General features: G+C 48.0%; 4 protein-coding genes across 4 annotated transcripts in view; 2 read left to right on the top strand and 2 right to left on the bottom strand.

Moving 5' to 3' along the window:
- Window positions 1-1,118: 1,118 nt before the first annotated feature.
- On the bottom strand, window positions 1,119-6,911 carry TMEM80 (transmembrane protein 80). The gene is made up of 5 exons (XM_059474612.1): window positions 6,889-6,911; window positions 4,660-4,676; window positions 3,343-3,436; window positions 3,149-3,241; window positions 1,119-2,215 (listed from the first exon to the last, which is right to left on the bottom strand). The coding sequence occupies exons 1-5, from the start codon at window positions 6,905-6,907 to the stop codon at window positions 2,010-2,012; spliced, it is 429 nt and encodes a 142-aa protein (XP_059330595.1). The 5' UTR covers window positions 6,908-6,911; the 3' UTR covers window positions 1,119-2,009.
- Window positions 6,912-7,522: 611 nt separating this feature from the next.
- DEAF1 (DEAF1 transcription factor) lies at window positions 7,523-27,373 on the top strand. The gene is made up of 13 exons (XM_059474411.1): window positions 7,523-7,739; window positions 8,509-8,606; window positions 8,952-9,081; window positions 9,909-10,055; window positions 10,857-10,996; window positions 11,605-11,670; window positions 12,591-12,717; window positions 14,596-14,724; window positions 15,453-15,581; window positions 17,452-17,702; window positions 23,528-23,593; window positions 25,273-25,362; window positions 26,393-27,373. The coding sequence occupies exons 1-13, from the start codon at window positions 7,523-7,525 to the stop codon at window positions 26,495-26,497; spliced, it is 1,695 nt and encodes a 564-aa protein (XP_059330394.1). The 3' UTR covers window positions 26,498-27,373.
- A 2,072-nt stretch (window positions 27,374-29,445) lies between these two features.
- On the bottom strand, window positions 29,446-38,553 carry DRD4 (dopamine receptor D4). Its single transcript, XM_059474825.1, has 4 exons — window positions 38,323-38,553; window positions 30,966-31,078; window positions 30,074-30,621; window positions 29,446-29,648 (listed from the first exon to the last, which is right to left on the bottom strand). Exons 1-4 carry the CDS (start codon window positions 38,551-38,553, stop codon window positions 29,446-29,448), a joined length of 1,095 nt encoding a protein of 364 aa, XP_059330808.1.
- Window positions 38,554-53,848: 15,295 nt separating this feature from the next.
- The window catches only part of CDHR5 (cadherin related family member 5), a 10,898-nt gene continuing 3,798 nt past the window's right edge, over window positions 53,849-60,948 (top strand). Inside the window, exons 1-11 of the mRNA XM_059473924.1 lie at window positions 53,849-53,982; window positions 54,165-54,340; window positions 55,283-55,333; window positions 55,667-55,759; window positions 55,887-55,985; window positions 57,114-57,224; window positions 57,587-57,769; window positions 58,095-58,185; window positions 59,380-59,477; window positions 59,806-60,012; window positions 60,525-60,641. Coding sequence (XP_059329907.1) covers window positions 53,904-53,982; window positions 54,165-54,340; window positions 55,283-55,333; window positions 55,667-55,759; window positions 55,887-55,985; window positions 57,114-57,224; window positions 57,587-57,769; window positions 58,095-58,185; window positions 59,380-59,477; window positions 59,806-60,012; window positions 60,525-60,641 — 1,305 coding nt within the window. The 5' untranslated portion in view covers window positions 53,849-53,903. The remainder of the gene's footprint in view (window positions 53,983-54,164; window positions 54,341-55,282; window positions 55,334-55,666; window positions 55,760-55,886; window positions 55,986-57,113; window positions 57,225-57,586; window positions 57,770-58,094; window positions 58,186-59,379; window positions 59,478-59,805; window positions 60,013-60,524; window positions 60,642-60,948) is intronic.

Raw genomic sequence — 60,948 nt, 5'->3', positions numbered from 1 at the left:
CAGTTGTTCTGTGGGCAGACCTTTCTGTAAGGCAGGTGCAAACACCAGGAAAAGTTTGTGCTTTTTTTTGTGCCCATCCAGGAAGAGTTTTGCTTGTGTGCTTTGATCGTTTATGGGGCAGGGACAGCTCGGTATATTGGTCACTCCTTGGAACAAGCATGTGATGGCACATTCCATCATGCCAAGCAAATCTGGGAGGACAAATAGGTGGGGGCTCCATTCAGGCAGATTAAGCCCATAAACATTTGGTTGTTCCATTTCCTGGGTGCTCCTTAGCCCCAGTTCTGCTGTGATGTTTCTGTGGGAGCAGCAAGGGCTGCCTGTGCCCTGGCTTAGCAGGACCTGTCCAAGGGGATTTGTGCCAGTGGGGACTCTGACTGTGACTGCCAGGTGGTGGAATGTGAACAGAACTTGCTGTTACCTGGCCTGGGAGTAGAAAGGTTAGGGTTAGATGGGACTTAAAACCTCATCTCCTCCTATCCCCCTGCCAAGGGAAGGGACACCTTCCACTAAATCACATTGCTGCAAGTCCCATTCAGCCTGGCCTTGGACACTTCCAGGGATCCAGGGGCAGCCACAGCTTCTTTGGGCAACCTGTGCCAGGGCCTCAGCACCCTCTGAGTCACAAATTTCTTGCTGGTATCTCATCGAAACCAATCCTCTTTTGGCTTGACACCACTCCCCCTTGTCCTGTCACTACATGCTCTTGTGAAAGGTCCCTCTCTTTCTTGTAAGCCCCCTCTAGGCACCAGAATCCTTAAGGTTGGAAAAGCCCTCTGTGATGATCAAGTCCAAGCACTGAATGACTGAGGGATGAAATTGGCCCCTTCCACAGAAGTTGTGTGTCTTTGTGCCTTTCCACCCCCACCAGAAAGCAAAGAGCAGTGTGGCTGAGGTGCCACAGGCCTGCACCCCACAATTTTCAGCCCCTGGTGATTGCAAATTAGCTCAGACCTTCCCAGGGCAGGAGAAGGGGCTACACACAGCAGCAGGATCAGGATCAGAAGAGGCTTCCACACACATCCAGGCTTGCCCAAGTCTTCCTTTGGATGACTTAGCTGGAGCCCAAGATCTGAACAAGATTGCTCTGCATTTCAAACACTCCTTAGATCTAAACCATTATTTATTTGAATGAATAAATAAATACAAAAATAGGAAATTCTGAATATAAAAGAGGCTTCTTCAAAAACCCAGGAACTCCCAAAGCTTTCCATTAACACATATTTTTGAGACAATAAAAAAACTCTGCACTCGAACCCGTCAGAAGTTAAGACAGACTTGAATATAGTAATTTTTGCAAAATAGTAGAAATAAGCACATTTAACACTGAATAGGAATAAAACTGCCAACATTCTGTTGGACTTTCAAACAGGACAGAAGGGAGAATGAATGGTGAATGGTTTTGTTCATTTTAAATCCATCCTGTCTAACCAAACATCCCTTCACGTAGTAAGAACTGGCTGCCAAACCTTGTGGCTTGGCTCTCCAGGTATGCACAAAACCCAGTTCCACTCTCCCCCACTGGGATACATCAGGTTCTGCCCTACTAAAGTCAGGGAAATTACCACTGAGGTCTGGAAACACAAATGAGAGCAGCAGAGCAGCTGTGCCCTCAAACACGGACGTGTGCGTGGCAAGGCACAAGTGAGCCCTGGCCTGATTCATTTCTGTGTCACTTGGGCTGCATGTTGCTCCTGTGCCATGAAAACTGCCACCATGCCAGCAGCACTGCCTCCTGTCCTGTGCTGGGAATGGACATTTAGTACTGACCCCTGCTGAATGCCAGAGTGTTAAGCATTTTGTGATTCACCCCTTGCCTTTGCCCATAAATAAGCCAGTGGTGGACAGCATCACAGAGCTCCTGAACGGGACATCTATGTCCCCAAAACTTCTCATTTAACCAGAGAGAAGCTTTCCAGGGTTTTTCTATCCAAAGGAATTCAGCAGTGGACATGAAGCCCCACTCTCTCAGAGAAGGAATGTGTGGCAGGGTGTGGGAAGGGCCGGGCTCAGCTGACAAAGGCAGCGATGGCCGTGACCTTGAGCCCCGACTCGAGCGCGTAGGCCGCGAGCAGCACGGCGTTGAGGAGCACATCTGCCCACAGCACGTAGCTCTGCCACAGCAGCAGGTACACACACAGCAGCACGCTGCCCACCGTGAGCCCCAGGCTCAGCCCCAGCGGCCCCTCTGCTTCCGTCAGGTTACCCTTGAAACCTGCAAGGAAACAGAAACCAAAAGTCCAATTTGTTCTGACAACAGCCTCAGGTTGTAACTCGAGAATATTCCTGCTCAAAAAAGGCCCCGGTTCTGACTTTGCTCTTACTGAATCCTAAAAAAGCTCAAAATATATTGAAATACCAGCCTGAATCAAAGCTCTGCCAGGAATCAAACAACAAGCCCAACACCAATGGACAATCCATTTCAAAACAGGAAAACTAACCAAAGTTAATCTAAATAAGTTTGTCAGTTGATAATCACAGCCAGGGAATCTCTTCTTACCACAGAGAATCAGTTCTGAAGCTGCATCATTCTGAACACTCAGCTTCAACCATCAAACTCTTCCTGAGCCCTCCAGCCCTGCACTGAATGTGGCGACCTCGGTGCACTCCGGGAGTCCAGTCCTCATTTTCAAGTCTTATTTCCTTCTAACCTATTCCTGTTCCAAATGGCTGATATTGTGAACAAGCTGTCCTTCTCTCTTCTATGCAGCTTATTTCCAAGCTCAGTTCAGTAGATTTTGGTGTTTAACTACATTAGAGTTGAAACCCACCTCTTTATTCATGGATCAGGCTCCATAAATACACAGAGAGATTTAAAGCAGTGGAATAAATCCAGCTCTAAAGCCACTCAGATTGATTCAAGGGCCCCACCCTGCATAAATGCCTTTGGAATATTAAGCAGATTTTAATAGTGATTTGGGTTTTTTAAAAATTGGACTTGAAGAAGTTTTAGCAAGCTTTGGACAAGATCAGGAGGCCCTTCCCACCCTTCTGTCTTAGTGAAAGGAAGGTGTTGGTACTTGCAGGTGTCCTCAGGAGAGAAAGGAAAGGTGCAGGGGTCTCCAAATATCTGCGCAACTGACAGCCTCCATTTCCAAATGATTCATGTTACAGATTACAATCCAGTTGCACTGATAACATGACCTACCCAAGTACAATCGAGGCACTTCCAGAATGGCCATAAGGAAAAGCACGGCAAGATCAGGAGCCAAAAAATCATCTGGATAACTGAAAACCTGACCTGGAGAATAAACCAGAGTAAATAAAGCAGGAAGACACAGCAGGACAAAACCCAGCTGTGCATCAGCACAGCCTGCTCTGGGGACATTACCTGCAACTTACTTTTGTAAATAATCATTGCAAGAGTTGCCAAGAAGTAGAAGATGTAATAAACCCCATTTACATAAAGCAGGATGTGTAAGGGAAGCGATGACAGCTGAGAACTGTTGTTAAGGATTTCTCATAGCAATGAGGTGGGGTCTCTTCCATAAAAACACCATTTCCCAGTAACCCCAAAATACACTGCACTCCCTCTTTATACTGAATGGTCCAGCTATGCCTGGCTGTGGGGAGGGTTCAGGAAGGAACTTGAGGCTGTGAACACCACGGCCTGGGATAAAAGCCTGCTGTTTCAGGCTTGGCTTTAGTTCCCTTTTTAAGGAATTTTATTTGGACTGCAGTGGGGCATCCGTTAGCCTGAGGAAGCAGGGGGGATGCATGTGTACACTGCCCCAGACTACTTCTACACTTCTCAGTCAGCCTTGAGGAAGTTGACAGAGAGTTGGCAATCTCCATCAAACTTGCGTTTGGAGAAGAGGTGGCTCTGTGCAGCAGCCAGGCCTTGCTCCTGCCCACAGCATGGAAATGCTTTGCTCCATACCTGTCTGAGCTCAGCTTTGAGATGCAAATTCCTAAGAAACAGCCTTAATTCACTCCCCTCTCTCCCCCAGCCTTCTTCAAATCCTACAAATATCTCCAAGCAGGGATTTCATCCCAGGCATCTTTTACAGGAACTGCCCATCCCGCTTCTAAACCCACCCACGCGCCGTGGATGGATTCCAGTTCCCAGAGCAGCTCATTTTATTAACACAGAACCAGGTTTTGGGGTTTTTCCAGTTGAAGGAAGGTGGAGCAAAAAATTACTAGATAGGTTCTAAGCATGGAATTCTCCAGAGCCAAGGGTGTCTCCTCCTTGGAGGTTACTTGGATCTTGGCAGGAGTAAAGGTGGGGTAACTTACTGTAAGAGAGGAGGAAGTTACTACTGAGGGCTGCTTACTACTGAGGGCTGCTTTTACTACCCCTTGTCAGCTGTGTCAGCTGCCTGTGAGCTGTGATGAAGGGGGTGTGTCCACCAGTCCATAAATGCAATTTTTAACCTCCTTTCTGAAGAAAATTGGTTAAATCATGACTGCAGGGGGGCTAAAGAGGTTTCTGCAGGAGCAGGAGTCCCTGAGGAGCAAATCCCAGCTAAACCTGCACCAAACATCTCCCACTGGAAGCGACGTGGTCCCAGTTATGCTTCCTGTGGATGACACTGACAGAAAATTCAGGAGCACAGACCCAGCAGTGTGCAGTTACTGGACAGAAGACAGGAATCCACTTGAGGCAATCTTCTCCAGGAGTCTTGCATGGAGGGAGCAGCGGTACAGAAAGGATACAATCTCTGACGTTCTTCCTTTCCATGGAGAAGGAGAAAACAAAGAGAAGAAAATATGTCTAAATCCAGAAACATTCTAACAATGGTATCTAAATTCTGAGAGGAATCTCTTTTTTCATCTCCCAGGAACATTTATTTTGTAGACTTCAGGTTCCAAAAATAACCTTTTCAAGTAGATGAAGTCTCAAATAATTTGGGGAAAATCCCTACTGGGAAAAGCCACTTTCATTGAGGAACTTTAGGCTCTTTCAAAGCCTGAAGGAGTGCACAGACATTATCCAGAACTTGTTCATCCTGTCCTGTCCTAGCAGATGACACTTCATCCCCTCTAACTATGCAGGAAGGAGGTGAACATGGGATCCATTTGCTTGTAAATTGTGAGAAAGTTTGTGGAGAACACAGGGCTCCCGGGTTCCTCTAAATACCATCCCTCCAAATGTCATCACTCCAAACCAGTTCCCTTCACAAAGTCATTCCACATCCAACCTCAGTGTGTTCACAGCCCACAGAAATCAAAGCAAGTATTCCCAACCAACACATTTCACTTTTATCCTTATTATTTTCTGCAAAAATCACGTAAAATTCCCATGCAACAGGATGGCACCAACCTACTAAAGCACCTCTTGAGTTCCTCATTAATATTCTCAGCCTCTCAGACACATGAGAAATTGCACAGTTGGGATTTCTGTTCCAGGGAGAGTAAAACCTGTGAAAGGCCATTTCATCTGTCTCCTCAGGGATAGCTCATCATTGTCACACCGCCATCCTCATCCCTGTGTTCCTGAGCTCAACATCCTCTTCACCTCAGAATTTTATGCATTTAGACCCAAATTAATTCTCCCTAACTCCAGGCAGCTAATTAAGGTGTCCAGTTTGGGAACACAGTGAGAACAGGCACATTATTTTAGGTGATTCATGTGTCCATGATCTGAAATGTCTCCTGGACCTGATCCTCTCCTCTCAGCTCTCTGTACAGGGACCGGGGGCTCCAGCACTCATCCTGTCCCTTGGGAGTGACAGGACAAGGGGGAATTGCTTTGATACTGGGAAGAAATCCTTCCCAGGAGGGTGCTGAGGCCCTGGCACAGGGTGCCCAGGGAAGCTGTGGCTGCCCCATCCCTGGCAGTGTCCAGGGCCGGGCTGGATGGGGCTTGGAGCAGCCTGGGATAGTGAAAGGTAGATGAGTTTCAAGGTCTCTTCCAACCTAAACCATTCCAGGATTCCATGATTCCATGTTCATTCAATATTCAAAACTGCAGCTACACCACTGATGCTGAATTGTATGATAGTCAAAGCCATGGAATTCCCACAGGGAACTCCGAGTGAATTCCCTCAGGGCAGTTCCCCATCTTTATAAGTGAACTCTTCTTTCCTAAATCCTTTCCCGGAGAGGGCAGTGAGCCTCCTGCAGCTGCTCCAGGCGGGGATGGCAGCCGCAGTTGCTGAGGATGTGCTGCCTCCCTCCGAGCGAGCGGGACATTTCACAGGGATAAACCCCGAACCCCCGAGCACACAGAGCCAAGAGGGATCATTAAACAGCCTGAATGTATCATTTCAGTGCTTTACCCACCAAAATCTTGGTTATCTACCCAGCCTGGTGCTGATTTTAGAGTGAGTGACACTGAGAATGGGGATTTGAGGTGGAACGTGGCCCATTTTCAAACAGAAAGGTTTCATTTTTAACATAAAACTTTATTAAAGGCAGAGATGTGGTTAGCATCGCCCAGAGTACCTCATTGCACAGTCTTGGGATTAGGATTTTTTTTATGAATTCAGCACAAATTTTCTCAGCCACCTTTATCTACTCCAACCAAAAATTTACATTTTTGGGAGTAAACTCTGACCTCGGCGAAAGAGTTGGAAACTAATGATTTTGACCACATTAAGGATGAAATTTTTCCCCTCTGAATCCCAGCAGTTCCTAAACTGAAGCAAAGATCTGGATTATCACGAGGCGTCTCTCGGCCTCAGGAAAGCATCTTTCCCGGGGTCAAAGTGCTCCTCAGCCCGCACATGCGCTAAGCCCCGGCTCGCGGCGCCACCGGGATCTCCCCAGCGTGCCGGGATTGTCGCGATATGCCAACGGGGCTGGGCTCGACCTCGGCCCCGCCTCGCTCTAGTCGTGTCCCCCCGCGAGAGATCACCTCTAGCTCGGTGGGAGACAGCCCCCCGCGGTGCCCCGGAAAGGGCTGTCGTGTCGCTGTCGTGTTGCTATCGCGACACAGCTCACCTCGGCTCGGCACCGCCATCTTGACGCCCCCACCCCGCCCGCCGGTCCTCCGCCGTCCCGGCAGCCCCCGCGCGGCCACTCGCTCCGCCCACCCGCCTTCGGGCGCGATCGGAGCGTTCGGCCCGGTTCGGTCGCTTTCGGGCGGATTCGGGCGCTGCCCGTTCGGGCGTCTCCGTTCGCGCCGGCGAGCGGAGCTCGGGCGCGATCGGAGAGGACTCGGCACATATCGGCGCTTCTCGCTACCGCCTTCGGCTGAGATCGGACACCGCTCGAGCGCGCTCGGGACTCTTCGCCTCGCCGGGCCGCACCGCTCGGGGACTCGGCCGCGTTCGGGCGGGCTCGGGTCTCACCCGATCCGTCAGGTACCGCTTCGGGCCGCGCCGCGCGGACTCGGCCGCGCCCCATTGGCCAGCCGGCAGGGAGCGCGCGCGCCGGCCGCCTTCGCACGGGGCCCGAGCGGCTCGGGCCGCTTCGGGCCTCATCGGAACTCAGTCGAAAGGCCCCGAACACGCTCGTCAGCGGTCGGGCAGGCTCGGCTGCGCTCGGCTCGCCGGTCCCCCCTGCCCGCAGGACCCCCCTCAGGCGCGCCCGGGGGGGGGAGGCGGAGCGGGCTCGGCCACCCCCGGCCCCGCGCATGGAGCAGCGCGACGGCGACTCGGCCGCCAGACAGCTCGATTTGCCCGCGGGACCGGGGCAGCAGCGGGAGCCACCGCAGGCAGCGGAGGGGGAGGCGCAGCCCGAGGAGCAGGAGGAGGCGGTAACGGTGATGGCGGCAGACGCCGAGCACATCGAGATGGGAGCACCGCCAATGCCAAGCGCCGACGAGGCCGCCGCCGCCGCTGCCTTCGCAGGTCAGGGCGGGCAGCGCTCCCTCAGCCCGCCCGGGGCTCCCCCAACCCGGGCTCCGGCCCCCACACAGCCCCCGGGGCTCGGGTTGGGACAGCGAGCTCCCTCAGGGAGCGCTCCCACCGCCTCGCCGAATCCCACACTCCGCCCCTTCACACACAGTAAAGAGCGGGAGGCGCCCGGTGCGCCCGAGCCGCGGCCCCGTGTCCGCACAGCCAAGCGCCCCCAGTCACACAGCAGCGTCGTGCAGCCGAGCTGCGCTGCCACAGAGGGCAGAGCCTTCGCCCGCCCCAGCGGCTGTTGTTCTTTCACCCTCACCCACGTGGGAACCCCGAGATTTGAGCCAGGCCAAGCGCTCAACACTGCAGGAGCGCTGGGCTGTAGGGTTGTCAGCTCTTAACTGGGCGACGTGCACAGGTCATGGCACCATGGGAATTAATACATGACAGAGGCAGAATCTGTTGTTCAATTTATCCTGATGTCTGCCAGTCACCCCTATTTAAATAAAAGCCCTACAGCTCGGAGTATCCCTAGTACAGGCGCCATACTTATTTTTCTCTTCGTTCATCACACACTGATAGTGACTGCCCTGGTTTCATGGAGGTTAAAGCCTGTTGAACCCAAAGATTAATAGAATGATTGTGTTCCTAACAACTTACAGGTGCAATGAAAAATGAAATTAATTTAGAAAGGAAGGAAGAAGGAATTTTTCAGATGTTCATCAGGCTCTCTGCATGAAGCAGAAAATTAAATTAACCCTGTTTTACATTCCAGAAGTCACCACAGTGACAGTAGCCAACGTGGGGGCCTCTGCAGACAATGTTTTCACCACGTCTGTGGCCAATGCAGCTTCAATTTCAGGACATGTGTTGGTAAGTCTGTCCTTTCATTTGAGGGCCTTGACAAAGTTTCTCAGTGTAAATGAAGAGCTGTACTAAGGTCAAAGGCTTGTTTTCATTGTAATATCCAGGCACTAATCTACAAACCCATTAGCTGGGGGACATACAGGGCTTTTATTCCTAACTTTTTTACCTTTCCACCCCACATATTTGTCTGGTAACAGAGCTGGTAACCTGGAACATGAAATCTTTGAATTTGCTTCAGAGACTCAAAAATTAACCTAATAACTGCCATACAGATTGGAGTTTTAGGGTGCCTGTGAAATCTATTTGTGTTGAAGTGTTTTAATCAATTTAAACTCTTAATTTCTTCTGCAGTCTGGAAGAACAGCCCTCCAAATTGGGGACAGCTTGAACCCTGAGAAAGCCACTCTGATAGTGGTGCACACGGATGGTAGCATCGTTGAAACCACCGGGATCAAGGGGCCTTCAGCACCTCTCACACCAGGTATTAGACAGTCTGCTTCTGGTGGGTCACTCTCCCACAGGGATGGCTTCTACTCCACTCATCTTTCTGGAATCTAAAAATATGTGCATAATTCTATAAGGATGCTTTTCCCCCTTTTAAAAACTATAAAGTTGTTCAGATTGGAAAAGACTTTTAAGATATCAAGTCCTCACACAGTATTTTGTGTATTTCTTGGGAATGAAAGAGTCCTTTTTTTGTTTTTTAATTTTTTTCCTGTCAGAAATGTGTTTAATTTCTTCATTCTTTGCCCGAACTCTGGCAAAGAAGCTGCTTGAAAAATCTTGCCCTGTTACCAGGCTTTCTACACCCATCCTACCCCAAGGGCACACGGATAATTTTAACATGGTTAATAAAAATCTGTGTCTCCCAGTTCTGCACGTGTTCTTTCCACGGCTCCTGGAACGCATTTTCATGTCCATTCAGGCTGATACTTTAGTGTCTGTGTCGCTGAGGTTTTGTTCAGGGCTGCCTGGCAGTTTCCTTGCCGCCCACGAGATGGCACAGCAAACCTTCAGTGCTCCAAAGCTTCCCACAGGATGGGCTCTGGGAAGGGGAATCTCCAGCCAGCTCCTCTTACCATAGCTTACACGTGGTGTAAGGATCAGGTCACAGTCTCAGAGTTATTCCCTGTTAGAGCCCATTTCCTCAGGTCCTCTTTGCTTAATTCTCAGTTCATTCAGGCTGAGCTTTTTGTGCTGCTTCATTATGGGGGTGTTCCAGCTGCTCCAGTCAACCCAGCCGAGCATGGGATGGAACACCACTCTGCCTTTTGGTTGCTGACACCTTTCTTTTCTCTTTCCTGCAAGGACCACAGTCTCCTCCTACCCCTCTGGCAGCCGTCCAGGGGAAGAGTGGAACCAAGTACAACTGGGACCCGTCCGTGTACGAGAACGAGCTCCCGGTGCGGTGCCGGAATATCAGCGGCATTCTGTACAAGAACAGGCTGGGCTCAGGTAACTGCCACCAGGCTGAAGGGGGGCACAGCTCCTTCTCTTCCTGCTCTACTCTTCTTTTAATCAAGCTGTTCTTAAGGGCTGATTGTGACAGGAAAAAAAACCAAGTGAGTTTCCAAGACAGCCCAGAGTCTTTTGATTTTACTGTTCCCTTTTGTTTTGCTTTTCCTTCAGAGGGTTTTTAACTTTTTCTTAAACCTGCAAATATCCAGGCAGCCATGCAGTGAATCTCCTCAGTAATAGGCTCACTCCTTTAATGATTTTTTTGTCTCATAAGTAGACTTGTGTTTTTGCAAAACTCTGAAGAATCCCTGCTGGAATGCAAATAGTTTTTTCTCTTCACGGGGCTTCTGAGCTCTTCCTCTTGTCTTTTATCCCTGTGGGGAAGGGGAAGCTGCAGCAGAAATTGCCAGCCAGCCTGGCTGCGCAGTGCAGTGCTTGCTTTGTGGGCACAAAGTTTTTATTTCTAAACCCACCACAAACACAAAAAAGATCAGAAATTTAATTGCACATTGAGGAAAGACTTAAATTTGTGGTGTTTGTCCAATAAAGACTTTTCTTTTTTACAGAGGAGTAATTTTTACAGCCTTTTGAGACCCAGAGTTGGAGCTCTGAACATGCCCATCATTGTCACAGCCATGATAATAAATGGACATAGTTACCCAAGAGCAATGGGTATATTTAGTGGTTCTTACAGATTAACTGCTATTTTCTCCAGCAATTTTCATGTTTTCTTCTTTAGAGAAGTGGCAAAATTATCCTTAACCTGGACTAACAGAGTATTTTGTTGCTTTACTTCAGGAGGCCGGGGCAGGTGCATTAAGCAAGGGGACAACTGGTACAGCCCCACGGAGTTCGAGGCCATGGCGGGGCGAGCCAGCAGCAAGGACTGGAAGAGGAGCATCCGCTACGCCGGGCGGCCCCTGCAGTGCCTTATCCACGTACGGTTAAGTTTGCTCCCTCCTTTCTGCAGGAAGGGGCAGCTGGAGCCAGGTGTGATGGCACCAGGAGCAGTGCTTGGTTTGGTTGAGGGGCAGTGATGTGGGGGAATTGGTTTTCATATGTCTCAAAAGCACACTGGGAAAGAGTTTCTGCAGGGTGAAGTCCAGCCTTGAGCTGTGCCACAGGAGTTGAGCTCTCACCTGTGATACTGTAATTCAGTGTCCTGATCTCCTTCAATGTCTTTGCCTGCCACACATTCTTCATTTTCACCATTCATTATTTGGGTCCTCTATTTGAGTCTCCTGGAGAACTTGGCATAACCAAGTTGACAGTTGATTTCTGTTTGAGCAGAAATCAAATCTAGGCTGACAGTTGATTTCTGTTTGAGCAGAAATCAAATCTCAAATTCATATATCCTGGCCTTTGGGTGTGGAAATGGTTTGGTTTTCCTTTTCTCTCCTCTGACCCTCTCACCCCATTGCACTGTACAGCATCCAGGAGGGAATGGGTACCACTCTGGGAGCCATCCACATTTTTTAGCAGGATCAAGGTGTGCTCTGGGTGATTTTGGTGACTCTCATGCTGAACTGGTGACTTCTGATTCCAGGATGGGATTTTAAATCCCCATGCTGCCTCGTGTACTTGTGCCGCTTGCTGTGACGACATGACCCTGGTGAGTGGGAGGCTTTACATCCATTACTTTAGGAACTAATTATTTTTGTTGGACAAATTAACCAGTCAAGTTGCCACAGCTCTTGGGTGAGCAGGTCATGAGTGTCCTGGGAATTGAGTGCCCTGACACATGAGTGTTCAGGGACAACTGCTTTGTCCCTGCCCTGTGGAGAAAGGAGATAAGGAACTGCTGGCATTATTGCAGACCCTCAGTAAAAGTAGATCCTACTTAGTGCTTTTTTTCTTTTTTTTTCTCATTTTCTAATTAATATATCTATGCAAAATGCCTTTTGGGGATATCAGTGCTATTCATGATTTTTGACTCAGATTTCACAAGGTTTTGAGTTGGAAAATATTTTTGTAAAGAAGTAACATTATAATCTTATGATAGGTCAGTATTTTCATTTTAAAACTACTTGGGTTTTTTTGTTAGTTGATTAGGAGTTTGATTTTTTTGCTAGCTTGTTTCAAAAATGATATTTAAATCCTGAAGCAGAAGACTTTATCTTGACCTGGTGCTTTGCCTTTCTTTTCTGCTATGAACTGGCTGATGTGCTCGTTTTCTAGCCTGGAACTTCTTCCTCTCTTCTCCTCCCTCTTTTTCTCTTTTCTTCCACCACCTTGGCCAGCAGCTGATTATCTGCCCAGTTCTGCTCCTTAAATAATAGTGGGAAGATGTTGAATTTGTGCCTCTTCAGCTGGAGGGAGCTGAGTTTAACTTTTCTTTTTTATTCAAAGTTCTTTTTGTTTGGAAAACTTTTAAGTGCTTTGGTCTATTGTTGCAAACCACACATCATGCATAGGGATCTGTGCTGCTGTTCCTGGAAAGATGAGTGTAAAACCAAAGTCTCCAAAGAGATGCCTTAGCTAATGCCTTTTCCTTTTTTCTTTTCATTTTCTTTCTGGTATTTTTCTACCCAGAGTGGCCCTATACGACTCTTTGTGCCATATAAAAGGCGGAAAAAAGAAAACGAAATACCGGCAACTCCAGTGAAGAAGAATTGTTCCAAAAACATCACTCTGCTTCCAGCCACTGCTGCAACTACATGTAGGTTCTTTTCTCCTGGTAAAAATTGCTTCCTTTCTTTGGAGAGTTGCCCTGCTAGGTGTTTTATGTCTGTTAGTGGCCCCTTGGAACTGTCCAGCTGAGAAAAATGTCCTATTTTTTGGTCACATTCTTTTCATAGGATGATTTTATTGTCTCAGTGTCACTTCCTATTTTGTAGGAAGTAGCACAGTGTTGCCACATCTGAACACAAGTTGAATAGGAAAAAGTGCAGCTCTAGACCTCCAGGAGACTCAGGTTTAAGCATTGTGACATCCTTGTGCCTTGAACAGTAGGTTTCATATTTTGTGCTCAGAGAGGTTTGGATGATGTGCTGTGCCTGGAATTGTTCAAGGCCAGGCTGGATGGAGCTTGGAGCAGCCTGGTTTAGTAGAAGGTGCCCCTGCCCATTGTAGGGTGGTAGAAGGAGATGACCTTAAGGTCCCTTCCAAGCCCAAGCATTTCAAGATTCTGTGGTTATAGTACATGATTATATTGCCCCCTGTACCTGCTCTCAGTGGGGGGAGAATTATGGGATCCTGGCCTAGATCCTTAGTGGATTTTAGGTTGATTTTTCACAAATAACAACCGAGAAATTTCCTGTTGGAATTAGGTTTGGGAGAGGCTGGCCCTTCTCTGCTCTGCCAGAAATCCCCATTCCATCCTCTGAGCTTCTTTGTGTCCCTTAGAAGCTGGAGTAAGATTTGTGCTATTCCTTGCAAAATAGCCTGGAAGCAGCTGGAATGAAACCCCCAGCCTGAAAGTCGTTAATGAAGGAGGCAGAAGGTGATGCTTTGATCTGCACTGAATCCCTCTCCAACATTCAGCTTTGTCAGTTACTGGTTTGATTGGCAAATTATCTGTGTGAGAACAGGAATTAATTTGCAAGCTGATCCAGCTCACACATCCCCAGTCACATCCATTTGTCCTCCTGCTCTCGGCACGCTGGCATCATCTGCAGGTAACAGTACAAAGTGAGTCAAGGAGGAAGCAACAGAAATCTAAAAAAAGAACAGAAAAGTAAGATTAGATCATCAGCAACAGTAGGAGGAGAAACACACAAGGGTTCTGCAGAGTTGTTTTATGGCTTTGGTTTTTTTAGTCTACAGATAGGTTGAATCTGTATTGGTTTGTTATGTGAGGTGCTGTGAGGCTGCTCCTTCTTTTATGCTGGCACTGAAAGAGAGAACTTCTTGTTTTGGTGGCCAAATACTTCAGCCAGGAATCTGTAGCTACAGTATTTTAAAATTTAATTATTGTGTGCCACAGAATCAGACCATCACCAATTAATGGTACCAGTTAAATAATCCTCTTCAAAATGGATTTTAAACATTCAGAAGCCACTCAGGTATAATTATCCAGAAGGATTTTGTGCCTTGTTCCTTGCATTGGCTGAGCACATTCTAGCACTTTGTGTAGATAAACAGCTAAAATTGCCCAGCTGTCATGGAATTAGCTGTAATCCACAAATTGTTGTGTTGATTTAAGTAACAACAAACACTCTTGCTAAAATTGTCATAAAGCAGCCAGAAATTAATGGGGTGTGTGGCCTCACTGAATCTTTATGGGAAGTGTTACGTTATGGTTCATAAAATAACTGAAAGTGTGGTGATTTGGGAGATACTAGGTTTTAAATTAACATTTTGGCCTCGTGCCCCCAGAGCCTTGGAAGTACAGCAGAGTCTTCAGAAACCCCTTGGGGCTTTTATTCCCCTTTCCAACTGCACTGGTCACAGGTGTGATCCAAACTGGGTTGTCCCAGGCTGGTGATCTGTGAGTCCCCTGAGCTTGGGTGGTGCAGCACAGGGATAACAGCAAACAGCTGGACAGGCATGTCCTCTGCACTGAGTGTTAATTATGAAAGTGCTTTAATGTTTCCAGTCACCGTGACTCCCTCTGGACAGATCACAACCTCGGGGGCGCTGACCTTCGACCGCGCGTCCACCGTGGAGGCCACGGCCATCATCTCAGAGAGCCCAGCACAGGGGGATGTTTTCACTGGAGCCACTGGTAAGAGCTCAGCTCTCTCCTAGACAGCCATGGGGAGGAGGAAAAGAGGTTTGGATGCCCGCTGCTGAACATTTTGAATGCAACACAAAGGATTTATTTCTCAAGGGAGACACTGCCCAAGGCACTGTCTTTCCTGTGAGGTCATTTCAGCAATTTGAAATCTTAGCAGTTGCATCAAAGGAGAAGCTTTGCCCAGGTGTGGCAGCTGCTAATGTTCACCTCTACTGAGTTCCTAGGATTTATGTTCATGTCTGTAATATTTTTTTTAACTCCTCATTTAACCTGAAATACTACCAAAAAACCTCAAATTAGGTGAGGGTTGAAATGGAGTGAAAAATGCCAGGATAAATCAAACAAAATATAAATGCATGACATACATTTCAGTTCTCTCAGTCTGAGTCATGCTTTGGGTTGTGAGCTTTCCTGGGGAAGTCATCTTGCTCCAAGAATGAGTTTGGAGCCCTGTGATGATTGTGGATATTTCAATATGTGGGATGTAACTAAGGAACCTGTGGCTCTAAAGGTGAAAGTAGAACATGGTGGAGCAAGGACCAGGATTCCTTGCTTGCTGACTGTGTGAGATTCTGCTGCTGTTTCACGTTTTCAACTCTTGGGAATTACCACAGAGTGTAGAAACTTGTATAAAACATAAAAACATAGGGGTGAATGCAGTGTAAGGAACACCTGCCAGGTGTGTCAGTGATTCCCAGGCCCTTGTTCTCCTGCAGTTCAGGACACCAATGTCCAGCAGCCTTGCCGGGTGTCTCATCCAGAGCCTCACTATCCCAGTTACCAGGACAACTGCCAGATCTCACCCTTCCCTGAGGCTGCACTACCAACGTCTCATCCCAAAATCGGTATGTTTGCTCTCCCTGTGCTTCAGTTTCCTCCCATCTTTCTCAACAAAGGTAAAGACTGGAGAAGAAACATTTGCTCTCTTTTGCTTGTGAGTTTTACAGATACTAAGATTTGGACAAGCAGGTTTCCCCTTTGTGGGAAATTTTTCACTCTTTATTGAGAGCTTTTATTTATTGATTGTGCCAGAGGCGGCTGCTGTGATTCTGCATCATGAGTTGTCTTGCATTCCCTGCTGTTCCTAAAGTTTTTGCTTCCAGACTTTTGTCTCTTTGGGCACTGTGGCTGAACATTTATTTAGTGTTCGATCTGAGGAGAACAAACCCAATTAAAATCATGCCACAGAAGCTTTTCTAGACGTCCCTTTACTCCAGTGATGCGTGCTGGGGGTACTTTTGACCAGGTTTAGTGTCAGTTTTCAATCTCCTCTGTATGACCCTTATTTATTTATTTGGAGTGGCACAGGATGTTCCTGGTCTCCAGAGTCAGATCTTCTTGTGTTTAAGACTTAGTCAGATCTTGATGTTACTAATTAAACATTGATTGTTTTCTCACCAGTGAATACTTTCTCTTGCCTGATGTACTTGTGCCAAAAAAACCCAAACTAGGTGAGGGTTGAAATGGAGTGAAAAATGCCAGGATAAGTCAAACAAAATATAAATGCATTATATACATTTCAGCAGTTTGAATTGGAATTGGAAGAGGAATTGGAAGTAATTCCTGTTTGATATGTTATCAAATGCCAGGCAGGGATAAATACTGTGCTGGAAATGGAGAGTGGGAAAGGCTCTTGTGCAAACAGACATTGATAAAAAAGACTGGTTTATCTCGTACTCATATCTAAGCGCAAATAGTTCCACGCCACTCGTGTGCAAATTCATTAAAATTGCTGTTTTAATTAAGGGTGTTTTGAGGTAAGAAGTCTGCACAACCCTGAGGCTGATGGTACCTTCTTTGTACCAGTAAAGAATTCAGTGGGGAATGTCGAGGTCAGTGTTGGTAGATGTGAATGTCTTGGACTGAATTTTATGGCAGATGGTGAGTATTTATTGCTAGAATTACATTTTGGAAAAGGAAAGCCAGATAACATTTTCTTCCTGGAATGTTACCTAAGCTGAGCTTATGCTGTGTATGGTGGAGTTCTGGGTCTGGATTTAATTTTGTCATACCCTGATCTCCCAGTGTACACACAAACCTAATGTGAAAAGTAACTGGTTCAGTGACACAGTAACTGCTGTGTTATTGAAGGGCTTCCCAACCCATGGTTTTGGGAAGTCCATGTTTGGAATACACTCACGTGGAGGTAATGGTGACTGTCTGGGGTAAAGTCCAGTGTCTGGCCAGGTTTGTGTAAAGGTCAGAATTCAGGAAGCACAGAGAGTGTGATGTGGATCAGTACTTGAATTTTGTGGTTTGCAGCCTGAGAATTGACATCTGGGCAGGATCATCAGGATGTTTCTGTAAAGTATTGGGTCACTGAGTGACTTACTCTGACCTTACCTAGCCGTGGCTGAGGGAAATGTTCTTGGCAGTGGTGGAGGAGTTCCTGGTAATGCTGCTTTCACTGCATCATGGTGCTTCTCCACAGCAGTGCTGGGAGGTGTTAAACTCTTCCCAGGGTCATCCAGGTCAAGAGGAGGCATTCTTGTCCTGTGGGCTCGTTCTGCCCAGATGTGCACTTGATGTTGCAGAAGGAACAATCTGTTTAACAAACACTTTCCTGGGCTGGAAATTCTGCAAACCACATTTTAAAAAAGAAACCAAACACCACAGAAAAACCACAAAACCCAACACCCTGCCGCCACCACCACCACTTGATGGAAATGAAACCCCCTAACTGTCTGTATATTCTCTCTTGTTCCTCATGTCCAGTGTTGACGTCTCTGCCTGCCCTGGCGGTGCCCCCCCCGACGCCCACCAAAGCCATGTCGCCGTCGGTGGTGAACGGGCTGGAGGTGACGGAGCAGCGCAGCTGGCTCTACCTGGAGGAGATGGTCAATTCCCTGCTCAGCACAGCTCAGCAGCTGAAGACTTTGATTGAGCAGGCCAAGCAGGCCAGCTCCTCCTTCCGTGAGGCTGCTGTCACACAGGCCAAGATCCAGGCTGATGTGGAGAGGAAAGAGGTAACCGTGCCGCAGCGGCTCAGCCATGGGCACCTTTGGGGCTGAGTGGTGAGCAGAGTAGTTGCTGGCTGGAGCAGTGGTACTGGAAATTGTTTCTCCAAGCCTTGAAAGCAGTGTTAGCAAGAGAAATCTTCCCAAGTTATTTGTATCCTGGGGAAAGGAATAAAGTTCTCTGGGATTCCAGGAGCTGTGGGCAGCAGGCTGGTTGTACAGACTGTTTGGTGTCACGATCCTGAGCTCTCCCATCAGCTGTCCATAAAGTTATGGGATGTGGGCACTGAGTCCTGATCTGTGGAAGCTGGTGAGTGTTCAGCAGTGCAGTGGCAGCTGTCAGGTGAGCTGGGCTTTCAATAGGATATGTGGAACAGCTTAACACAGAGTTTATGGGGAAGTGTTCTGTCCCAAGGTAAAAGAGGGAGTCGGGGAGGATTCTTTTTGATAGATTTCTCAGATGAAAATAAAGCACAAATGCGGCAATATTGTATCTGAATATAAAGAAGGGTGAGCGTCCTACTGAAGTGGCATAGAAAAGAGAGCAGAGAGGAGAAAAGAGAGACGGAGAAAGAAACGGAAGACAGGGACAGCGTTACCGCTAGCACGCCGGTGCTCTGTCAGCGCCAGCTCAGAGGCGGAGCGTGCGTGTTGCCAGGCGCGGCGACACCCCGAGGCTTTTGTCAGTGCTCGGGCGCAATCTTACAGCAGCAGCAGCAGCAGCGTGTCCCCGGCGGCGGCAGCGAGCCGCCCTGCGCGGCTCCTGTGAGCGGCTGCGAGCTCGTGGTGGCTGCAGGCGGCAGCTGCGGGCTTGTCTGGCTGCAGGCGGTGACGCCAGGCTGGTGTTCCCGGGCTGAGTGCTGTGGCGGGATGGCGGGGCGGGCATGGCACAAACACCGCGGCGGCCGCGGCTGGGCGCAGATGGCTGCAGCTGTGCCTGGGAAGCGCGGTGGAGGCAGCGGGCTGTGGAGGCACCCGCTCCGTCGGGGAGGCAGCGGAGCACAAGGTCATCTGGTTGGCAGAAGCAGGGCAAAGCAGGTAGGGGCAGGGAAGCAGGACCACAGGGAGGAAAAGGTTGAGGGGTGGGGGGGAAGAAGGGCCAAGGTGATTCTCCCAGCAAGCTCCTGATGCCTCCAAGAAACCCAAAGCAAAAGGACTCTCCATTTTGTCACAGTTAGCCACTTTTATGTGCTAAGGCTCCTTCCACAGCCCGATTGTACCGATATTCTTCATGGGAATCCGAGCCTTTGCCCTACCGGCGAGTGGGGCGGGTCGCTGACAGGCTGATCATGGAGGCTTTTTCGGCCCTGATTGGCTGCCAGGCAGAGCCCTCGCAGGAACAGGGTTACCAGTACGTGTACAGACATGTATAACTTACAGGAACTCTTCACCCTATGTGTAACATAGGTCGAACCATAAATAAAAATCAGATTGATCCCTCTCAGAAAGATATGCAGTAAAGTTTAGAGGTGTTTTACTGAGAACTGTGCAAGCAGAGCTGACTCACACCTGGTGGTAGGACTGGCAGGCTGCCTGTCCTCTCAGGAGCCTTGACTGGTTCCCATCTTCTTTCTGTTGTGAATTATCCACAAGGACTGCCCTCTTCTCCTTGCTCTTCTTCTATGTAACTGATGCATGGTAGGGATCTCGGATCCTTCTGACCACCAGCTCATGCATGCACCCAACTATAGCTTCATCCTGAAGGTGCTCTCCCTTTCCCACAGATCCACAGCTGGTGTGAACTAGGGAGAGAGAGGTGGGGGGCAGTGTTGGAACCATCAGTAGCTGCTGAACTCCTTTCCCAAACACCACTTTCCTGCTGGTGCCATCAGCATTGTGCTAACATCAGTTTTCCACTGAATCCATAGGCATGAGTGTGCAGCAACAGGCCTGGAAGAGAGGTGTGGGAAGACTTTGCTGGAAGCTGAGGACCCCTAGGACAGTCCTTGCAGCCTCTTTGGTATTCTTTGCCATGCTAAACTCTCCCATACGATGCATCTTTGATGTGCAGGTGTGTGATATGTTGGGAGTCTAATCCTTCCCTGCCTCCCTCCTGCAGAACAGGTGCTGGTACTGCTGCCCAGGCTTGGGCTGGCTACTGCTGGAAAGCTGCACAGAGTGGGACACTGAAATATTGGAAGCTTTGGCACAGTTGAGTGATAAACATCTGCTTTTGTTTAGCTTCACTCTGCTTTTTTTTCCAGTCTATGTGCATCCTCCCTTCTGTTTATCCTCACAGTGGTTTCTGGAATGGTTATTCACTCCCTTCTCCACACCCTCTGATCCAAAACCAGCTCTCTTTGATGTTCTTCTAGTTACTTCTTGTCCTGGGAATGGGAGTTAGAATCCCTCCTGTGTATGGATTAAAGCTGGCTTGACATGGGAAGGATGAACACATGCTTTCCAGAGAAAACCCCTTTCCCAGGAACTGCTGCATGCCCAGTTACACGACTTGAGTCTCACCATTCTCTGTGTGTAGTGGGGACCTCCACACTTGTGCACTGTGGTGAAACCACAATACTCATGCTGATATTTTTTATCATCCAGACAATTCTAAGCTGGGCTGCCTGCTGGAACCATCCAGGCAGTATCACAAGTACCACAAGTACCTATCTCTGAATGAATTCCTTCTTGTGAATTCCATATATGGACAAAACTCTGTGTTCCTGGATACAGGGAAGCAATTACACTAAAGGTCAAAGAACTGGCTCTCTGCTTTTGTGTTGGTCAAAGGGCCTTTCCCAGTTTTCTAGTGGTTTGTAACTCAGTTTCCCACTCTGAGTATGTATGTGGTCCCGTGGCTTTTTGGGCAGTTAAGGTATATGAGAGGCAGACAGAGAGGCCTTCATGCTCTTCAGGTAGGGGATTTTTTATGGACCAGTTTAATACAAAGGAAATTGGTGCTTAATTAGCACTTAGTTCATTCCACTGATAGAACTTCAAGGGTGAGCAAACAGGGGAAGCCTTTCCTGGTGGTGTCCTTGTGTCAGAGCTGCAGTGAGGCTGGGCCGCAGATGAGATGATAACAGAGCTGCAGACTCAGCTCTTCCTGGAAGAGTGACTTAGTACAGAGCAGTATTGGAGAGATCTGATAGAAACAGCCTGGTTCCCAACTGGACACAAACTTAGGTGCCTCGTTTTATGTTACACACCACTCACTATAGAGTGTTTCAGTATTATACTTATTATTTAATGAGCTTTGGAGTCATTAAATAGCACAAATGAGCTGTCCTGCTCCCATAGAGCAGTAGTTAGGTTGCCTTAGCTTTAAACAGCAGGAGCTGTGCTCTGTGCTGGGCAGTGTTGGTGGTTGTGGGACTCAGACAGCTCTGAAGTGTGTGTGATGTGAGGGGTTTGCACTCTGCCTCCCTCCTTGTACCATCTTAACCCTGTGTCAGGGGCTGGGAACATCCTTATCCCTTTTGAAAGAACTGTTTCAAATGCTGTAGATAAAGGCTTCACCAGCAGGGAAGTTTTTTAGCACATAATTTAGTATTTTGGCAGTTCTGACATGCACTCTGTTGCTTTCTTTGTACTTCTTAATTTTTGTAAATTTGTTCAAGGGTCATGGTTTGTTGAGCAAATTTCAAGACAGAGGATCTCCTTCAAATTTTGTTTCCATCTTTCCCACAAGTCATTTTGATGTCCCTGGGTAAGTCCTTGGCCTCACTGTGCCTCAGATGAAAATAACACTTCCTTCCCAGAGAGCTCATGTGCAAGTTTGCAAAGTGTTAGGAGCCTCTGAGTATGGTTACATTTGTATTACTTAGAAGTCCTGGGGAATGGTATCCCAAAAGAAAAGCAAACCAGGAGCCCTCCAGCTCCATGTTTGTATGAACTTCCAAAATGCCTCATGATATTGCAAAAAATGGAAATATGGAGAGATTTATAAGGTTTTTCTGAATTGCAGCATTTTGTGTGGGATTAGTTAAATACAACTGCTCTGGCTGAATTTCATGTGGCTGTTAAGAAACAGTTCTGGAGTATCATTAGTAATTAGGTTGTGGTTGAGTATCTGATCCCCTGGTTAATATCTCCATTTGGTTTTACTGCATTTTTTGGTAAGGGAAAGACATCTGGGAATTTAGGGTGAGTGGAGTAACAAAGGCTCAGTGTCTCTTGCAATAGATATTTGACATTTGCAGATCAGGCCCAAAATGAAGAGATTAAAGGCAGAACTGACATGTTGGTGTGCTTGGGCAATGTAATTTTTCTGAGTGTGCATTAATCCAGTGTTTATATCAGATAAACTTTAGGATGGGGACATTACACATACTCACTAAATTCTGTGCCAGAATTGCTGGGGAATAATAAAGAGATTCAGGAAATGCATTAATTGTATTTTCTGTATAAGTTGAAGAGAATCAGTGTTGAAATCCCACAAATGTTTTAATTGGAATAGCCCTCTGTAAAGCAGAGATGCTTCTAGAGCCCTGCCTGTTTGAAAACAAGGTGGAAAATTAAATCAGCAAACAGCTGGGGCATCTGAATGCTTTTTAAGAAAGATTAAACCAATTCAGGGCTGGAGAATATGAAATTAATCTAAAAAGGGTTGGACAGTTAAGAAATAGTCTCTGGTCAGCAAACAGTGGCTTGTGTATTCCAAACTAGCAGTGATACTCTTGGGAATTGGAGATTCTGCATTTTGTGGGGCTGTTTCTGTGAGAGATCTGAATGTGTCTGGCTTGTTCCTCTCTCTTATCACACCTTTTCCTTCTCCATGGTTTGTGCATGGCTGGAATTGCCTTGTCAAATAGGGCAAAACCAAATCACACCCCTGGCAGGCCACAGCAAGAGGCTTCTCTGCCTCCACCTCCATCTGCCTAGAGTTTTTTAATTTAATTTCTGTCACGGTAATATCCAGGTTTTGAAGGTTGTGGTTTCACAGGAGAATAAATACTGTGCTCTCAGGTCATATACTTGTAAATTAAGCCTTTAATCTCCTTATGTGTTGAGTCAACTCCTGGATGAACCTGCTTGGCCTGGAGGAAGGGATTCAGCTTTTTTGGACTTTTTAACTGTTCCAAATACATTTAAGCCAGGGTTAGCACATAATTAATTTGGGATTGGGTTTGGATGCCATTGGTTTGGGACTTCTGTCCCTCATTGCTGAGTGTGTTGCTGCTGCAGCAGGTACAGCAGCACCTGGTTGGGCTTGAGCTGGTGTGAAGTCATTCTGCCAGGCAGCCAAAGTGGGCTCTGATCACCTCCAGAGGACTGATGGAGTCACAACTTGTTCTACAGCCCTCTCACTCTTCTGTTTCAAGGAGGAGTAATGATTATGGTTAGTGCTGCTCCTAAAGTCTAAGGCATCTTAATTTTGTTCAGCTTTTTTTCCCCCTAATCCTTTTTAGTGGGCTGTACCTTCCCTCCAGACTCCTTTGCCTCTTTGTGAATTAGGATCACTGGACTTGACCCAAAATTTGGCCCTGGAATGTGCCACTTGGCCCTGTTACCCTGGTGTTTTCCTCGTGTTTCCTGTGCTGATTTTCTAGTTCCCATGTGTGGGGGAGTTGCAGTCAAACCCCCCAGTTTAAGGGCAGATGTGTGGCTGGGTGGAGTGGGGAGCTGGGTTTGGAGGAAATGCTGTACTGAACTGGCAGTTTGTCACCTCAGCCTGTTCTCTCACAGGCTCCTTGCTCTGTCTCCACATCAGGTGACAGTGTCCCTCTCCTAGAAGTGAGGAGTGAGGGGCCACCCTGTCCTCTTGCAACTGCAGTGTGGGGCTGGGCAGACACAGCTCAGCATGGAGACCCTCCATCCCAGCACCCTTTCCACCCCCTCACGTCGTGCTCTGGCTGGGAAATGACATGTCTGCTGTGTTCTCCTTGCAGCAATACCAGAGCCAGTTATTCCAACAAACAGAGGATGTGGATGGGAAGACAGAAATCATCATCAAGGTAGGCTGCGGATGTCTCATGTTGTGAAGAGCCTTTTGGTCTTTGTCTTATTCCATTTAAAGACTCAGAGCTGTGGAATCCTGTGCTCTGTGTCTGGCCTTCTGGCAAAGGATCTGAGCCCTTCCTTCCCTTGGCCAGTGCTCCAAGCAGTGTCTCCCCTTTCCAAAGCATTCCAGATTTCTGTGCTCCTTCACCTGGCCAGGTTCATCAGTCTCCCTCACCTCTGAGTGGTGGTGCTGCAGCTCTGGTGGGTGGCTGTCACAGAGCTGTGACAGGAAGACAATTTGCTTCCTTTCTGTCCTGTGAGCTGGTTTTCATAACTCCACAATTTCTTCAGGTATTTGGAATGGGAGTTAGCTCTGGACCCATGACTGAAGCCCTTAGAGCTGTGTTGCTCAGTTCTCTTTCATATCTGCAGGTACAACCATGCCCCGTGTATATTCCACATTTTCCAGTTACAAACAGCCCCAGTCAAGTGTCCCCTCAGGGCAGGCTTTGCAAGTCCCAAATCACAGCTTTAGGCCCTTTTTAGTGTCCCAAATCCACAGCTGCACATCAGGAGCACAAACACAGTTCAGTGTCACCAGCTGTTTACTGCAGGTACATGGAAAGGTGTGAAAGAGGGTGTTAATCAGAGCACTGATTTTTGGAGTGGTTTTGCTCAGTGAGAGAAGAAGCCTGGAGGAACTGATGAGCCCACAATACTTTCACAGCCCAGCAACACTTCTTGTCACTGCTGCTGATGTGCTAATGATTTGTCAGGGATTTAATGAACTGGAAGTGGAATGCTCTGTGAAGTGCTTATTTTGGTGGTAGTTCAATGATGTTTCCACCCAAATATACAGGTTATGTTAATTGATGTCACCAAAATAAGATTAAAGCGATAGACACAAAAACATCACTTAAAAAGCAGGTGTGATTTTTCACCTGTGTATCCTATCTCACCTTGCTTCTGGATTTAAATCCTGGGCTTCTGTTAGAGCCTTCTTAATTTGATTCCTGTTTCCCTCTTGGTACTCTCCTTATGTAGTCTTGACTGGGAAGGGACCAAGGAACATATCCCATAGGAGCAGATGCCTTTTTCCTCCCTAAAACTAGGGGAAAATACCTGAAGGGTCCCATCTGTATTTTTAATCTGTTGTCCTTCCTCAGACCTTCTCTTAGACATACACAGGATTATAAACCCAACAAAACCACCAATGAAATCTGCCTTTAAACCTTTAAATTTGGGATAACCTCAGAGTTTGTGTGTCAACAGCCTGTGCACAGCCTGACATGTCTGGGTGGGATACACCCGACTCCTGTAGTTACCTGACTGATGGATACCAGACCTATCTGGAAGGAGGTTTCCCTGGGGTTGTGGGGATGGATTTCCATGACCACTCAGTGTCCACACACAGTTTGGGAGGGCTTCCAGCCCAACAGAAAGAAAAACAGGTGCATTTTATTTTCCAAATGAAATTTCATTTCCTGCTAAAAGAGCAAGGAGAGTGGGTCTCTGAGGGTGTATCCAGAGGCCACTGGGCCTCTTTGTTGTGGGTTGTGTGCTGAGGCTGTTTTGGGAAATGGGAGCTTTCCCACTGCTCTGGCATTCCAGCCATCACAGCACTGCTGGTGCACCTTGGTGATGCCCCTGTTTTTTCTCTGTGTGACTTGTCCCTCTCCATCCCTTCCCACAGCAATCCTGCGTCAACTGCGGGCGGGAGGCCACCAACGAGTGCACAGGATGCCACAAAGTCAACTACTGCTCCACGTTCTGCCAGCGGAAGGTATCAGCCTGCCTGTGACCTGGGGTTCAGTTCCCTGGGGAGGGCTGTGTGACCCTGGGGACAGCCAGGCTGCTTGGGCTGTCACCTGATGGGTGTCAGTACTGAGGGAGGAAGGTACAGCAGAGCCATGCAGTCAGAGCAGAGCCTTGCATGGGTTAAGCACTCCAAACCCACCCTGCCAGTGGGATCACCAACAAGGCTGTCGTGATGGGGCAGGTCTGCAAGGCAGGACAGGGTTAAAAGGGTAGAGAAGGTCCCCGGGTTTGCACACACCTTCCCAAAGGTGACCCCAAAAATCCAAGTAACACTAGAAATGAAGCATGGACACCTGACTGGGATCTGTGGGGAGATGGGAGCACTCTTACAGCCCCTTCATGCTGCTTCCTTCCTTCCCTGCTGCTCCTGCCGTGGCACTGAGGACATAGTTCTCCTTTCCATTATTTGTGATGCTGCAGGTGGTACAGTGGGACAGACTCTACAATTGTGAACTTGGGAGGTGGGAACAGTGTGAAGTACAGTGGAGGAAGCTGCTGTGTGTCATGTTTCACACCAGTTCCTTACAGTGACCCTTGGCCCTTGCTTGGAGTGAAGGATGGTTCAGTTTAGCCATTACAGCTCTGCTGGGTGGCCAGGTTCAGGTTCAGGCAGAGTCAGCTGTTCTGAATTCAGTCAGTTCCAGAAGAAATCTGTTCCTGTCCTAGCTGAGCTAAGATCCAGCACAGCACTGTCCCTCAGGAGCATTCAGTGTTGAAAGCTGGCTTTCAGGAGAGGAGAGGCTTTAAGTCAAGGTTCTGACTCAGTTCTAGTAAATTTTCCATCTGACTGACACTGATATCCTGGATTGTGGTCTGTGTGGAGATGGCAGCATTCTGCTTAGTCTGATTCCACCTCTTACATTGATCCAGTGCATGGCTCCTTTGTCCCCCATCGTTGGTCTGGTTTGTGGAGAGAGAGTGCTTCTCACGCAGGGAGGGCCCTTCTCCAAGGGCCTGTTCTGCTCACAGCCTTTCCCTCTGCTCTCCCCTGGCAGGACTGGAAGGACCACCAGCACATCTGTGGCCCGCCAGCCACGGTGACGGTGCAAGGGGACGAGGTGCACGTCCCGGACAATGTGATGGAGAAGGTCACCGTGTGAGGGCGCTACCTCCGCAGCCGTTCATGGACACGCGGGGCCGGCTGGATCGGCGACCGGCGGAACGGTCTGTCCTGTGCCAACAGCACTCTTCTCACTAGTAGACTCATTTTTCATTGATTTTTTGATACTGTGACAGCACTTGTCTATTTCCAATCCCCTTCCAAAACTTTGGATAATACAGAGACTGTGAAAACCTCATCTGGAATCCTCTCCCTTCCGTCCCAGCCCCGACTGGCTTTGGGAGGCTTTGCCTTTGCCTGACTGGATCCTCCACCATGTGGATTACAGCAGTCGCCTCATCTCTCTTGAGATGGATCTGAAGCAGGTGCTGCAAGGAGATCTGCCTGTGCTTCCTCCTACTGGGGCCTCCCTACCTCTCATTAGAGAAGAGAAACAAATCTTGGTCGGTTTATCTAATTGCCTTGACAAAGTCGGTACAAGTTCTTAGTTTGGCATTGAAAGGATTTTTGGGTTTCCTGTGTTCCCTCTGTGCTGGGCAAATCTGGAACACATTGGACTTCTCCTCTTAAATATAGTTGAAAAATAACATGTTATTAAATAAAATGTGCTGAAAGCACAGGTGTGCCCAGTGATTCCCCTTCATTCCCTGGGCAGCACTTTGTGGTACAGGTAACTGCTCAGGTGAGTGCACCAACAGCTGCATGTGTGTCTGTACTCCCTGTCTACCTGGGAGGTGTTTTCTTCACAGCTTCATTCCACAGCGTGCCTGGAATGTCACTCATAGCATCCAGCTGGCCAGAATCAGATGGGATCAAGCCCAAAGTGAGCAAAGGTGGATATGGGGCTGTCCTGTCTCTGCCCTGTAGAAGCTGCTAATTAGAGATGTGCTGACCATTAGGGAGTTACTGGCTTTGTTCACTGCAACAAAATAATTTTAATTATTAATCTACTATTTTAATAGTTAATTAAATCCTTTATTTGTTAATTAAGTTAAACCTTTGTTTGTGGTTGGAGATTTCAGAGGAGTCTTGACAGGTGCACAAGCCTCTGGTTGTTTGGTTGGGTTTGTTCTTGGCTTCAGGCATAGCCCCCATTAGGGGTCACAACCCCCATGAAGGGTCACTATTGTTTGCTCTGGTTGAGGGGTCACAGTCCCTGTGAGGGGTCACTTGTCCTGGCTCTTGTTTGCTCCAGTTTGGTGATGGTGGATGAGGATGGCTGTTCAGTTCCTGCTCCAGGCAGGGTCACCTGAACCACAGAGTGACCCAACCTAACATTACACATGCTGTCAAACAGAAAATTCTATCCTGACTTACAGGAAACTTAAAAACAGAGAAAAATGCCATGGAAAAGACTCAAAGGTGAACTCCATTGAAAAGACTAGAGGTTTCTGACAAATCTATTCCTTCCACTTTGCATCTTAAAGGTCTGTTAGGTTGCATTCCATGTGTTCCAAGGCAGCGGGAGCTGGTTTTCCATCTCTCAGAAGTGCCCTTGGTGGGTTTGCCAGCAGCACCAGCTCCTGAGGGTCATTGGTCCTCATTCTCCCATGGAGGGAGATGACAGGGCTCCCACAGTCAGTGGCAGGTGGTGTTACTTCCTGGCTGTTTCCTGGGAAAGTTATTCCTCTTAACACAGAGCTGAGCAGGCCCAGGGGGCAGCAGTACAGTGCCATAGAGGACCAGGAGCTGGTGGCCACAGTGTGCGGCTCTTCAAGAAGGAGCCATGCTTCCCACGAAAGTCAAGCAGGAACTGAGGCAGGATGGGAACAGAAATTATCTGTGATACTCCTGGGAAGGAAGGAAAAGGCAACTCCTTCCATTCCCAAAGCAAAATGCTCACTCCTGCTTTCCAACATAACACTTGAGTGTTGGGAATGGTTTCTGCTCACAGTTAAATGCTGATTGCCCATTGTCTAGAACTTGGAGTTAGTTAATTGAGAAGGCAGTCTTGATTGAGGCCACAATAACACAGATCATTTACAGGGTTTCTTGCATCCTGCATTCAGATGCAGCAAACACAGCTCTGAAACAGCACCTCTGGAGAGCCCACGGTGCCCTGGTACCTGGGGCAGCTGTGCCCCAACCCAGCATGTGACAGCTCAGAAATGCACAATACAATCGTGGGAATTGAGTCTGTTTGCTGGTGAGAAATTGAGCACCTGCTATTTTTAGTCAAAGGAACACTCTAGACATACCCTTTCCGTTCTGCTTCCAAGCAAATTCCCTCCTGGAAACAACAATCCTGTAAAAAATCATTACTTGGAAGACTGTATTTTTCTGCAATATTCTTTTTCTCCCCTCTGAGCCTCAGCAACAAGCATCACCTGTCCCACTGGCCACTGTGGCTGTCGCTGCATGCAGGTTCACCTAAACATATGAAGGATTTTTTCTTGAGGCTGGAAATGGTTCCTGGCAGGAATTGTGTGGCTTCACAAGAAATTCTGGAGCACTAGCAATAACATTATGATGCCTTTGTAAGACCCTTGTTAAACATGAGTGAAATCAGGTTTTGGGTTTAAAATTATCAAGGATAAGGGGAAAGGAGATTGCATAGGTAGATTCACCCTCTCCTGCATATGGACATCTGGAAATGAGCTTGGTACCCTTGTCTTGTATGTGGACATCTGGGTAATTAGTTTAAACAGCCTTTTTTCCCCCAGACTCATGTCCCTGTCACTTCACAGCCCTGTTAATATCACCCCAGAAGCCAGAAGATTAGAAATTAGAATTATTATCCCTGCTTACATCAAACAGCAACCGTTAAAGAAGAGGCTACACTTGGCAGTTCCACTGGGAAGAGGATCCAAGCTGCATCCACTGGCCTTCACCTGTAACACCTTACTACAAGGACCTGGGGAGCCCCTTCAGCTGCAAGCTCTGCTCATCCTGCCCTCATCCCCAACAAAGACAGCAGACCAGAGGCAGAAATAGATCTTTAATGAACTATACAAAAAATGACCCAGTGGTTCCTCCTGCGCAGAGGGCTCAGCAGAAGAGGTGCAAGACTTTGCGGAAGAAGTTCCTGAACTCGGCGTTGAACACGGTGTAAATGATGGGGTTGAGAGCACTGTTGACGTAGCCCAGCCAAGTGACAGTGCTGGTGACTTGAGGGGGGATGGAGCAGGATTTGCAGAGTGCCCTGGTAATGTGCACCACAAAAAAAGGTGTCCAGCAGAAGAGGAAAGCACCTGCCAGGAGGACAATAAAGAGAGAAGGTGATGTGAATGTTCAAAAGAGTTTAATTTAACAAAGTCTGAGCCAAAAAAGACACAGCTTGGGCACTCAGGGAAAAGGCAGCAGTTGTGCTAACAAATGGAGTTGGGCTTATGCCCAGACAAAAAATTGGGATATTATTCCTGTCCTAAACTTTGATGAAAAGTCTTAAGTTAGTCTTGCTTTGGCTTTGAATGTAAGATATTGGGAGTCACAGGTTTGCCTTGGAGGGAGGTTGTGTTACAGACACTGTATGTGTCTATATGTGTATGTGTTCTTTCCCAAGGGTGGTGGGTTTTGGCACTGCTCTGGATTGACCCAGGCCCTGCCAGTCTGAGTGCTGTGGTGTAACAAGGTGGCGCATTTTCCAGCCTCCCCAGCATCCCTGACAGCCACTCACCAACAACGACGGGCAGCACCCGCATGGCCTTGCGCTCCCGGCCGTTGATCTTGGCCTGCTTGCGCCCGTGCCCTGGGTGCGGGTACCTGAGGTGTGGGTAGGACACAGTCTGGATCCCACTGTTCATCCCACACTCCCCAGGGAGGCCGGCACGGGCATAGGGGCTGCACTCCAGCAGTCCCAGCCGGGTCTGCTCTCTCTCCATCAAGGTTGGGGGGTGATAGAGCTTCCTGTTGGCTCCGTGGATGCAGCCTCTCAGCTTGGCCTTCCGGGCTTCTTCCCAGCGCTTGAGTCCTTGGAACATGCCACAGTACAGAACCAGCATGACAGGGCATGGGATGAAGAAGGAGCAAATGGAGGAATACACGATGTAGTTGTCATCCTCCAGTTGGCACAAGCTGGGGTCCCGGTCTGGGACATTGTTGAGGCCAAATATGACTGGGGATGCCACAGCAAAGGCGAATATCCAGGTGGTGGATATAAGGATCAGCTGCCGCAGGTCGATCTGCCGCCGATTGTAGTTGAGTGGGATTTGAACAGCGATGAACCTGCCAACATAGCCCCGGGTGAGTCAGTCCTGGTGTGGTGGTGGCATCGTGGTAATGTAACCAAGGGATCCCAAACTCCTTGCCACTGTCCTTTCCCCCATTAATTCACTTTACTGACAGCCGAGGCCTGGGCTACAACCACAACAGCCAAGAGACAGCTCTGGGTCATCACACAACAAGATTTCAGCTTGGCCACCACTAATGGGACACAAACCTGATGGTGAAAGACATCAGGGCAGAACAGCCTCCTTAGGGGAGGGCAGAATCCTCCCTGCCTGGGACACTGGCAAGGGCCTATGGAAGCAGTGTGCTGCCCAGGCACAGCCAGAGCAGGAAGCACTCACCGATCCACACTGATAGCACACAGGTTGAAGATGGAGGCCGTGCACAGCATCACGTCCATGGTCATCAGGGCATCGCACAGCACTGTGCTGAGGGACCACACTCCTCCCTGGAACTGAAAAGATCCCTGGGGTCAGCAGACGCTGTGTCCTTTAAAATGACAGGAACATCGCCATGCCTGGGTGCCTCAGCCACTCATGTTTGCTCCAAACAAGCAGCCCAAAGCTGAGTGCTCCTCCCATAGCACGATGCTCCCAGTGCAGCAGCAGCACATGGGAATCAGCCCCACACAGAGCCCACAGTCTGCTCAGGGCTTGTGGCTCTGGCCTGTCTGGAGAACTGAGCTCTCAGACCATCAGTACAGCCAAGTGAGTCATACTGGGCAGAGAAATGGACACAGGACATTGCACTGCCTTGGATGAGGTCATGTACCCCCAAACTCCTCAAACTCCCAGTTCAGGACCTCAGGATCTCCCCAACAAAGCAATATTGGCTGCACAGCATCCTGAGCTCAGTCCCCAAGCAAGCAGAAGACAGAGCACAAAGCTCCTCTTCCACTTCTGTGTCCCAGCCACTCCAAGCCCCTGCATGCAGACTATGTGAAGAGTTTCTCTGTGTTACACAACTGTTCCACCCTGGCAGGCCAAGCACAAGTTCAGCTTCTGGAGACCAGGTCCAGGCAGTGAGTAACAACCTCTGATTCTCTCCCCACAGTCACAGGCACCAGGGCAGAGCAGCAGGGACCGGTGTCAGTGCTCTAAACCACCTGTAAGTGTTGACTCTGCCATTCTTGGTGATCTTCAGCTTGGTCATGTCTCAGCCAGCCAGCACAAGCTCTGCACAGCCTATAGCACAGGACAGGCAGCAGGACAGACAGAAGGACAGCAATGGCTGATGCTCATACAGCCAGAAACTACTTGCAACACTTTGTTCCAATCAAGTGCTTGTCTCAACCAGGTACAAACCCAGCTTGTTCTTTTAACATTAAAGCACTTTTTAGGCTGATACAGAAATAGGTCACCTCGATCCCATTCCTGTGCCATTATTCCCATGAGCTCCTTCAGCAGCAGCAGAGACCTATCAGTTTGCTTGCACCTGCACAGGTAAGCCAGGTAGCTCAATAGGCTGTCACCACAAGACAGCAGGGAATTTTTCCTCAGAGTTTGAGACTGTGAGGAAAATTCCTTTGGGTCCCTCTGCAGATACAGGTTAAAAACCCAATAAAATGTACAAATAAGTATGATTTTAGCTTGAAAAAAAAGTGTTCAGTAGCAATGGCCCCTTGACATGTCTGATTCAAACACTTTATTTTGATATTGCAAAATACCAAGCACTACCTGTACTTTCTATATGTTTTTATTAAAATATATATTATAGATATTACTAGAGTATATATATATTGCTGCAAGTAATATATTTAATTTTCTATGTATGTTTATCTACAGATAATGTGCATCACCTAATATATATAATTTATTACATATTTTTATCTATAGAAAATGTGCTGCATAAAAATTTTATATATATATATCCCAGGGACCTTTTTCTCTATAGCAATAGTCAGCCAGTGCTCATAGAGTCTAATGTTGCTGCCCTTTCATGTTGCAGGTTTCAGGAAGCAGGTATGGATTTGTTCCTGTACTGGTGCTAAACAACAGTTCTGGTTTCATTCATTCCAGCACAGAGTAGAGCCACATGGGGAACACACTCCACAGAACGCCTGGAAGGTGCTGAACCCCAGGCCCTGCCAGCCACAGGGCAGGCAGCTCTGCAGGGATTAATATCAGCCAGTAATGATGTCAAGCACAGGATTATGATTAGAGGAGCTGTAAAGCCAAAGGAGTCTCTGAAGTAACTGTTTTGCTATTTTTGTACAGCATCTCCTTGAGATACCTCCGGGGGAGCTCTGGAGTCAGACCTGTGTGCTTCAGTCAGCCTATTTTCTAGCACAATGCAGACACTCCAAACTGAATTTGGGACCTGAATCATCAAAAGCCAAATTTCTGCCAAGCTCACTGGGATCTTGACAGGTTCAGTTCAGCTTATGAGAGAGAAAAATTTGATTTTGGGCTGCAGTTTTCCAAACCTATTTGTGATTTGGGGGAACTAATTGATTCTGAAAAGGACAAAAGCTCTCGGTCTGCAGCACCATTGGATCATGTGAGATTAAAGTTGGGCACTTGGAAAATGCTATGAAACCCTTCCCTTTCCCCACCAACCCCCAAGACTCAGCTTTGGAGGAGGTGCTAGGAGAGAACTTCCCATTCTGTGGTGTTTGTCACCTGCCCACCTTGGCAAAACGTGCCAAGGACCCCTCTGATGGGAGAGTAACTTTGGATAAGAGGCTTTGCTGGGCCATGTGATTAAGGAGTACCTAATTCCAGGAGGCTGCAGCAGATTAGCCCATCAAGGTACACAGTGTAAAGATTTAGGGATCACAAACAACTCAAGCTTCCTTTAAGTGCTCCAGAGCAACTGAACCTCCAGCAGCTCTTTTGGTTCTCCACTTTTCCAGAATACAATGCAGAAGTTTTTATAGGATGCTGGATGGCAGGAGACAGACTTGGCTTCTCAAACCCTTGCAGCTGCCTTCCTAGTCAGCCCATTCTGGTATCCTTATTCCTCAGCACAGCTGATTTGTAAGGAAAACTCTGCCTTCTAAACCAGCCTGATGCCAGAAGAGCTCCTGAAGGCAGGAGCCAACACACAAAGCCAAAGGTTTTAGTTCTATTTCCTCTGATACCAGCCCTTGTCTCACTCCTCCCACATGCAGGGAACAGCAGGAGCCTGAAAGGAAATTAGGAGATGCCCATCTGGACTTTGAACAAGTATCTGCCTCAGTGCAGCCATGGCTCCAAGACATGGCATGGAGTGGGAAGGCTGTGACATGAGCTGGAAGAGGAACAGTCCTTGCCAGTGGGCAAAGTCCAGCATCAGAGCCAAAGAATTGTCTCCATGTCCACCAGAAGCTGACTTGGGGCTTTTTGTCATGAGTTGTGACAACTGTCACAGTCCCCAGAATACACAATGCAGCCTGCAAGGGGAGAGGAAGAAGAGGGAGTGGGACATAAGACAGAGGTGCCTCGTGTCTGCTCTGATGTTGTTTCTTAAATCATTGAGGTCAAAGTTTTTCAGAGATTATGAAAAAGCCTCATCATCCATCTGAGACATTATGAGGGCCAAGAATTTCAGGACACCTCTCCCAGTTACTGGTATCTGAAAAAAAACCCCTAAGCACTGGTTTGTAACTGCTGGCCTGTCTCAGCTCCCTGGTACTTTGTGTGGCTCAGACATCAGCCAGGCCCAGAATAACATCTATTTCCACTAAAACTGTAGCATTCTAGGAAAGACTAATCCCAAATCCTGCTGCAAACAAGCTGACATGTATTCACAGAGAGTCTGGGGAAATTTGGAGAGGGTAGAGGTCTGGCCTCTTATTAGAAGAGCTCCATCACAAGCACACAGAAAAAACTGCAAAATAGATGTTTTGATACCAAGCCAGTGACACCCTGAACGTTTTGGGCAGAACCCATCACCCTCAGCAAGATAAGAAGATAGCACATGAGGTTTTTACTGGCTGCTCCATCATCATGCCTGCTGGGAACACTCATCTTCCCTGACCTGAGAAGGAGCCAGGTAAACATGCAAATCTGCTAAAACTGTTTCCTCTTTTCCGTAATCACTTACACAGGTCTTAGTGGCAAAGATGTTTACATAACCAACACCCTCAGCTCCTGCCAGCAGCTTCCTGGCTCAGGCCTGTTCCACAGCCCTGCTGCTTGGCAGGGATTAGCAGAGAGCTGAGCACACAGGAGCAGCAGCTACAGGTTCAGGTACAGGTACAGGTGTGCTGCACAGCATAGTCCACGTGTGGAGCTTGTCCTGGTGCCTGCCATAATTGCTGGGATGCCTCCACTTGATGAAGGCTGTATAAACTCCTGCAAGTATCCCAGAGTCTTTGGGACTCCTGCCATTTTCAGTGTCTCTGGGAAGAGGAAGCTTGCCTCACAAGGCAGGCCTGTGGAGCCATGCAGCTCCCTCCCAAAGCCATCCAGAGCCAAGTGATATCCTGCAGTAACTCCACAGCACCATAGCTCTGCTTCCTCAGGTAACCCCTGGTTCGGTGCTACCAATGCTCCAGGGACTCTCTGGGATCTTCTCCTGGCCTCTCTTCACATAAAAGCAGAACTCTGCTCTTCAGGAATAACAGTTAATGCCTAAGAGTGCTCCAGGCCATCTCCTTCCCCCTTGCTTCCCATCACCCCTGCTTTTCTGGCACAGGATTGATTGATGGAAAGCACTTGACACACTCATCAGAAAGCCAAGGCTGGCAGAAGAGCAGTGCAACTTCCCCGTGAAAGTTACCATTACCTCTCCCCATCACACTGCTAAGACCTCAGATTCCCAAGCAGGCAGGAAGGTAAGTGCCTTTTGCCCACCAGGGCAGGCAGCTGTGAGTAATTGCAACTGGAAACATTGGAACATGTCTTTGTTTCACATTTGGATGAGTCCAGTGGAAGGAGAGTGTGTGTCCATAATTGCTGCCTTGTCTGAAATGAGCTTTCTTAACAACCAGAAATAAAACCCACGATCAAGGACTCTCCACTGTGCTCCAGCTTCAGAGAACAGCAGCAAAGGATCACCCACATACCACAGGAAGGAATCCCATCCCCACTGGGGCTTGGAGGAGATCTGTTCTTTGAGAGGGTGTCAGATGTCACCTCAAAAGTTAAGTCCCTCCTGCTGTCTTCTAAAGCTCTGACTTGAAGGAATGTTTCCAAAACTGGAACACAAGATGCCACCTCACAGGAAAACAGCACAAGGTGAGCAAATTTCTGCTGAATGAAAAAATGCTCAGTTTTTTGTTCTCTTCATGCTTATAAAGCAAAAACCCACTGCCTCAGCTGGTTCTCGAGTTTTCCAATAGGCCCTCAGAGTCCATCTTTACTGTATCAGGAGTTGTACTAAAGTTTAAAACAACAAAACAAAAGCCCCACACCAAGAATGAAGATTGAGGTGAACATTCAGGACTGTCCAGGCCATATTTTCAGTGGCTACCATGTTTGGTACAGAGTGCAAGCTGAAACCAAGCTAGTTTTAAAGAGCAACACTACCCCTTGCATCTTGCATCCCAACATCTAATTCTGAGTTTTGCCTCCAAGGAAAAAACAAAAAACAAAAACAAAAACAAAAAAACCAAAAAATACAAACAAACAAACAAACAAAAAAAAAAACACAAAAAAACCCAAAAAAACCCACAAAAATCCCATCCTCTGGCATGGATTCAGTGGTTACTCTCCCTTTTCCTTATTTCAGAACAAAATGAGTTGGAAATCCTGCACCAGTGTACAAAAGACAAAATGAAAATGGGCACCTGCAGGCTCTGAGCCCAGAGAAGCTTCCAGACATGGAATGGGAACTAGAGCTGGAGCTGCTCTACACATCAAAGCCCCACTGCCTGCTCGAGGCTCTCTCTCCCTCTCTCTCTCTCTCTCTCTCTCTCTCTCTGTAGCTGTTCCATACTTCCCTCACCTGCTCCATGCATTCCCTCTGAGAGCCAGGAGTGCAAATCCTGGTGCCTGTGCTCTTTTGTGCCTCTGAATGCCTGCCTGGCGGCAGGAGCTGCAGAGGATGGGAGGGAAAGACTTCTGTCATACAGCACCTACATTCTCCATGTTTAATATCCTGGGAGCAGAGACATGGAAGAATTCCCTCACAGAACTGATGTTTATGAATAGCCATGGAGGTGAATGTACCAAGTGTCACCACAAGCTGGACAGCACCAGTTTTTAAAGCTCATACAGGTATGAACACCTGTTACCTGAGAATCCAGAACTTGTGGAATGTCTGTGGTGTTCAAGAAATACTCCTGCCCCAGTGGAAGCATTTTCAGAGGTACCCCAGAATATGTTAACCTGTATTTTATATATTCCAGCAAAACTCCCACCTGCAGGCAAAAGGAAACCACTCTGGTGTTCATGACTGCCCATAGAGAGACCTGGGGACTGAAGGCATTGAGAGACAACAGAAAGAGGAAGGAAGAAAAGGGATCCCAATTAGCAAAAAGTAGCTGAGAAGAATGATGAAGAATATGCCTTTCTAACCACAGCAAAAAAGAGGTAATGAGGAAAAGCAAATCCACCAAAACCAAGAGCACAGTGGAAAAAGAGGGGACCTAATGCTCCAGTTCTTCCTTGGTTCTTCTCATGGGTCCCCAGATGAACCTGCTGCTCCACAATACCTGTCTCCAGAGAGGTCACAGTATCCTGGAAAATCCTAGGACGAGGTAGAGACCATTCTAAGCTCTAATCTGCAGCCTGCCTTGCTTAGGGGAGTACAGGCCTGCACAGTCAGGGCCTGCTCAGCCATGGGGTGCTCTGCATGGCTTGTGAAAGAGGACAAGAGGGGAGATGCTATTCCACAGCTGGGAAGAAGATTCACACTACCAGCTACCACCAGCATGGGTAGAAAAACCTGCTATTTGGCTCAGTGGATGCTTTCATCCTCTTGAGCAGGGAAGAGCCACTAGCTGGTACTAACAGGTTCTAAAACATCCCCCTGCAAGCACAATGGTTTATTTGTCCCTGGCAGTAAATGTTACAGAGAGAACTCAGCCTCAGGAGTGCCTGTTGTTCTTTCCCTCAGCTATCACAGTCTTGGGGGTGAACAGGTTTTGGGAGTGAACAGCAACTCTGCCCCATGTCCCTGAGCTGGCTCTCCACAACTGCCATCGCGTGCTGGGTCAGGCCTGTGCCAAGCAACAACCTACCAACCAAAGCCACCTTGGTGCAGGGTGACCAAATCCCATCCAGCCCCCGGAAAAGACAGCTTCTCCTTCTCAGCCAACATGGAAAGTTATTTCCTGGCTAAAGATGCTAAAGATCTCCCTTTATCACCAAGGCTCACTGTGTGCCAAACAGAGCACAGCACCTGTCTCTTCCTATACATTTGCTGACGGCAACCTGGACAGCGTGCAAGCCGAGGGACAGCGTGCAAGCCAAGGGACAGCACCCCGGTGCGCCTCCGCTCGGGGCATCTCCACTCGGCGCGGTTCGCACGGGATCCCAGGAACTCGCACGGCGCCGGCTCCGCTCCCCGCCGCCCGCGGTCCCGCAGCGCTGGGATGCGGTGACGCTCGCAGGTAAGAGCCGGGGGGTCTGACCGCCACATCCCGGGGGCAAAGCTGTCCCGGGAGGGGGAGCACTCCCGTGCCGGCGGGGTGGCGGTGGGGAGCAAAGCCGGAGAGCGGCTTGGACCCTCGGTACTTGGTCTCTTGCCCCCCGCTGCCTCGTAACCTGCAGGCTCGGCGGGCACACGAGCCCCAACCCGCCGTGCCCCGGTGTCCCCGGGCTGTCTCACCTCGGAGTAGACGTAGAGGGGCAGGACGAGGAGGGCGAGCAGCAGATCGGCCACGGCGAGGCTGACGATGAAGTAGTTGGTGGTGGTCTTGAGCGCCCGCTCCGTGCAGACGCTCAGACAGACGAGCCCGTTGCCGCCTACGATGAGGAGGATGAGGAGGATGCCGAGCACCAGGGCGGCGATGCTGTGGCCGGGTACGGCGGGCGGTGGTCCGGCGGTGCCGTTGCCCATGGCCCCGCGGCGCTGCCCCCGCAGCCCCGCGCACGGAGCCGGGCCGGCCGCCGGGAGCTGCCCGCCGAGCCGCGGGAGGAGCCTCCGCCGCCGCCCCGCCCGGCCCCGGTCCCGGCCCCGCGGGGACAACTGGGTCACCAAGCGGCTTAAGGGGTGGCGGGGGGGGGCAGGCTCCCGGTGTCCTGGCTCCCGGTGTCCCGGTGTCCCGAGCGCTGCAGAGGTCTTGCTGCGTTCTCACATGGTCTTGCTGCGTTCTCACACGGGGCTGTTCTCTTAAGCAATGTTAGAGGAAAGAATTGGAATTAGTACAGGTCGGGTGAATAACTGGGAAATTTTATTCTGATGTGTGTGTGGAATCTGGTAATGTTTAGGAGTTTGTAATTAAGCTGAGTTAAGATCCAGACAGTCCATAATGAAATTTAAAGATAGTGCCAAGACAGGATACTGAGAGTGTCTTGGAGCACAGAGGAGGGATTAAAAGTGCTCTTAATAAGCTGGCAAATGCAGGATGCTCTTCAAAAAGAATTTTGCACTTTACCCATGCTTGGGCAGGAATAAACAACTGCAGAAATGTAGGATACAGGAAGGAACCAGATGGGCAGCAAGTGTGGGAGCAAAGATGGGGTGGCAGGTCATGAGCTGAACATGGGGGCTGGGGTGTTTTACTGCAGAAAATGAGAGAAAAATGCTCTTTGAGGGGTACCTATGCACCTGCAGGATCAGGAGGTATGGGGAGGTGTGACCTTCCATTTCTAGCCCAGATGACTTGGGAGATATGGGAGCTGATACAGACTCTGTGGACATCTCTACAGCTGTGCCACTAAACCTCAGCCCAGATGTTAATGCCAGGTAAGCATTCAGATCAGCCTGGTGTTTGTGGAAGGTGATGGGAAGAGAAGGCATAGCAGTAAAAGGACATTTATACTGTGTATAAAAGAAAAAAATACATTATTGGAAGATTTTTATGAGACAAATTGCTTCTAAGATCTGTTTATAAGCTGCAGCTATCAGAGTTTCACCCAAACTATTGGGACTTGTGGTAGAAATCCTCTCTCCAAACCCTACCCCTGCTGCCCCAAGTTCCCTTACTCTTTTTTGGAAAGGGTCACAGTTACCCCCCAGCATGTGCAGTGTGGAAAGGCCACAGCCCTGGTGTCAGCCTTGGGACACAGATCCAAGCACTGTCCTTCCTTGGACTGGACTAACAGCAGCTGATCCACACAGTCTGTTTTGCCCAGCTGCTGTGGCTCTGCAATTTCATACATGAGTAGGAGAAAATTCCCTTGGTTTAAGCACTTGGACAACAGTCTGGTTGGCTAAATTCTGCCTCCAGAGGTGGGGCTTCCAGGTCTTTTCTAAAGCCAGCAAGAATGCCATGTCTTTAGTAACTACAGAGTTGTACCACCCTTCTCTCCCATCCTAGTGAAGGCTGCCCATCCTCATGTTGATCCCAATACCTGTGGATTTGTTTTTCCAGTCATCTCCCTCTTCTAGTGTGCAAAGACAGGAGAGACAATTCCACCTGGCCTGAGTGGGACCACATCTAGATCTGTCTGTCACCAGCACTGGAATAGGTACTCACATACCTGTATCTCTACATTCCTTTTGGGAATGGTTTCTGTTGGACTCAGGTGGACACAAGCATGGTTGCACATCTGCCAGGTCTGAAGCTTGGTGATACCTCATCTGCTGGCAAGTTCAAACAAGGAAGATGGTTTCCATCATCTGGTCACAGCTTTTCCTACCTGCCTTTGTTCCCTAAAGCCTGACTCCTGACACAGCCCTCATTCAGTGAGGGGCTGGGACAGCAGAACCATATTCACTAGAGCCCTTTTTATTCTGAGAAATGAACTCAAAGTAGTAAAAGGAAGTTTCATTAATGGAGGAGGCCCCCAGTTTCAATAATGAAACTGTGTGGAGAAAATACTCTTAATTTATTTATGTTTAAACCGCCTGAGCAGCCAAGAGAGCAGGATGGAAATGTGACTGCTGTCCTCCTGCCTTCCCACAGGGATTAGTGGCATTCCTCTAATCCCCTTTAACAGTTAATTTACATTCATTATCTCAATTTTCCCTGTGGGTTAGTGCTGAATGACTTGCAATTCTCAGTGTGGAAGCTCATATTCCAGACTAACAGGGCCTTAATCCTAAACTAGTTTAATCCTGGAGTGGGTTAAATTAATGTGAAATAGTGCTTTTGACTTCCAGAAGTGAGTAGCCATGAAAACCACTAATTAGGACAGTGCTTCCATGGCAAACAAGCTACAGACATTAAACACAATTCCTTTCTTGGATAAGAGGAGTTGCTCTCCTAGCAGAGGAGAAGGAAAGTGTGTTTTACATCAGCATATCCAAAGAAGTCGTGTCACTGCACAAAAAACAGATGACAAAGGACAGAGTCGTGGGTCACCCTCATGGAAAGCAGGAGGAGTTTTGCTGGAGTGATGGACTGGGAATGCTTAGATCACCTTTGGAGAGGGTCTGATGTGGTTGGTGTTTTGGAACTACCCTTTTTTGTTTGGACACACAGCCTGCAGTGTCCTCATTCCCCATCTCACTGGGACAGTAGCTGCGGAAGCACCACAGCTGTTTCTGGTATCAGGAAGAGGGCAGCACCAGAAAAACACCCAAAGCAACAAACCAGTGGGAGATCTGCCTTTTTGGAGTGTTTTGGAGTGTTTGGAAAAGAAACTCCAGGAGATAAGCAGTGTGGTTTATGGCTGTGGTGGAGCTGGACCCTGACCAAAGGAAGCTGGTCTTCTGCCAAGGAGCCAGGAGGAGTCCTGCAGAGACTCCCCCAGGATAAATTAATGGAGGATTGGATTCCCAGCCAGTTCAAAGGATCAGGAAATTTACAAAGTGAGACATCTGTCAGAGTCTCCACAAGGAGATGGAATTTTTATCACCATAATTTTTCACATCTGAGGCACTACAAATTTAAATAGAAAAGGGGAACAATGTGGATGCCAAAGTTTCAGGACAGATGTGCCAAAGTCGGCTGATGAATAGTGCCCTGATAGCATCAGCTCTCCTGGCTGCCTTCAGGTTCAGGACAAAGGGAAGAAAACAAAGAGCTTTCAAGGCCAATCGTGTTCCTATTATTTGCTATATTCAGCCTGGCAATTTTCTGTGAGACACTCATAGGCAACAAAGCCATCCTGCTTTCCAATCTCCTGTAATGCATTTCTCAAAAAAGAGGCAGAGGCAGCATCCCCCCTCTCAGGTGAGCTTTTGCAAGGAGGGAAGAAGATGGCTCATCTCTCTGGGCTTTCCAGACTCCAAGAAGCTGCAGGGATTTATTTACATGCTGAATGGATCTCTTAACATTTACCATTCTGGTAAGTTATGATAAACCCATGTAAGATGTAAAAACTAATGCTAGTGGTTATCTGTGGGGGGTGAAACTATGGAGAAAATGGCTGCATTTTCCATCTCTGTTTGCTTGGAGTCAAAACTAGATGTTTTTGTGGATGCCTGGTTTCAGCTTAACCACAATTGATCTCACACAAGGGTGACTCAATGAGATACAAGGGCTTGTGCCACAGGACAGATCAAAATAATATAACTCAAGAGCTCCTACTGGGTGTAAAACATCCCTGAGATGATTAGACCCATTTGTTGGGAAAAACCTCCTGGGCAGGGGGAGAAGTGGAAGACAACACAAGCAGGAAAGGCAGGGAAAGGCGTGACTGGGAGCAGCAAGCACCTGTAAGTGCTCCTCCCTCCGTGCTCATCCTGGCAAAGCCTGCTCCTGTTTACTGGAAAGGGTGTCCCTTCAGGTCCCTGACAAAGCCAGGGAGGGATGAGCTGAAATGCAGCCCAGGCAGCTGTCAGGAACTGCTGGGATGGCACACCTGGGACAGCTGGCCACAGTGCACATTCTAATTCTTCTAATTCAAACTAATTCCCCGAAGTGCTTTCTCCTCTTCCCAGACACACAAACAGCTGGAGGCTGAGATTACAGCGCTGATGCCAATTAGAGCCGTGATAAGGCAGGACACAAGGGAAGTGTGAGCGCGCTCAGTGCTCCTGCACTGCAGGTACAGGGAGCTTCCAGCCGGGCAGGAGGCAGCGCTGGGCAGCAGGGCAAGGGTGGCCAGAGCAGCCTGGTGAGGAATACAACCAATCCTCTGTGGTCATGTCCCTGTGTTAAAGGATCAAAGCACGGCTTTCTCTGCACAACCCAGGCAATGTGTAGATGAAATTATTTCTGCTGCACATCCTGACCAGAATGAAGTAATGCCTTGATTCTCTGACACTAAAAATGTTGCTGGGGAGTTTTTTGGTTTTCCTGCAGTTTTGGTGATGCCTGCACTGGGATGTGTTCCACCCTGGGAACATAACCAGAGGGAAGGTATTTTTTTTTCCCACTTGGGTGGGAAAACCTGGGGAGATTTGGAAGGAGTTCCATGGGGTGTAAAATTCCAGCAGGTGACTGATGGGGGTGACAGCTTGTCTTTAAAAACTACTTTGGGCTTCCTTGGTGACAGGGAGACAGCCATGATGCACTCATAAGATTGGAAAACAGAGTTCCCTTCTTCCTGTAAAAAAAGCTGTTCCCTGAGCTTGGCTTTTCCTTTTCTGGATCACAGTGCCAGCCACAGTAGGCCAACCCTTCTTTCCCCTTACAGTACCCATTCCCAAAGCAGGCAGGAAGAATTTCTTCTCAGGAAGAATTTCCTCATGAAAAAGGTGGCCAGGCAATGGAAGGGGCTGCCCAGGGAGGTGGTGGAGAGCTCATCCCTGGAGGTGCCCAAGGAATAACTGGATGTGACACTCAGTGCTCTGGGCTGGGTGATGGGGTGGATGACGGGCACAGTTGGACTTGATGGTCTTGGAGGTCCTTTCCAACCTCAATGATTCCAGGATTCTATGATTTGCTTGTAGGAGGGGAGTGCCTCATGGCAGCCCTTCCAGATTCAAGGCTTGTCAGAGGTGTTTCTGCTGCAGGATGGGCCTGGCTCATCCAGCATCCCTAGGGAGGCATCCCAGGGGACCCTCTGGCTTAGCACCTATCCCTGCTTCAGAGGGACCTTCTCTCTTGCAAAGCACCTCTTATCTCTTATCCTTGGAGAGCCAAGGCACCCTGCCAGCGCCCAAGGTACCACTCCTGCACCAACAGGATACTTTTTCTCTTGTTCTTCCCAGTTCTTAGCAAAATGTTTCAAGCATTTGGGGACTTTTTCCTTTTTTTCAGTATGAGCCAAACACCTAATATTTAATGGTTTTTTCCTTCAAAGGAGCTGGGGTTTACTGCAGATTTTACCCAATGGTTTGGCAGGAAGCAGGTACAGCTTTGACCAAAATGACTGAGATCTGCTCCAGCACAACCCAGAGCTCTTGACAAATGTTTTGCTGTCCTTGCCCCTGGATAATGCTGCCAGCCATGGATGTCACCAGCATGTCCAGCACCTTCCCTCCTGACTTCAGACCAAGCAGGAACAACTCCAGGTATGTGACATTTTGTGCTTTTGTCCCTCACATCTGGTTTTTGTTTTAAACTGGTGCAAATCCAGAAAGGTGCCACATATTTCAGTCAAACAAAGCAGGGGAGAGACACAGGCAATCCAAGCCACCTCAGGAGCAAGCAGGTACAAAGAGAGACACACATATCCTGGATCTACACACCTTCTTAGCTTAATTTGCCCCTTTGAGATTGGAGTAAGTATTTTTCTGAGGTTCCATGACCACTGTGATTTTCCTCCTTCTTCCAAGCCCACCTGGGTTGCCTTACTTGCCTCTTCCTTCCATCCCACTCTTCACTCTTACAGCCAAAATCATGAAATCAGGTGGTAAAGATTAAAACCACTCCTGAAAGCATCCTGTGCAAGAAAGGAGCATTTAGAAGGCTAAATCCTCCAATCCCTTTATTCCAATTAGGGCCCTTTCTCTTACAGACCAGGGAGTGATGCAAGGAATCGCCTCCAGTCTGCTCCCAGCTGGAGCAGCATCGCCGTCATCGCAGTGGCGTGGGCCAGGCTTACCTGCAAACACACAGAGCCAATCCCCACTGCCCACATGGCCTGACACAGACACAGGAAGGGGAAAAAAGGAATGGGGGAGGTAGAAGTTCTTGAACACCCTGTAAGCTGATTAAAGGGTATTTTACGTAGGAAGGATTTAGCCATGCAGTTCCTAGTACCATCTGACCTCAATAAACTCCCCTGCCATGGGCTGGTGCTGCCATTGCATGGGGCACAGCCTGTGCTGGGCTCCCCAAAGGTCAGCTGCACCTGGACAGTTCCATCAGGACTTGGGACACCATTGCTGGACACGAGTGGGTCATGACATGGTCCTTCCACAGCCTTCTTGGCCTGGCTTAACCCTTGTGCATTTTACCATCCCAAAGCCAGGGTGTAAAGCATGGCTGTAAGATTTTGGGATGTGTTTTGGCCGGTCAAGGTGTCTCTAGGAAAAAGAGAAGCTCCAGCAGATCCTGGGGTCATGGGTTCTGGACAGGCTGGCAAGGATTGGGCAAACTTTGTAAGGATTGCCCTGAATAAACAGCAACCCCAAAGGCTGGATGGGCTTTCCTTCTCCAAGGCAGGAGCAACTATGTCCGCTTGACTATAGCAGTATTTTTCCAGCCTGTTCTTAATGCTCTCTAGAGGAGGCCTCTGAATGCATCCACACTTCTTCCCCAGAGAAAAACATTTTCTGATCTCCTGCATCAATTACTTTGAATGGGAATTTCTCCCCTTCACAACTCATAATTACCCCCCACTCCCAGAGCTCTGAGTGCTGATTTTGGAGAGTCTGCCTGCATCCTCCCTGTGCTATGGGCTAGGATAGCTCTGTGATGAAATCCTCTCTTTTCTGAAATGCAGTTTCTTGTATTTACCTCCAACATCAAAAAAAGGCCAGGCTCACATGTTCCCTCAAATATTGTCAGATTTGGGGCTAAAGCATTTAACATGGCTCTAAGATGCTGCCTTTCACACTGCTGGTTTGGTGACCCCTCCCACTGTAAAGAGGAGGAGAAAGACCTTCCACAGTTCCATTCTCAGCTCTGATGCCTTTGAGACAGAGCAGTAACGAGAGCCTGGGTATTGAAGGGGGGTGGTCCCTGTGTTTCATAATCTTTGCTCTCTGTTGGCACGAGGGTGTCCCAGGCATCAGCGTGGCTACTGGGAATAGCCCTGGCACCCATGGCAACTGGATTTACTTAATGCATCCCATCACAGGCCTCTCCATGCTGGGCATGTCAGTCGGTGTCAAGCCTAAGCACAAGTGACTGCACAAAGATCCTGATGGCTTTATACCTGGCAGCGTCCCCAGGACAGCTCAGGGATGGCCCCAAAGCTCACAGATCCCTTCTCCATCTTGTCTTGGGGCATTTCTCCCTGCTGTCTTTAAGGAGTGTGTGTGCACAGCCTCAGCACTGCTCAGTGTCACCTGTTTGTGGCACTTTGCTAAAATTCCTGTGCCATGGACAGGTCAGTCAGGGCAGCCAGGGGCTGGGATCAGTCCAGCCCAGATTTCCCACACCTGCAGGCGTGGCAGTGGTACAGCAGCAGGGATCAGGTGAGGCCACTCATTTCCTCTGTCATTCTTATGGCTGGAAAATAGCTGAAAGCTTTTCTCTGCAGTGATGCTGCACATAGATAATGGGTTATAGATTTCATCTAAATGGGTGATTTAATCCTGCTTTGTGCCTGCTGGATGCAGGCAAGGGGAATCTCCACTCTCCTGCTGGGACTTGGAGTGTTCACACAAATGGAGAATCAAGGTGCAAATTCACAAAGCTCCTTTCAACAGATATTGTTAGGCAGGATTCTTTATTACTCCTATTTCCATAATGTCTCCTGATGAGAGTTTGATGTAAATTCTGGTTAAAGAGAATCAAATGTTGTTTCAGGACTGAAAAATTGGTTTGGGCTCTGGTTTATTCAGTTATAAATTTCCACTTGAAAATGCTTTTGAGCTCTCTTCATGGCCCTGAATTTCCTCATCGGGGCTTTCAGAGCTGCCCTGGAGCTCGAGCCCACATTTGTCACCTGCATTAAGTTGCAGCAGTGCTGGGCATAGCCACACCATTTTCTACGCCATCACCTTTTCACTCTGCCCCTGCTGCTGGAGGCAAACCCCATTTTTTGTTGCAAAACAGTTAATCAGGTTACTTATTTCATGTTCTTCCAGTCCCCAGAACCTTTCAGTGTCCTGTCATACACCCTCTACTGCCATCGTGGGGCCACTTTGTTATTCCAACTTCTTCTCTGTCCTCTCGTGGCAAACTGAGTTTCCCCAGAGCTTGGAGGCATTTCAGACCCACTGAGGTTGTTTGCAAAGGAAGGAAAATCACATTAGTGATTTTTACCTCCAGCATCTTGTCCAGCCTCATTTATAAACCTGAAGCTGCCAGCACCACTGCAGGCAGAAGCAGAGGCAGAAGGCTGCAGCTGGAGAGTGCAGGTTCAGAGAGGAGAGGAAAGTGGCTGGGAAACGCCTGGACCAGAGCAGGTCCCAGAGGAGGAAATGGGCTCCCCTGTCCTAGTGCTGACCATGGCATGTCTTGATGCTCCAGGCCTGGAATGGGACCTGGAGTGACCCTGCTGTTTCCCCTGTCCCTGCTGCAGGGCTCTGGCTGCAGCCTGCACTCACAAGCCAGAGGTTCTGCTCATCAGGTCCTGGGGCATTCTTCCAAGGGAAAGAAAATGAGGAAAATCCTGTCCCTCCCAGTCCTCTAGTCATGAGGACACCCTTTGCTTTTCCAAGGAAAAAGATAAGTAGATAAGAAGTGTAATACAGCTCCCATTTCTCCAGTTGGAAGATTAATTTTTTTTTTTATTATTATTATTCCTTATTCCTTCCAAGCTACTTTATACCATACAAAGAAGAGAGAAAGGGTAATCTTATTTTCTTCCTCTATTTCTGAGTCACCTTTAGCTGCAGTATTTGAGACCAGCCAAACCCCAGCAATGGCAGGAAATATATTCAGGACGTTTTCCATACATGTGTAAGTATGCTGGCTTTTTAGATGCTGTGACAGAATTTGTACTGACAGACCTTTCCCAGTTGAAACCACAGTTCAAAAGGTGTTGTCCCCTCATGGAAAAGTGAGCCCTGATCCTACTGATCAGGCAATTGCCCTAAAAAAGTGACACTTTGTTCAGCCAAATCACTGCTGCACACAGGGACTCCCTGACAGATCCTGGCAATTGCAAACAGCCCAAGCCAGGATGAAATTACAAGAAGAGAAGATTAGGCTCCTATCAAGAGGTAATTAAAGCCAGGAAATAATGATGACAATCATAGCGAATCAATTGGTACAAGGATGTTTGCCCAACAAATGTCATTATAGGCAGAAGCAGGAATTATTATCCATCAGCAGAAATATTCCATCAAATTGCTGTGAATGACCTGATCAGGTAATTAAAGGGACATTCCAACCCCACTGCATTATTTGCTGTTAATCATGATTGCTCATATCCATATCTTTACTCAAATAATTGTTTCTGATAAGGCTGCAGATTTATAGAGGTCCCCAAGAGGAGCAGGCAGTGGAGCATCAGCTGTGAGCCCAGAGCAACCCAGGTTGGTGAGTCCTGCTGGGGTGAGTGTGCTGCATGGGCTGCCTTCCCTTCTCTCTCACTTTTGGGTGCATTTCAGACCTCTGTGATGCCTCACTGAGCCATTGCCATGAGGCCATCCATGTCCTGAACAGCAGTGCTGGAATATGGGGGTTTCCCTCCTCAGGGCTCCCAGCCTGGCTCAGGGTGTAGTTCTTTCAGCTAAAGGTCCCAGCTGGCCAAAGAGTTTGCAGTCATTTAAAACCAGCATCAGTGGGGAGGAAATTAAAAGCTTGGAAGTGTCCTGCTAAGGTTAAACAGCCCTTCAGTGATGACACTGGAGATCTACCTGCTTCTTGGGGTGTGACTAATTTTAAAAATCATTATTGATAGGAAGGAAAAGTTCCCCAATAGCTATCACTGTTCTTGGGAACTTCAGCAAGCAAATGGTCTACCCAGGGGACACAAAATTACATCCAGAAAGAGAAAAGAGAAGTGGATCACCAGATTAGCAGCTAGAAAGGTTATGAAGAGAGGGGAGACTCTGGAGCCAGGAATGGGGTTTTAAATGGTCTCTTAAATATGGTGTCCCAGAGAAATGCAAGCCCATGAGAGGCCAAATGCTGAGGTGAGATCTTGGGGTCAAGGGATTGTGTAACAGCTGTTGGGCAGATAGAAGGACAGGCTCAGGATTCAGGTGCCCCTTGCCCAAGGATGCTGTGGTTTTGGTGGCTGTTTTCACCTCCTCCTGCATCCCAGGACTGTGGAGTCTGCCTTGTTTGGATTCCAGTAAGATGCTGATCTTTGAAATGTCCCTCTTGCTTTACTATTCCACCCCCTCAAAGCTGGATCAGGCAGGAAAACACAACACTAAAGCTCAAAGTGTGTGTGAGATTAAGCTTATGGTTCCTTCATCCTCTCATATGTTTGCTTTGCAGTCCCCATGAAATATTTGCCCTGTGGTTTACAGTGAATAAATTTCTGTACAAATCCCTCACTCTTGTCCTTTCTCCTTGTGCCTCTTCTCATCTTGCAGCACCTCCAGAGCAGCAAACAGTCCCAGAAGGGAGGGCTAGAAAATATTCTGAATTCTTGGACATTCTCTTTCATGTTCTTTGTACTGTTTAGCTTCAGAATAAAGTAAAAACCAAGTGGGAGGATTTGATTTGGCGTTAGCAAGTGCCATCTTGAGAGACTGCAGGACAGTGATGAAGGTTTGTTTCTTTGCAGGAAGAAGGTAAAAGAGAGAGGAGTGTATTATAAATTACAGGTAGAGCTGCTGCGTGATCCTTGAGGAAGGGTGAGCACCTGGGAATAAAAGGGGAAACAATCTGGGCATAAAGGGGAGAAACATGCCATGGCTTGTGATGAACAAAATGTACTTTTCTTTTTATTTCAGTGAGAAAACAAAACAGGAGGTCCTGCTGTGACTGCAAATCTGTGTTATTTCATTTTACCTTCTTGAAAGGTTAGAGGATAGGTGGATATGGGCACACACATGAGCCCTTCCTCTATATGTGAATGAATTTTATTTATCATATGTGATTTTTTTTGTCTGAAGGCCCCTTGCAGATGTCTCCAGGTGTTTATCTCTGCTGGCAGGAATTCCTGCTTTATTTAGTTACAGTGGTGGTTCTTCCACAGCCCTGTCTCTGTGAGGCATGTGAACTGCACCAGACACACACCAAGGCCACTTGTCCTGCTGCTCACAAAACTTCATGCTTTATTTCAGGAGAGAACATGGTTTCCATGATGACAACTCTGTGGCAAGTAATTATTCCCATGATTGTCCTGTCCCACTTCTCAGCATCTCTGCCATCCTGGGAGAGGTAAGCCTTTCTTGGGACTCTGCTTTCTTTTTCTCATGGTTTTTGTTCAAAGAGCCTGCTAGCTGAAAACCCAGCCTTTTAGCTGCCTTCTTGAACTTGCTTCTGCTTGCTTGTGGATCTTCTTCTCCCCTAAACAGATTTAGTTAAATGAGTGCAAATACTGTAAATGTTTTTCTTGCTTAAGGATGGGAAAGTTAATTTTATTTAATTCAGAAGAAAATTTGTGACCACAAAACACAGTTACAAGGACACTTTTGAGTCTGTTTTTCTCCTGTGCACTTACATAGCCTGATAAAGATGAGATTTTCTGTTTCCAACAGCCTGGTCCCATGAAAACATAACCAGAAATAGTCAACCCTGTAAATTCACCAAGTTCACCAAGGGAGTCACCTGCAAGGGCTGGTCTTTGCTGCTCTTTCCTAAGTGCTCTTGAGCTTTGTGTCTCTGGGTATTTGTTTATTACTTCTTCAGCCTCTTGTCCCACTCTTTTGTGCTGAATCATCAATAACACCACATCCCCACATCCTTGTGGCAAGGTGATTACATCAGTAAAAGCAAGAACAGGTTGTTTTCCTTTGTGATGTTTAACAAAGGTATTTTTAAACCTCCCTTTTTTTCCCCTTTTTTTGTGAAACTTTGCCAAAGTGGTACGAATTCTTGCCCATCTGTGTTTGGGACTCTCATGCCTTGAGGCAGCAGTGTTTAATGCCTGTTCTTGCCTGTTCTTGTGTGTTTTTAAACCATTTTAAACCTTTTGACCCCCCTTTTCCCTGTTCCAACACATAGGGTGGAGCGCCACGCAGACGGGCTCTTCCACAGCGAGCTCAGCAAGATGAACGGCAACGCCTACGTGCAGCAGCTGGTCAAGCACCTGGTGGGCCTCAAGGACAGGTGAGCACCAGCCACACCCACCCTCCTGGGGCAGGGAAGTCTCCAGGACGATGTGGGATCCCTGCCCTGAGGGGCTGCCCATGGAGCTGAGCTGTCCAGCTGCAGAGCTAGCCCTGGCTGCCCAGGATGAAGAGGGGAAGGGGAGGAGTACAGGGCCCTGTAGTGGTGGGAGGAGGGCTGTGCCTCATGGGGAGTCCCACGTGGCTGGGAGGTGCAGCTGCTGTCCCATGTTGTCCCCACACAGGTCCCTGAGGCACTCGGATGGGCTGTTCACCAGTGAGTACAGCAAGATGAGAGGCAACGCCCAGGTTCAGAAATTCATCCAAAACCTCATGGGCCGCAAGCGCAGGTGAGAGGGAACCTCTGGTGTCCCAGTCCCCACCCAGGCTCTCACTGCCACACTGGGCCAGCAGCCCCCACTGAGGCCATGTCTGTGAGCACAGCAGCAGACACAACACAAGCTGCAAGTGCTGCTCTGCAGTGGTGGTGTTACATAATTGGTGGTTTGGGGTTTTTAATTATTACTAATTTTCTTTATCTAAACCAGCTCTCCTGGCCCAGCCAACACAGACATGCAGGGGAGAGAGGGAGTAAACAAACCTGAGGAACTTTGCTTTCTCTGGTTGTACCAGAGCTTTCTGAACACCAGGTAGGTGGGAGGGATTGGTCACCTCTGTGACTCTGAGCCCCACAATACTGAAGCCAAAAGGCTTTTATGAACAGCCATAGAAAAAAAATAGTAAAACCCAGGGAAGTAAAATAATATCTTTTCTTATTAATTTCCTAAGAGTTGTCATTCTGGATTGAAGCAATTATTCATCTCATTAGGAAATGTGATATAATGGTTAAAATTGAAAGAAAGCCTTTGCTGCACGGTCTGGTTTCAGCTGCTGATTGGAACACACACCTCAGGATGGGTTGTCCCAGCACCTGGACATTGCCTTTTCCTAATGCCCAACAGCTTTCCCTTAGACATCTCACTCTTAAATCACTGTAATTAGGAGGAATAAACTGGTCCTTAGTACCTCTTGTGCCATAATGGAGGAGAAACACCACTGTGCATTTATAGAGGGCCTGGCAGCAGGGAGCCATGATCCCTCTATGGGGACCATGACCTGCTCTTTGGAGTCATCCTGGAATGTCACAAGGTGGCCTCGTCACACTTCCTGTAGTTCATGCTTCCAGAAATAATTTTTTTTCTTTTTTTTTCTTTTTTTTTTTTTTTTTTCCTTTTTCTTTTTTTGTCCCTGATTTTTCCCTTTCCACAGCCGCTCGGACAGAGATGCCAGGGAGGCTGCTGCCATTACCAGCCAGTACATTTGTCCCTTCTCTAAGCAGCTGGTTGCAGACATGAAGGAAGATACAGATGATTCTGAATGAAGGTTAAAAGAAAGAAACAGCCAAGGAGACAGCTTTGCACATGTATGGCCTTGAAAATAAACAGGGAAGCTCTTGCTTAGGAACGATTCTTGAGATAGGCAAATAAATAAAAGTAATCCTGTAAAGCAGTCAAAAACCAATGAAACCTTTGAGATTATCCAAGTGAAATGCATGTGGGTGTGTACTGCTGTCAGTAGATGGAGCCTGGGTGAAGCACATCCCTTCCACTCTGTGTTGGCATCTGGCTGCCTGCTGCTGTTCCCAAATAAAAACGGTTAGCTGTGCCTGTGCCTTGGCTGCTCTTTGGGAAACTGGAATAAGGATGGTTCCATTACAAGGTCTTGGATTATTAGGAATGCAGGGGAGGACCATTTTGCCAGGATTCCCCGCATGAAGCATGATGGGACACATGGCTGGGACTGGGGAGTGCCTACAGTGCCGCTGTGCACAGAGGTCAGAATCAGGGCTCCATGTAGCAGGAACAAAGCCAGATGTTAGGCCTTATGGCAAAGAAATGTTCTGAGAGCTACACAACAGAGATACTCACTGTAAAGGTTATTTTCTCTCCATTCTGCCCCTGGACTTGATGGCCCATTTTGTCACAGCCACTGAAGACAAAGCTCCACGAGGAGTAATTTGTTCCCATCACTTAATGAAGTTCATGTACTGTCCCTCTGCCACACAGGCAGATTGCTCCCCTTTGATGGAGCAGCCGCACCAGCTTTCCTGTAAAACCAATGGATTTTGGAGAGCAGCTCTAAAATAAGGATCTTCAGCTGCAATCCTGTGCTGTGCTGTGCAGGCATGCCCAACCCATCCTGCTCCAGCACTTTTCAGTATCTGTGATGGACCTGACACCTGCAAAAGGAGCTGTTCTGACTCAAATGCACACCTAAGCACCATTCCCTTACTGAGGACCTGAACAAGCCTTGGCAGTTGTTCATTTTAGTCCATAGGAAGTCTCTGCTAGGAAATATTCCCTTTGGAATACTTTTAGAAGGTGTTGACAGCCTGGATTTCAGTAAGCTGCTAATAACCACCTGGCTGAGGCACAGCATTTGAGAACTTCCTGAAATCAGAATGAATTTTAAAAGATCAGTGAGAGCAGAGGTTCCCTGAAAACTTCAGGAAGCTGCTGAGATTCAAATAGTTGAAGATCTCCTGGTGTGGAATGTCCTGGAAGTAGATTCTGGGAAGCATCTCTACAAGGAGCAGCCACCAGTAAAAGGAGATCTGTTTTCCCTACAAACTTGCTGGGCATTCCCTGGACTGCAGGTGAGCCTTTGTCACTGCTGGGATCCACTTGCTCACCTTGTGGAATACAGATCCCACCTCTGGCACATCAGAAACCAAATGTTCCCCCTTTTCTGTGGGAGAGACTGGAGTAAAGAGGCAGTTTCCCAAGTACCAGCCCTTGTCCTGCATGCTCAGCTGGGCAAGGGCTTGGCTCTGTGTTCTGAACTGCTTCAAATATATCCTTGTTGCCACACAGAGTTTAGGATAGGAAAGATCCAGAGAAAAAAGAAGCAGCAAGGATTTATGTGTCATCGTGTTCCATGACTGGTAAATCCTTCAATAAGTCATCCAATGGGGCAAAAAGGCAAAGGTTGAACCACAGCAATCCACAGCCAGCTGGTGTTTCTTGGTGCCATAAAGTAGTGAACACAAACAAGGGCACAGGGCAGAACAGGGAGATCAGCTTAGCTGGGAAAAGGGATTTTTCAGCAACTGGCAGCTCACCATGGCTGTTCCTCAGTGGCTTCTCATGTCTGCACTCTTCCTGCTGCCCCTCTTGGCGCAGATTCCGGCACAGGAGCCAGGTAAGCTCTTTCACATTTCTTTGAGGAATGTCTCCCATGGGAGGGGGTGGCCCTGTTACAGGTGGGAGGTTGCTACGCTGCAAGACCCCTTTGCTCTACAGCTTGTGACCACAGCTCTCACCCAGCTCCATCACAATGTGAATCCTTGGGCAATTTTGCATCTTATTTGTGTGTTTTTCCAGGATGTTCTGTCAATAACAGCAACCCAAGTGTTCCTGAAAATAAGTGTCCTCTTGTGGTGGCTGCCATCCACGTGCAGCCAGGTTTCACCCTAACAATTGATCCCAGTTACCCTGATGGCCAATTCTTCACCATTGAGGGTTCTGAGCTGCAGCTGACAAAGTGTGTGGACTATGAGGTAAGCCTTCAGCTGGCAGGCTGTAAGGGTGGGATAGATAATGCTGGGATGCAATGAGTTTCAGTCTGGAGTCTTGGGCTTCCAGGGATTCTTAACCTACTTCTAGAGGAAATAAGTTATTTCAGTTGTGTGAATTTGGGAGCCTACAAAAAAGATAGAGACCATTTTAAAGGGCCTAGAATGACAGGATAAAGGGGACTGACTTCAAACTGCCAGAGTGCAGGGTTAGATGCAATACTGGGAAGAAATTCTTGCCTGTAAGGGGGCTGAGGACCAGGCACAGGTTTCCCAGAGAAGCTGTGGCTGTTCCATCCCTGGAAGTGTCCGAGGCCAGGCTAGATGGGGCTTGGAGAAGCCTGGGCTAGTGAAAGGTGTCCCTGCCCATGGAAGGGGTTGGAATGAGATGAGCTTTAAGTTCCTTTCCAACCCAAATCATTCTGGGATTCTGTCATCTTGTGTGAAGCAGAAAGGCAGTATAAAAGGTCATTGTGTACACTTAGGTGACTACTACCTTATTTTAGCTCCCTGGAGTGCTCTGTATACAGCCACAGGCATCCTTAAGTTCCCTTTCAATATAAAAACCCACTTTTACTTGAGTGAAGAGCAACAACCTGAGTTAACACCCTGCAGGTACTTGCCGCATAGAATGTTTCTGATTTATTCAATTTTAAAAGAAATCTGTTTGAATTCACCTGAGGTGAGAGAGAATGGTAGATTAGCTCTGCCAACATCTTACAGGAATTGAAGGGAGTGTGCCTGGCAGATGGGGCTGCTTTGATATCATCATAAACAAGATCCCAGCATTAAGGAAAGAAAGGAGAAAATAAGATAAAGCACAGCAGCATTTCTGATTCAGCAAAGGATAAATTTGGCTCATTTTCTTTAGCCAGAGGTTGTACTCTTGGGCTGTTTCTACAGTGAGGGGATTTGTTTTTCATGCAGGAAGACCCCCTGCTGCTGCTGTCCCTGACCTGCCAGGACCCTACTGGCCAGGTGAGTGCTCTCCCATGGCTGAGTCCTGGGACAAGGCACTGCAGGCAGCACCTGCTTCCCTCTGCTCTTCCTAATCCTCACACTGGGATGGGCAGATGTCCTTCTCTTTGTGGGCAGACACACTGTTCTCAGAGCCACAGAGGGCACCAAGGCTCTGCCAGTGGGGAGGAGGTGGCAGCAAGCCCACAATCCTGCCCAAGGATGTGGGTTGGCTGCAAATCCCAGCCCCATCTGGCCCCATCCTTACACCATCCCCTCTGGTCACTCTGCAAAGCAGGATCAGCCCCAACAGTCTATTTTTGTCTTTGATTCTTTGATTTGCCCATTCTGCAGAGCGATTCCTTGCAAATGCTAGTCACCATTCTGAACGAGAACGACAACTCCCCCATGTTTCCACAGCCAAATGTCACCAGGCAAATCCCAGAGGTAAGAGCTTTTGGGAAGGGAAGAGAGCACTGCTCATTGAATGCTGTGGGACTGAGGAAGGGTCAGCAGGGAGAGGACTTCAATCCATTTCACACAAACAATAACTACAACAATGTTTTTTTTTCAGGATACAGAAGTGGACACAGTCATTGTAGCCCGTGAAGAAGTAACTGCTGCTGATGCTGACCTGGACACCATCTACTATGAACTCACCACTACAGCGCAGGTGAGCAGCTCTGGGGACAAACAGTAGCTCTGAAGAAAAGCCCCAGCTTTGAGGAGAAGGTCACTACATTTAACTCACTCAACCTTTACAAAACTCAAACATTGATTTGGTTAGCAGAACAGAGCCATCAATGTTGCAGGTATTGAATTCTTTTATGGCTCACACTTTTAATGCACTGTACAGATTAAACTTTCATCTAGGATGTTCAGAGCTGTAATGATTCAGGGAAGTCTTGTTGGCATGATCTGTAAACATATCAAGAGACCTTTGTACCTCAGGGAGCTCAGAATTGCACTGAGTCTGATGGGGAAAGCAGTCCTTGCCCTAGCTGCTAACAGCAGCACAGGAAATGCATTGTGCACACAGTTAAACCAATGCCAGCCTGCAGAGCAAGGGCTGACTGTAAACTAAAATCAAGAGAAAATTCAAGAGAAAAACCAAATGTATGTTTGCATTTTTGAAAAGTGTTGTGGAGAGAGCAGACCATGCTTCTGTTACCTCTATATCCCCAGGGAATTTAAGTTTCTGTGAACAGAAACCGCCAGTTTTTCAGCTCTGGGATCAGACTTTGCATTCACATTGGTGTAAATTCAGAGGGATTTAGAAATTCAGAGGCATAAGATTAAAGGAGAACCAAAGCAAGTGCAGAAGATTATAGAGTAAAATGCAATGCATGACACTTCAACTCAGCTTTACAGTTTCTTTCAGTCCAGCTCTATTAGGCTAAGGCAGGTGATCCTGCCAGCTCTCAAAGAGCCATCTTTGACCTTTTTTGTGCATGGAAGTGAGATTGTTGGCTATTAGGGACCTAAAACCAAGGATTGTTGGCAACTTGCTAAATATAGGAAATAAATGAGGTGATAGATTTAATCCAGAAGCTGCTGAGCAGGTGGGCAGTCAAAGCAGGTGTTCTGTGAGAGGAAATTCATGAGAACAAACCTTTCTGACAATCCAGGCAACTCCAGAGTGCAGTGCCAAAAATTAAGTAGATCAGACATTCCTACAGTGCCCCTTATCCAGGTCCCCAGGATTAAAGGTCCAGTTGGGATGACAAAGACAGCAATGAGCAGGATTTGGAACGTGTCTGTAATTGAGTCTGCTATAGGATTTTTCCTTTTCCCTTGCCAGAACACAGACGGTTATTTTGCCATAAGAGGAGTTAATAACCCGGAAATTTATTTACAAACAGCATTGGACTATGACAAATTTAATTCGACAACGTTGCTCTTGTATGCAAGGGTAAGTGGCTTGGGAAGAACAGAATGCCTTGTTTGCAAGGTCCCTCTTACCTGAAGGAGGAGTCTGGATGGGACATCTCTGGGATAACAGCAGAGAGGGTGGAGACTGGAGGGGGGTGCATTTGGAGAAGTCTTTCCCTCTCCATAGTTCCAGTGACAGACCTGCAGTCAGCAGAACAACATAACCCACTTTTGTCAGCAGAACAAGATAACCTACTCCTTTAGTTACTCTCACATAAATTTCTAATTAAACAGAATGGAGTGACAAAAGCTAAAGGGCCCCAGTCCACTGCTTTTGGCAGATGGCCCCTTGTTGTGGCGGTGAAACTTGTGTCTCACGAGTGTGCTTTGCCTTGGGGGCAGGACAGGCCTGTGACCAGCCCTGAGCCCAACGGAACCAACACGGCCACTGCAACAATAACCATCACCATCAAGCAGAGTGACACCCGGGCACCCTGGTTCCTGCCCTGCACCCAACTCCACAACGACAGCAGCGTCTGCATCAGCAGCCCCTACTCCGGCAGAGTGAACATCTCCGAGATGTCGGTGAGCAGGAGGGCTCAGACAGTGCCCCTGAACCATTTCCATGAACCTGTGCTGGTCTCCAGTATAATGCAGATGATTCAGCAGGACAGGAAGCCTTCATCATCCCCCATCCCAAGCAGCACTGCTTGTCTCTGCTCCTACAGCAGAGGAGAGGCAAGAGCTGGAACACCAGCTCAAGGCTGTCTCACCTCCACCCTGTCACAGACACCTCCCAGCAATAAATCCCATTCTGTCCAGGCAGAGCCATGGGATCTGCTCTGGGCTGGGAGAGCTCCAGTTGCTATCTGGTCCTTGTGGTGTGTGAATGTTTGCCTTGCTGTTGCAGACAGACCCGCTCCTCCTGGAGCCAGGACCCATCTATGCTGTCGACCCTGACTACACCATCAGCGACAGGATCGTGTACAGGATTGTTGGGGGTGAGTAGACCTTGTCACCTTCCACAAGGAACATTGCTCATGTCTCCTGTGGTACCTGCCAAGAGAGAGGGCCTGGGATTTGCCCCTCTCTTTCTGCCACAGAAATATAACTAGAGCCACAGAACGCTGTTGATAAATAGAAGAAACAGACTCTACAGAGAGGAAGGAAAAAAAGAATTACAGTCCCACAAATCAATCTCAATGAAATCTGTTTCAAAAAGATTTTGTTTTTTTGTGAGATGAGACATGTTTTATGTTTAAGCTTTTAGCTGTCATTTTGTCAATCTGGTCATGCTACTCTCATGCTACTTTTATTACAGTCTTTGAGCTGTACCTAAAATTCCCACATTATGAGCCTAATTTCTATTCATTGCCCAGAATTATGTTTTTATTCCCGAGCACATTGTCACATTGTCATCTGCCCTGTTTTAGTCTTGATTCCAAAAGAATCAAGGCAAAGGTCATATTGGTCAAATGAAGTTCCTCTCCCTTTTACCTATTATACCTTATGGCAGCACAGTTGTGAATATCCTCCTAGTGCCAAATGTATTAAAGAACATTAAAAGAACATTAAATTCCACTGGCATTTGGATGGAGCGTGGCCTCCCTCCCCACAGTCAGTGAATCAGATCCCTGTCAACAGAGAGCCCACAGTGTCTCAGGGTGAGGAAGAGAACTAAAAATTCTGCTTATCTTACAACATGTATCCAACATAGGTACTTTTATGATTCCCACACAGATGTAGGAATCTGCTTTCTACCTGTACATAAATCCAAGGTTTGTGTCTAGACTCCCTTTGTAACCAGTAGAGAGAAATAAGCATTCCCAGAGCAGACTGGGAACTGGATGGAGATTTTCAGTCCTCAAATTGCACCAGAGGCTCTGGGCATTTATCATACTTTAGACAGACAGTCTGTGGGCCTAGCTACTGGAAATGCAAAGCTTTGTTGTTCTGCCTCATTTAATTGGGTTCACACATATCTAATGTGTCCCTCTGCATCCCTGGCCATCACTCCCAGTCTTTGGAGCAGCCAGGCAGGCAAGGAAAACAGCATTTTAACTTGGGTAAATGGTATTTACCCAAGGAAAATTCCTTGAGGATGTTTTTACTAAGATGTGGAAGAATGAGTCTGTGAGCTCCAGGTCACTTTATGAAGGAATCTGATGGTTGAATTGTCTTTGCATTTTCTCTAGGGAATACAAATGAAGTGTTCTTAGTGGATGCAGACACAGGGAATCTAACCATGAACAAAATAGTGACTTCCCCAGATTCCTTTCTGTTGCAAGTTATGGTAAGTGATGACATTACAGCCACCCACCCAGCACAGCTAGATTTCCAGGAAGCAGCAGCCTGGCTGTGACAGGAGTCAGTGACCTCAAAAATAACTCAGTTACTCCCTTTCTTTTGAAGGGCCCAGTGTTTGACCTGTTGGTTGGTCCTGCACCAACCCAAAAGCAAGTCTCCTGCAGCAGTTGAGAGTTTCCCCTCAGGTGTGGGTGGTGACAGCAAAGGAAATTCACCCTGGGCACATTCTGCTGAGTTGATGAAGGCTTCAGACTGAGCCTGTCTTTTCATGTTTCATCGGGGCAGAAGTCTGGCATATCTCTCTCTCTTTCCAGGCCACCCAGGTCAGCAATGTAAGGAAATACTCTGTAGCCACTGTGGAGATCAAGGTCGTTACTAAAAGCAACTTTCCACCCTACTTTGAGAAAGGGGTCTACAATGGGACGGTGTTTGTTGGGCTGCCCCAGAGAAGCTTCGTCTACCAAGATGGAGATCCTTCCACCCCCCTGGTGATAACAGCAATGGATCAGGATTTCCCTGATGTAAGAAACTGCTCTGTGTTCTGTCTCACTGCTTCAGGCTTAAAGCAGGATCAGGAAACACGAGGGAGGGGAGGAGTGGAGACGCAAACACATGTTGTCCTCTAGTGTTCCATGTTATATTCCCTTGGAAATTGCACAGATACCAGGACCACTTATGGTGTGATGTCATGGGAAGAAGCTGCTGGACTCCCCTCTTCCAAAGCCAGTCCCACACACATCACTTGCATAGGCGTGTTCTGCTTGGGCAAGTACTAAAATTGCCAACACAAATGGGATTAAGACTTGGGATTTTTACTTTTTTTAATGTTTTTGTGATATGTTCTTGGCCTCTGAGCAACAGGGTGAATGCAGTTGAGTTCAGCCTTTCTCACCTGCTCAGCCCAGGTTTATTTGTTACGCTCCAGACCAGCTCGTACCTCAGGTGTTTTGGACAGATCCTGCCTAGGGGTTGTTGGGAAGATGCATGTGAGGCACAGCTGGTTTGATCACCCACTCTCTCTCTGGCCTTTCAGAAAGTCAACCCCAACATCGAGTACTACCTCAAAAACAGCACCGATTTCATCGCAACCAGGGATGGGCTCATCCTGACCAACAAGGTGCTGGAGTCCCCAGGAACTGTGACCATCCAGGTAGGGCACCTTTCTTGGGTATTTTGTCAGGAGTGTGGAAAGGGGGAATCCAAATCCTCTTTTTGCTTGGGTCAAAGAAGCAGTCAATAACTTTAGACTTGTAAGAAGCTGGATGTTCCCTTTGTCCACGTGGCTGCCTAAGGCTTGCCTGGCACTGTGCCATGTCCTGTGGGGCTGTCTGAACCAGCCTGGCCCCAGCATTGCTAGGTTTCACAGGCAGGCACAGAGAGGTGCCAGCACCTACTGCTCCTGCCCCACACTGCCTCAGAACCTGTGCTCTGCACTGTGCTGGAGCTGAACACAGAGC

The sequence above is a fragment of the Ammospiza nelsoni genome, chromosome 6 (genome assembly GCF_027579445.1).
Source record: "Ammospiza nelsoni isolate bAmmNel1 chromosome 6, bAmmNel1.pri, whole genome shotgun sequence".
Lineage (NCBI taxonomy): Eukaryota > Metazoa > Chordata > Aves > Passeriformes > Passerellidae > Ammospiza > Ammospiza nelsoni.
The sequence above is the reverse complement of the archived record's forward strand: the minus strand, read 5'-3'. Positions and strand labels throughout refer to the sequence as shown.

Coding starts and splice junctions, on each gene's coding strand:
- TMEM80 (XM_059474612.1), bottom strand. Junction 3,242..3,342: donor TGCAATGATTATTTACAAAA/GTAAGTTGCAGG, acceptor TTTATTCTCCAG/GTCAGGTTTTCAGTTATCCA. Junction 2,216..3,148: donor AGTGCCTCGATTGTACTTGG/GTAGGTCATGTT, acceptor GTTTCCTTGCAG/GTTTCAAGGGTAACCTGACG.
- DEAF1 (XM_059474411.1), top strand. CDS start 7,523: ATGGAGCAGCGCGACGGCGACTCGGCCGCCAGACAGCTCGATTTGCCC. Junction 10,056..10,856: donor CAAGAACAGGCTGGGCTCAG/GTAACTGCCACC, acceptor GCTTTACTTCAG/GAGGCCGGGGCAGGTGCATT. Junction 14,725..15,452: donor TGTTTTCACTGGAGCCACTG/GTAAGAGCTCAG, acceptor GTTCTCCTGCAG/TTCAGGACACCAATGTCCAG.
- DRD4 (XM_059474825.1), bottom strand. CDS start 38,553: ATGGGCAACGGCACCGCCGGACCACCGCCCGCCGTACCCGGCCACAGC. Junction 30,622..30,965: donor TGTGCTATCAGTGTGGATCG/GTGAGTGCTTCC, acceptor CTATGTTGGCAG/GTTCATCGCTGTTCAAATCC. Junction 29,649..30,073: donor GGTGCTGCCCGTCGTTGTTG/GTGAGTGGCTGT, acceptor TCCTCCTGGCAG/GTGCTTTCCTCTTCTGCTGG.